The sequence below is a fragment of the Notechis scutatus genome, chromosome 5, assembly GCF_049901735.1.
Source record: "Notechis scutatus isolate UNSWTSFEM ecotype Mainland chromosome 5, rNotScu1.2, whole genome shotgun sequence".
NCBI lineage: Eukaryota > Metazoa > Chordata > Lepidosauria > Squamata > Elapidae > Notechis > Notechis scutatus.
The window spans coordinates 67,789,153-67,861,241 of record NC_142013.1 but is presented as its reverse complement, the minus strand read 5'-3'; the positions used below and the strand labels follow the sequence as shown (position 1 = coordinate 67,861,241).

The following is a 72,089-nucleotide window of genomic DNA, read 5'->3' as shown; positions in this document are numbered from 1 at the left end:
GACTTAGATAAATGGCAAAAATTGTGGTCTCAAAATTATAAAATGACAATGTCAACTGCATATAAAGAAAATTTGTAGAAGATGTTTTACAGGTGGCACTTACCCCTGATGAGAATTGCCAGGATGTTCAAAGATAAATCGGATAAATGTTGGAAATGTCATCAGATACCTGGTTCATATTACCACATGTAGTGGACATGCTCAGATGCAAAAAGATATTGGACTATAATCCACACATGGTTGGAAAAAAATGACAAAACAACACATAGACTTTAAACCTGAGATATTTTTATTGGGAATTATACCGGAAATATATTGTAAAGAATTGAAATATTTGATTGTAAATGTTTTAACAGCGGCTAGAATTGTATTTGCTAAGAACTGGAAAAATGAAAAAATACCTATGCAGGAGGAAATTATTAAGAAAATCATGGACTGTGCCGAAATGAGTAAATTGACATTTGAAATTAGAGAACAAGAGGATAAACAATTTTATATGATATGGGATTTATTTTATCAATGGTTAGATAAAAAGACATGGTAAAGAAATAGACTACTAAGCCTTACAATAAAAGTTAATAGATTGATATAGAATACAATATAAAATATATAACCATTGGATGAATGTATAAGATTAAATCATAATGAAAATTAGAATATCTCGTATAAAATGATGGAAAAATAGTCAAATGAATGTTTAATAATTGATATTATATAAGCACAAGCTAGATCGATAAGGTGAGAATTTATATAACTTGTGTGTAATGGTAAAAAAAGGATAGCACAAAAGATTGTAACCAACTGACACACTGTATGTATATAATTGAAAGATGGTTTTATGTTTTTATGTTTTGTTTGTATGTTTGTTGTAAAAAATAAAAACTTTGTTAAAAAAAAGTTTATAAACCCATTTACATCCTATGGCATGTTTACCCGGTGGTAACCTTTGTAAGGATTTCAGTTCCTTATCCATTGCTTCCTGCCAAGCAGCCTGATCCTTAGTAGGATACAGTTTAAGTTCATTATAGTTATTTGGAACTGTATTCATTTGGCATACAACACTAGCCTGATATCTATCAGGTGGTCATGTTACTCGTGTTGAATGTCTTGGTAATACAGGGCTTACTGGTGGACTCACCTGTTCCACCTGCTCCCGTTCTCCTACCTCCTCCTGTGCCTGTTCTCCTACTTCCTCCTGTGCCTGTTCTTCCTCTTTAATGGCTATTCATGGTTTACTTATTTCATTTTTAGGGACTACTTGGGTGTCAATTATAACATCATTGTTGGATTCCTGTTCCAGTTTATTCCACCCAATGCGCTCAAGAAATTTAGTACTAGTGCTACAATAAACATGAGCTGTGCCTTGATCCCAAAATCTAAACAATCTATGGTTGGCCTCGTAACCTATGAAAAATAATTTCCTAGCTCTATGTTTCCCTTTCAGTCTTACTTGTGAGGGAATATGCACCCATGCTGGAGCTCCAAATGTGTGTAGATAACTTAAATTTGGTTTTCTGCCATGCCAACGAGTAAATGGCAATTCATCAGTTGTTGTATTCACCACATTGTTTAACACATGATTGCTACACATTATGGCCTCACCCCACAGTGTTTCAGGTAAACCTGAATCAGATAACATAGTGCGAGCCATGGCTTGTAACATTTGCCCTCTTCATTCTACAAATGAGTTATGTTGTGGCCTGTAAGGTGCAGAAGGTTTATGCTCGACCCCAGCCAATTTCAGCATAGTTTGGAATCTCTTGTTATTAAACTCAGTCCTGCTATCAGTTACTAAAGTAATTACTTTAGTCCTCATTTTTCTTTCAGCAAATCTTAGCCAGTTAAAGAAATGTTGGAATGTTTCTGTTTTGTTTTTCATGAGATAGCAGAAACCGTATCGTGAGTAATGGTCAATAATACTCAAAACATAGCAGGCACCTCCCAAACTGGGTTTCTTAGGACCAATTATGTCAGCAAACACAACCTCTAAAGGTTCTTTGGTCTTAAACCCATTAAGTCTGTTTGCTGGAGTAACCTTGCTCTTCTCCTGGCTACAGGCATTACAATTTAAATACTTGTTACAGGGTTTTAATTTTACTCCCTCTGACAATTCAACAGTTTTACTCCCTCTGACAATTCAGCATTTTGAAATTAATGTGCCCCAGATGTCTATGCAGTAAATGTATACATTCATCATATGGCTTAACATTGTTATAAACTGAGTTAGCCATCTTCAACTGATCATCATGTATCAAATATAAATAATTCTCTAAAGTAGCAGTAACACTTTTACCCTCTTTCTCTATTATACCGTTATCTCCCCTAAAGGTTACTACATAACCAAGATTAACTAAAGCCCTTACTGATAGCAAATTAAATTTCAGTTTAGGTACATATAACATAGCTAAATGTTCGTTTATACAAGAACAATATGCAGTACCTTGACCAGACGCTTTCATCTTCCATCCATTTGCCAGTGATACATGTTGCTTACTCGTAGACATCTTTATAAACCTCTCTCTATCTTTAGTAATGCATTGCGATGCTCCGCTATCAACAACCCACAAATCATCGTTTACAGTTGAATTGCTAGACATAGCTAAACTAACATTCTTCTTGGCCTTCTGGTGATTACTAGTATTCTGTCTTTTTCCCTTCTTACAATATTTAGCTATATGTCCCTTAGCCCTACAAGAAAAACATTTCCTAACAGTATAGGCAGTTGAAAACAAATCCTCTTCTTGTGGTTGTTCCTTCCTCAGTTGGTCCCTATCCAGTCGTCTTCTTGCTTCTTCTAACAACCTTCCGATTATGTCAGTCAATGTCAGTTCATCTCTGGTCAGGACTTCCAGTGAAGATACGTCATCATCATAACTTTCATCCAATGAGGAAAGAATGATGTAAACTTGATGTAGCTCTGAAAATATCAGTTCCTTTTCATGTAGCTCTTGAAAAGTTCTTTTCATGAAGTTCAAATGAGTTAACATATCTCCTCCTTTCAGAAGACGTGCTCTAAACAGTTTACGTGTAAGATGTATGTGTGCACCTACACTGTCACGAACATAAATCTTCTTCAAATTATCCCAACACCTAGCAGCAAACTCTTCTCCACGAAAATGGACTAGCTGCTGGTCACTCAGCGTTAGTCCAATTATACAAAGAGCTCGTTCGTTGTTCTGTTTAAAGTCAGCTAACTTCTTGCCATCGTCCTCATCATCTGGATCCCAAGCATTTACATCCGGTGGATCCTGAACTGCATTCCATAACCCTTCTCTACGCAGAAGTAGACTGCACTTCATAGACCAGGAAACATAGTTTGTTCCATCCAACCGGGTTATCAGTGATAGACTTGTTGACGGGTCTTGTGCCATCTTTACCAAGACAGTAACCCACAATTAAACAGTAAACAGCTGTCTGTATACGGTACTGTGTATTCACACTAACTCTCAGTTATCTGAGCCTGTTATGGTCTGGGCCCATAACCAGTGTTGAGGTAATTCCCCGTTAAGAGAATGAGTGCACACAGGGAGACGTAGTGAGAGTGGTGAAGAATAACACACAACCAGCACACAGATACACTGTATAGTAAAATGTACGTTTTTACTTCCAGTAAATGGTTAAGCAAAGTTCAACAAACAGCCCAAGTCATTCACGGTTAAAGCAGTCAGTTTTCAGTCCAGGGATAATCCAAAAACAAAGTCCAGTATCATAAACAGTTCAGTAATCAGACGCACATCAAATCCAAGAAGAACTATGATCAGCAACAGTCAATAGGGAAAATGCAGGAACGGCAACACTCTCAACAACAGGACAGAACAACCCAGGTTTCTGGCTCCATCTTATGGCCATTTGAGGAACCACACCGTATTACAATTTAACATTCCCTTAAAGAGAAAGTATTAAATGTCTATCCTGGTTTATATATTTTCCAACCCAACTGTTAGGTGACTTACATTCCTAACAGTGGGCCACACATTTGACTATTGCCACTGCAGAGGGTAATTGAAGTGCTTCCAAAAGGTCCTTAACTTCATAGGGGAACCTTGAGCAGTCAAAAATTCCACACATTTGCCATAGCTGCCAAAATCATGAACTACGCCAAAGGCATAGCAGCTGTCAGTATAGATGGTGGCAGAGCATCCAGCAGCCAATTGCAGGGCCTGTGTGAGTGCAACAAGTTCAGTGACCTGTGCAGACTTAGAAGCCCTTATGTCCCTTAGCAGCAAGATGTTGAAAAGATCACCAACATACTGAATTAATACAGATTGCATAGGGAACTTTATATCAGTCAAATCTTGGTGCAAGATATGGGAAAAGATAGAAGGGGATTCACAATAGCCTTGTGGTAAGCAACACCAGGTGAGTTGTAAGCCATCATGTTGGAAAGCAAATAAAAACTGGAAATCAGGGTTATGGGAATGGAAAAGAAAGCAGAAGCAAGATCTACTACCATAAAATAATGAGCAGAAGCAGGGACAGAAGATAAAATAATAGCAGGGTTGGAAACAGTGGGATATGAAGGAATAACAATGATATTAAATGTAAGCAAATCCTGTACGAACCTCCATTTATCTGTGGTTTTCTTTTGAACAGATAAAATAGGTGTATTACAAGGGCTATGAGTGGGAACCCAAATACCTTGCTCCCAAAGCAACTCAATTGCAGGATGGATGTATTCCTGGGCTTCCTTAGAAATGGGGTACTGGGGAATATGAGGAAGAGATTTGGAAGGGTCAAGTTGGAGACGGGTGGGCTCAGCTGAGCATATGCACCCAACTTCTGCTGGCTCATATTTAAACATTTGTCCACTAGGACTCTGAGATCCCTCTCACAGTTACTACTATTGAGCAAGGTACTACATATACTGAACTTGTGCATTTGATTTTTCTTGCCTAAACGTAAAACCTTATTTTTTTTATCATTGAATTTCATTTTGTTAGATAGCGCCCAGCATTCAATTTGAAGGAACTTTTTGAATTTCTAATAGTTTTATTAATTTATATGACATACAAAAAAAATACAAAAGCAAATATTAGGTAAGGAAAGGAAAGGAAAAAGGGAAGTGGATAATGGGGAAAAGCAAGGGAAAAAGAAAAAAAGGCATTGACTTCCAACTCCTTTGGTGCAGTAAAATAAGGCATTAAGAGCTACACTCAACTTTTTACTTTTTCATAGTAATAGAAACAAGCCTTTTCTATAACAACAAATCAAGTCCAATGAAACTCTCAACCGCCCATTGGGTCAAATGCATGGATGAAGGAAAACCAAACCTTCTTGATGTTTGGAAAACAAAAGTTTTTAATTCCTTCTCGTGCAAGGACACCAAGAACACAGTCAAGCAATATATCATCTGTTATTACCCCTCATTATCCAATCATAGTCATTGTAGTCAATCCCCATAGCTTAATTAATCCACCATTAGCTACATTCACATCAACATGTCCACAACAAAATGGCTCCCCATCAGTACATTCTTTGTGTGTACTCTCCAGGATCTTTGCTGGTGTATTGGAATCGCCACCCTTCCGGATCACTACCATCATCGGAGCCCCGTTGGTTGCTTGTGTTGCGTGGTCGCGACAGGCTGTCCCCTCTACCAGGATCTAGTCTATAAAACAATACAAATTATATCAATACTTAAATTACTACTGTGGTCCAGGCTTATCTGGATACTTGGCATAAAACTGCCTTAAAAGTTGGTTTGCACACACGTCTGATACTTTCACCCATGTTGCCTCTGTTTCAGGATATCCCTTCCATCTTACTAGATATTGCAAGACCTTCCTGCGTATTCAGGAATCTAGGATTTTGTCAATCTCAGCATGGGTAGAGTCCCCAGATGTAACAGGTTCTTCAATCTGGGGTACACTATTGTGTTCTACAAGCTTCAGTAAACTAGCGTGAAACACAGGATGAATTTGGTGTAATCATGGTGGTAATTTAAATTGTACAGTGACAGGATTAATCACTTTAGTGACCTGGAAAGGTCTGATATATTTTGACCCTAGTTTCCTACTATTTAGGTTTAATTTTATATATTTGGTTGACAGGTAAACATAATCGCTGACTTGGAATGGTTTATGCTCTCTTCTCTTCTTGTTTGCCTGTTGTTTGTATTCTTGTGCTGTTCTGTTGAGGGTCTCTTTTACTTTTTTCCAACTATCCTGTACTTTTTTAGACCACATTTTAGTACTGATAGGATGCTTGTCATCACATTGCAAGTTTGGCATTGGAACAAATTCTATCCCATTTACTATTTGGAATGGGCTACACCCTGTGCTTTTATGAATAGCATTGTTATATGCTACTTCAGCGAACGGAAGTAGATCAGCCCATTCTCGCTGTTGATAAGACACATATGATCATAGATATCTCTCAACCATCACACTGGCTCTTTCAGTAGCACCGTTGGTGCTAGGGTGATATGCAGAACTAAGACCTTGAGAGGACCCTAAGAGACGTACAAACGCTCTCCAAAATCGTGCAGTAAATTGCACACCCCTATCCGACATTATTTTTCTGGGTGTCCCATGCAGCCGGTATATGTGTCATATGAATAGGCCTGCTAATTTCATTGCTGAGGGTAAACCTTTACAGGATATGAAATGGGCTTGTTTTGAAAACAAGTTTATGATAGTCCATATTGCAGTATATCCTTTACTGCTCGGCAATTGTACAATAAAGTCCATGGCTATGTCTTGCCATGGCTGGTTGGGATCTGAGACAGTTTGTAATAGCTCCAAAGGTTTCCTGACCCTTGTTTTCACAGTAGCACAGACATAACATTCATTAATGTATTGTTCAATTTCTGATCTCATATGGGGCCACCAGAACTGCTGCCTTGCCAAATGCAAGGTTTTCAGAAATCAAAGTGCCTGGCCTGCCTAACATCATGACATTGGGCTAACACCTTTTTCGACAAACTGACGGAACATATATTTTGTCTGGGTATAAAGCCAACCCATCTTTATACAAGCAGACAGCCTTATTGTTTTTAAACCAGACATCCTTTTCTGTTGCATCTTGTAAGTCTTTCTTGCTTATCTTGAGCATCAATGAAAAAAGCCGTGGATGGAAGCCCACATTCACATAAAATGGTGTCATTTGGGTGGAGATGTGCTGGGAGTTGTTGAAGGCAAACTCTGCCAGAGGGAGATAAGCAACCCAACTGTTCTGTCGGTGATTGACAAAACACCGTAAATATTGTTCGAGAATGCCAATCACCTTCTCCGTCCCACCATCAGTCTCTGGATGGTGCGCCAACGATAAGCACACCTGCACCTGCAACACGGTCATCAGGCTCTTCCAAAATTGGGCAGTAAATAGGACACCGCGATCCGAAACTACCCTGTCCGGCAGACCATGGAGACAAAACACATGCTGCAAGAACAACTGGGCAGTAGTACGGGCCGAAGGCAATTTACGACATGGAATAAAGTGGGCCATTTTGGGTAACATGTCGACCACCACAAGTACAGTCTTAAATCCTGACGAAGATGGCAAATGTGTTAAGAGGTCCATGGAAATCGCTCCCCATGGTCTTTCCGGAGTCAGCAGAAGGTCTACCGGGCAATTATAGGGCCGATGCGGGGGTAACCGGTCTGCCTCCTTCTCACTAAACACGTCCGAGAAGTTCGACAGTTCAGGAGGTATGGAGACGGTAGAGGTGGTGATGTCCTGGCCAGCACAGGTGTGGCGTAAATGGTCCACACACTGCAAACTCGGAAAAGAAATGGCGTTCCGCGACCATGCCACCTGAGGATCATGAATCCGAAGCCAGGCCTTGCCGAGGACTAATGGGAAATGGAGGTCCGCGGTGACATAAAAACGGATCGCCTCCTCATGGTCTCCAATGACCAGGCGCAAAGGCTGGGTAGCGAATTGAATGGGTCCAGCAAGAAGTTCCCGCCCATCAATAGTCTCGACCCTCATCGGAGGGTCTACCGGAACCAAGGGGACATCAAAATGGGCCGCAAAGGCCCAGTCCATAAAATTAGTCATGGCCCCTGAGTCCACCAACGCAATCGCGGGAATCCCTTTTGACTGGGTTGCCAAGAAAACCCGAGTGTCCAGAAGCAGATGCCGAGGGGCCCCAGAGTCCACCTCCGCTACTTCAGCCGGGTGTTTGATACGTGCCTGGCCTAGGGTTTCCCCTAGGTCAGGCCTGCCTTGGTTCCCCAACTGATCAGGCCGAGATTCCGGCACAGGCGTGAGAACCCCCCTGTGCTTTATAGGACAAGAAATAGCAAAATGTCCTGGCCCCCACAATACAAACACAAACCTCCTTGGAGTCTTCGTGTTTGCTCCTGGGCCGTCAGGCGAAGTCTGACTGCTCCCAACTCCATTGGCTCCTCGGCCATGGCCACGACACGTTGGGTGACCCGGGGTGCTGGTTGCACAGGGCGCTGTGGCAGAGATGTGGATGGCTGCTCCTGGACGGTGCGTCGAGTCTTGCGCCATTGAAGTCGGGCATCGATGCACAAGCATTGCACCACCAGAGCGTCGAGGGTAGGGGACAGTTCCACTCGAACCAACTCATCCTGCAGCTCATCCGACAGGCCATCCTGAAAAGCGTCCATCAAGGCTGCATCGTTCCAATTGGAATCCAGACATATCAGCCGAAATTCCGAAATGAATTCCTGCAGGGGGCGCTTCCCTTGGCAAAGTTCCTTCAGACGTCTGGCTGCCATCTGCACCCATATGGGGTCCTCATACATGGGGTGCATATATTCCCAAAACCCCTGATAATCCGTTAACAATGGGCTGTTCTGGAGTAACAAAGGAGTGGCTCATCTGGCAGCTGAGCCCGAAAGGAGGCTTATTACAAACCCCACCCGAGCCGGGTCATCTGGGAAATCCTCCGGCCTCAGAGCCATAAACAATTGGCACTGTCCCATAAAAGCCGGGAACATCTCAGGCTGCCCAGAAAACTTATCCGGCACAGCCACTGGGCATTTCCGATGGGGAGGGGTAGGAGGAGCAGCATGAGCCTGCAGCAGAGCAAGTTGATTAGTCAGCTGGGCCACCTGTTGTTGCAAAGCCTGGTTTTCATTCTGCAGCTGTTGTTGATCCATCTTGGTCAAAAGATGGTTTACATGTGTGGTACGGGACAAAAATGTTCTGTCTCACCTTTACAAAGAGGATGAGAAATCCAAACTCTGACCAAATACAAGCAGGCAAGAAGATGTAGTATTTACAGAGTTAATTCCTTTGAGCTGGCAATGTTCTTGGCAGTATCACACACGCTGCCTGCGAAGTCCGACAAGATAACAGAAACATTAATCACGAACGCTTTCAGGAAACAAGATACACCGAGCTCCACAGAAAAATTCACACTTTGTCCCGTACAGAGTTCCTAGAGAAAAACACACCCACTTTTATTCCCTGTGGGTGTGTCACTAACTCAGCTCAGTCTCTGGATTCGTCCACGTCTCCCTGCGTTGCAGCTCACACTTTTTCCTGCAACGCTGCCTAGCATCAAGCCAGCATTCATCTGCTTGATTCTCTGTCAAAGGCTGCTCCGATATGCCCTCCCTCTCCTGATTAGCCTCAGGCTGTCCCTCTCGGTTATCTGCCAAAACCTGAGGCATAATCAGGGAGGAAGGCATTGCCGAAGAGGAAGGTTCTGGGGAGGAAGGCATTCCCAATTCCACCTCCTCATCTTCCGAGTCCTCTTCCTCTAAGAATGCAGACTCAGGACTCGGAGCCACAACACCTTCCATCTTACTAGATATTGCAAGACCTCCCTGCGTATTCAGGAATCTAGGATTTTGTCAATCTCAGCATGGGTAGAGTCCCCAGATGTAACAGGTTCTTCAATCTGGGGTACACTATTGTGTTCTACAGGCTTCAGTAAACTAGCGTGAAACACAGGATGAATTTGGTGTAATCGTGGTGGTAATTTAAATTGTACAGTGAAGGATTAATCACTTTAGTGACCTGGAAAGGTCTGATATATTTTGACCCTAGTTTCCTACTATTTAGGTTTAATTTTATATATTTGGTTGACAGGTAAACATAATCGCTGACTTGGAATGGTTTATGCTCTCTTCTCTTTTTGTTTGCCTGTTGTTTGTATTCTTGTGCTGTTCTGTTGAGGGTCTCTTTTACTTTTTTCTAACTATCTTGTACTTTTTTAGACCACATTTTAGCACTGATAGGATGCTTGTCTTCAAATTGCAAGTCTGGCATTGGAATACATTCTATCCCATTTACTATTTGGAATGGGCGACACCCTGTGCTTTCATGAATAGCATTGTTATATGCTACTTCAGCAAACGGAAGTAGATCAGCCCATTCTCGTTGTTGATAAGACACATATGATCGTAGATATCTCTCAACCATCGGCTCTTGCAGTAGCACCATTGGTGCTAGGGTGATATGTGGAACTAAGACCTTGAGAGGACCCTAAGAGACATACAAACGCTCTCCAAAATCGTGCAGTAAATTGCACGCCCCTATCCGACATTATTTTTCTGGGTGTCCCATGCAACTGGTATATATGTCGTATGAATAGGCCTGCTAATTTTGTTGCTGAGGGTAAACCTTTACAGGGTATGAAATAGGCTTGTTTTGAAAACAAGTCTATGATAGTCCATATTACAGTGTATCCTTTACTGATCGGCAATTGTACAATAAAGTCCATGGCTATGTCTTGCCATGGCTGGTTGGGATCTGAGACAGTTTGTAATAGCTCCAAAGGTTTCCTGACCCTTGTTTTCACAGTAGCACAGACATAACATTCATTAATGTATTGTTCAATTTCTGATCTCATATGGGGCCACCAGAACTGCTGCCTTGCCAAATGCAAGGTTTTCAGAAATCCAAAGTGCCTGGCCTGCCTAACATCATGACATTGGGCTAACACCTTTTTTCGACAAACTGACGGAACATATATTTTGTCTGGGTATAAAGCCAACCCATCTTTATACAAGCAGACAGCCTTATTGTTTTTAAACCAGACATCCTTTTCTGTTGCATCTTGTAAGTCTTTCTTGCTTATCTTGTGTATGCGCAATACATGAATTTGTTCGGTTGCTGTTCCAATAGAGATCATAGGTTGAATAACCTCATCCCTACATGAATTGTATTGGGGCAGTCGGGAGAATGCATCCGCCATGAAATTTCTACCTCCAGGAACATATCGTAGCTGGAAATCAAAATGTTTAAAATACAAGGCCCACCTCACCTGTTTAGGGGACAGTTTTCTCGGCTTTTGTAAAGCCTACAAATTTTTATGATCTCTCCATACTTCAAATTTTTCTTTTAATCCTTCTAGTAGATGTCACCATGTACTAAGTGCCCATTTTACAGCGAATGCCTCTTAGTCCCAAATAGCCCACCTCCTTTCTTTTTTCTTTTTAATAAAAGTTTTATTTAAGTTTTCATAAAACATACAAATACAAATAAAATATCTTTTTTTGAGAACAGCGTGGCCCCGGGTTATAACTTCTCCATGCAGACATAAATTCAATACATATTTATTTTATACATTCTAATCCATATCTTATAACTATTTTCACAATTTTTTCAATAGCTTTTCCCTTTCTTTACTTCCTATAGCCTTATTTTGAATTATCTCATTCCTTTCTTAATTCAATTACATATCTTTTCTAATTTTTAAAATCTGTCTAATCAATGTTTTTATACTTTCGCCTGTCCTGTTTACAATTTCATATTATCTTTTCTCATAAAACAAATTTTCCCCTGTAATTACTAGACTGGAGTGTAACACCTTTGTATCTTTTTTCCAATCTTATTTAAAAATTTAAGTTACATCTTTACAGTTATAACATTCATTTTCTGACCTCTATTTTATAACACATGCCTATTTATTTATTTATTTATTTGATTTGCCAATTGTTTACAAGATAATAAGTATAAATGTATACATAGTTGTGAATACATGAAATGGGTACATATAAGAAAATAAAAAAATAAGAGAAACAATAGGACAGGGACGGTAGGCACGTTGGTGCGCTATGCACGCCCCTACAGGCCTCTTAGGAAAGGGGTGAGTCAATATAACAGTCTAAGTTAAGTTTTTGGGGTTTGGGTGAAACTGGGTAGAGTATTGCAGACATTGACCGGCTGAGAATAATCAAGTTTGGTTGGCCTCTTTATTTATCAGGGCGTTTTAGGTTGAAGCGAAGTCATTGACAGGTAGGCATGCAATGAGCCAGCTGGAGTGAAGCGGCGTGCCAGGTGGCGGTAGGTGGGTCAACTGGCGGCAAGGCAAGGAGTAGAGGAGGGAGAAGCCACACACCTGGACTTCTAATTGTAGCTATATCATACAGTCCGGCTGTGAACTGAGAGTTGGCTAGAAAGAGCAGGCAGGATTACCGAGAAGGAGGAGAGGTAGACAACCTTATTTTGGAGTATGCAGTGGGCTGCACTTAGGCAAGAGGCGACAGCTTGGGTTTAACAAGACTTGCAGGCTGTATTTATTTCTGATTTGCCCAACTATGTAAGACAGAGCATCTATTTGTTGAGATGTTACCTAGTCAGGTAATGTCAAATCGTCTGCAAGCAAACCACCAACCTGATTCTCCCGGTCCTTGAAAAAGTGTTTGTGCTTGAAACTGGTCCCTGGGTACAAAAAGGTTGGGGACCACTGTTCTAATCCATATCTTATAAGTATTTTCACAATTTTTCAATAGCTTTTCCCTTTCTTCTTCCTATAGCCGTATTTTAAATTATCTCATTCCTTTCTTAATTCAATTACATATCTTTTTCTAATTTTTAAAATCTTTCTAATCAATGTTTTTATACTTTTCGTCTGTCCTGTTTACAATTTCATATTATCTTTTCTCATAAAACAAATTTTCCTCTGTAATTACTAGACTGGAGTGTAACACCTTTGTATCTTTTTTCAAATCTCTCTCTCTCTCTCTCTCTCTCTCTCTCTCTGTGTGTGTGTGTATATAACAATAGTAAATGGAATAATTATTCTATTCAAATACAGCTCTGCCATTAATATTAATAACAATCTTTTACATTTCTATTTCTTTTAACAAACATTACCTAGTAATATCAGTTGTCTTTCACTTTAATCATCTATATTTCATATTTTACTTATTGCTGTCTTTAAATAAAAAACTAAACAATAGTTATTAACAATAGTCAATAAAGTTATTATTCTTATTCAAGTTCATCTTGTCAACTGATAAAAATCTTGCATGTTTCTTTTCAGTTTTTTTTAAACGTTCTTTTTAAATCATTGAGAACCTTATTCTCTTTACAAATAAATATTCCACTACACATCAATAAAAAAAATTTCTATCACTTTAATCATCTGACATATTTTCTAACCCTTTTCTATTTCTAATACAACAATGCTGTCCCATGCACCCTTGCAGAATCCTCTCCTTAAGTTAAATTTTAACCATTGTCTCTGTGTTTTTTAAATAGGTTTATACCTTTAATTCTTGTACATTTTTCCTGTACCTCTATATCTTGTTTCTGTCTTTTATAGCTTCTTTTCCTTTCCCTCTTCCCTCTCTTCTTCTCCATCTCCTTTTTATTCCCTTTTCTATCTGATTCTCCCTTCTGTGATCCTCCCTTTTGCTTCTTCCTAGTATTATGATTACTTTTCAAATTACTCTTTTTTTGGTTGTTGCTTCAGTGCTTAAGTTTTTAACTCCCTTTCCCCCCTTTCCCTTTTTACCTCACTTAAAATTGTTTGATCATTAAAGATGGCTTCTTCGTTGTCTCGCCCTTCTTGTTCTGCCAGCGTTTCTTGTTGTTTTTCATAGTTCAAGATCTCCATTTTTAAAAATTGAAATACAAAGCCAAAAGATCCTCTTCTGTCTTTGTTTCTTCTTTTTGTTCTTTAAGTCTCATTTTTAAATCTTCAAGGAGTTATGCCATTTTTAAAAAATTTAAACAACCCCCAATTGATTTTATTTTATTTCATTAGAATCCTCCATCCAAAGTTCTAGGAATCATCCAATAATCCAGAACTGTTTCTTGCTTCTTTTCTCACTTTCTCTTTCCAGGGGCTTTATCTTGTAACAAAGTTTCAGCTACAATGTATCTTTTGCAAGCCTTGTTAAAATTCCACTATCAATTTTTTTTTTAAGTTCCAGCTGGTCTCCTCCACTTTCCAGATTCCACCCTCATTTTTCCTTTTTCCCTCCGCTGCTTTCTTTCTTTTTTTTAAAGAAAGTTTTTAAATTATCCAAAATTCTTTATCTCTTTGAGACTTTATTTTCAGCTAGAAATAGCCTATTAATTCCAAAGTGGATTAGTATCAATTTCTTATTCGAATCTCTTCTTCTTAATGTTCCAAGTCAGTTAAAACTGTCAATGTTAGAGGGAAAAAAGCCAATTCCATTTCCTTTCCCTTGCTCTTTCGCAGCTTAAAATCTTTTTTAGGAATAGTATTAGTCTTTAAAATTCAGGTTCCAGGTACCTTAAATAGATGTTCTCCATTCAACCCGGTCAGTCAAACTTTCTCCTTTAAACTTCCTCTTGCACAATCTTGTCCGGTTGGGTTCTTCTTTGAGGTGGCCATTTCTGACCACTGCTGCAACCGCCTTTGGGAAAGGGAGTAATGGCCAGCCAAGGAGGAGAGATGCAGCTATCCTCAACCCTGCTAACGGCTCCCCCTTCTTCACCACCTCTACATGGTGGCTTCAGCCCCAAATCCGGGCGGCTCAGGGTGCTCCAGCGGCGAGCATGGATCAAAACCGCAGATGATCGTGATTTCGGTCCATCGCCAAAGAAACCCAAACTGGAAGTCCCACCCTCTTTCTGTAGGTGTAAATTTTCATGATGTATAAGCGCATGGTTGTAATTGTCCTTCCATGTTATATTGCAGTAGAACAGCTCCTACAGCAACATCGCTTGCATCAGCTTGTACTATAAAACTCTTTAGTATCGGGATGTTTTAAAATGGGCTCTTGAGAAAATAAGGCTTTTAAACTGTCGAACGCTTGCTGACATTCTATTGACCATACAATGGGTTGGCTGGGTTTTGGTTTTGGTGATTGGTGTTTTGCCTTTAATAATTCTGTCAGTGGTAATGGGATTTGTGCAAACTTGAGAATAAACTGCCTGTAAAAGTTCGCAAAGCCTAGAAAACTTTGTAACTGTTTTCTTGCTTTCGGGGCTTTCCACTCGACCACTGCTTTTACTTTATTGGGAGCCATCTCTAACCCTTTATTTGATATTCTGTACCCCAGATAATCCAACGATGTGCAATGAAACTCACACTTTGAAAGCTTCACATACAACTTAGCCTCAAGTAATTTTTTCAGAACAGTTTGCACCAAAGCCACATATTCTTCCATTGTTTCAGTATAAATCAGAATATCACCAAGTATACCAGAACACCACAATATAAATGTTCTTGCAATACTTCATTCATAAGTTGCATAAAAATTGCAGGTGCTCCCTGTAGCCCAAATGGCATAACATTAAAATGGAAGCTCCCGAGGGGACAATTGAAAGTAGTCTCCCACTCATCCCCCTCTCTGATCCAAATGCAGTAGTAGGCTTCACGTAAATCCAACTTAGTGAAATAACGGCCGGTTGCTAACGTTGCTAACAAATCGTTGATTAATAGGAGGAGATATACATTGTCTACACAAATAGCATTGAGCCCACAGAAGTGCACACATAAACGTAACCTGCCCTTTTTCTCACAAAACAAAACAGGGACAGCTATATGTGATCTCCCTGGTTGGATGAATCCACGAGCCAGATTCTTTGCAATGTATTTTCTCATTTCATTCATCTCCTTTGGAGTCATTGCATACATGCGCGGTTTCGGAAACTTTGTCCCAGGAATCAAATCAATTGCACAATCCATTGCTCTATGTGGTGGTAATGCTTCACACTCCTTTTTGCTAAACACATCTGACAAGTCTTCATACACATCCGGATAAGACGGTGGCTCTGAGTCAACCACAGCTGTTACGGCCTATTTTGCGTGCATGGAGGGGGCGTAGGGCCAGCTACAATGTGTAACTTCCGGAAACCATCCTCCCACCATATTGTGGGCTTCCATTTATCTAACCACACTAAACCCAAGATCAGCGCCTCCCGCATGTCGTAAACTCCCAATGACTCCCTATCTCTAGTTTGACGGGTTGTCATTACAGTGGTAGGACCCCCACCCAATAACAAACCATCAACCTGTTCAAATTGCATAGGTTTGGGCAGATCCTCCAATGGTAATTGCAATTCATCAACCACCCATTTACTAACTAAACATCTAGTACATCCAGTGGCAATCAATGCTCCATATCTACCCCTTACTTTGCTTATCTGATTCTCCAATACCACTGGTATAACAAATGGTCGTACGGGATTACTCACCAAATCATCATCCTCTGGACTGTCCTCTCCACTATCATATAGCCCTGAGACTACTCTGGGTGGGTGGCCATCATTTGTCTTCTTCTCATGACCACTGGATAGTATATCTGTATCCGCTTTTTGTAACACACATTGAGACCTTTCAGAGCTAGCCAACCCTTGTTTCGCCCCATGTGCCATACCACTACCTTGTACATTACTACTAGTGCTGCCAGGAACCTGAGCCACTTGTTTTCTATAATCTGTGTCTATAGATGGACACTCTACCACTCGATGTCCCAATCCTTGACATCAAAAACATCTCAGTGGCACCCTTCCTCTACCATTACCTTTGCCCTCTTCTCCTGTCTTTCCCCGTGCTGTTACAGGAGTTAATGCTCCCATCTTCTGTCTTCTGGGGCCCTCGAGTGTGGGTCGAAATTCCCGTAACCCAACATCCAACTCTACAACCGTTTTATACCATTCCCCCAGTTTCTGAGGGAACCCCCCCTATAAAGACAAGCTTGCCTCAATCCCTTGTCTAAGCCAGATCTAAACTCCCTAATCAATAATCTTTCAGGCCAGGTGCACAACCTAGTTGCCGACTTTCAAAACTCTCTCACATATTCTACAGCAGGTCTCCCCTCCTGCCTTAATTACATCGATGCTTCTTCATACTGATGGATCCTCGACCTATCTTCAAACTGAACCCTAAGTGCATCCAAAAACAATCCAACATCGATCAATTCCTTCGCATGCATACTGTGCAACTCCGCCACTCAATCGGTAGCATCACCTGTTAATACCGCCATTATAGCGACTATAATAGACCACTGTGAAGGGTAGCAATTGGAATATAATTCCAGATGGTTCACAACTTGGTTTAAAAATAATGCCAACCTGTCAGGGTTCCCATCGAATGATGTTTGTATAGGAGGTGAACCCCAGACCATGCATTGGGGCCAATACCCAGATACTCCTGACGGACCCCAGGATGACACTGACTGCCTACCCCCCATCGGCCCATCTCTACAGTCTACTCTTGAACCTACCAGTTTAGAACTTGTACTCCGAGCTCCAGACACTCCTACCACATCTGCTAATGATGAATCTACTCCCGCAGAAAACTCTTCCTCTCACCTCCTACTCATATCCCTGCTATCTCTCACACTTAAACTGAAAAAGGACATGTCCTCAGTTCTAATTCCCCCCCCCAGACTGTCCCAAACACTTCTGGGGGTGGAGTCTCGAATACTCCGTTCGCCATACTTGACACGGAGCAATTCCAAAGTACTAGCATTTAAACTGGTGGTAGAAGTACTCCACTCGTCCTCATCAGCAATCCGATGTTCCCACCACTTTTCAAATGTTCCAGAGGCCAGCAGCAAAAAAGTGGGAGGCTTCCCTTGTGAAACCTTCCCTCCAATATCGTCCCTCAACTCCAGTCCTAATTTTAGTTCTTTCCGGATTTTCGGCCTTACTACACGTTGAGAATCCTCCTCCCGCCTTGCGTTATCGAATTGTACACCTTCAACGGGAACCATAGCTTTGTCCAGTTGGGTTGATGGTTGCTCAGGCAATGCATCAGCTCCACCAGCCGCAGCAGCCGCCCCCTCCTCCGAAGCGTCTACCAAACCCACGTCAACATTGGCACCTTCAGCCATAATGCCATAAAGGAATAAGAAATGGAAAGAAGAGAGCTGACTTTCCTCTCAACTGCCCATTGGGTCAAATGCGTGGATGAAGGAAAACCAAAGCTCCTCGATGTTTGGAAAACAAAAGTTTTTAATTCTTTCTTGTGCAAGGACACCAAGAACACAGTCAAGCAATATAAATAAAATCAGCTCTAACCTGAGTTTAACAGAACCCTGTATTTATAGAGACTTCCCATTATTACCCAGTATTATGTTATTACCCCTCATTATCCAATCATAGTCATTGTAGTCAATCCCCATAGCTTAATTAATCCACCATTAGCTACATTCACATCAACATGTCCGCAACAAAACGGCTCCCCATCAGTACATTCTTTGTGTGTACTCTCCAGGATCTTTGCTGGTGTATCAGAATCGCCACCCTTCCGGATCACTACCATCATCGGAGCCCTGTTGGTTGCTTGTGTTGTGTGGTCGTGACAGAAACTCTGAATATGAGGCTACTGATAATCAGTTTTATTTTTGGCCAAAGCAAAACTGGGTGACCTTTAATCTTCCATCTTAAACAGCAGAGAGGCAGAGAGAAAAGGCAGAGAGAAAAGGCAGGCACTTTCAAAAACTTTTTTCTTGAACTTCTTATAGTTTACACAATTTACACAGATCATGATAGTGTTAGAAATATTATTTCATATCATGCAAACTTCATAATTTGCTCAGCATTCTGAAAACAAAGAACCTTAGAAGGCAAAAGGAATACATTTTCTAGCACAGAATACATTTTCAGAGCTTTGTTAGGGGGTGCTATCTCACATTAAGTTGCTGACAATACACAAACAGGCAGAATTCACATTTTGTATTTCACAAGTTACTTTAGCTAGGCTAAGCTTGGCAATTATGATAGAGTATATTCATTAATTGGCAGAGACATGGTTAACAAAGTCAACAAGTGAGTAAGCATGGCAACAGACCAGCCAATGGGAGCTGAAAGACTGGGTGTGGTTTGGCTCTGTGTGCTTTGCTCAAAATTGAAACTGAAAACTAACTTGTCTTGCTTGCTGAAATTCAATTCTGTTCTGAGCCCTCTGGGCTGCTGCCTGTGTATTTGCTTGTTACATTGAAAGAATCTATAAATGGTATTGTAAACTTTACTCATATTAATTAATGCTTATAAAGAAGTTAATGATCCTGCTGAATCAGTTTGTGTGTTTTCTGGACATGAATTTATGCTGCAAATTCTAACAAATTAACCTAGAGGCTTTATTTTTGCAGTTGGCACATTAGATTACAATGGAGTTCAACTCAGCAGGGAATCAAATGAGTTAGGCACACTCTGTGTACGCTCTAATCCTTTCAGAGCCATCTATAGTTGGCTTCCTCTTTCCATAAACTGGTTATCTCTTTAAGGGCCCACATCTGCTGTGGGCTATTAAGAAAGACTGGGGGCTGCTTTCTGCCTCTAAGAATATGTTTCTCCATTTCTCCTTTTGGGGAAATATAATATTCTGCTTCTTTTAATATTCCCCAAAGTATTTTATTCTTCTAGGAGGGGGAGGGGGCTTTCCATACTTGGTACTCGAATATTGTTATGCCTAAAAGTGGTACAATCTGTGAAAAGGTTGAAAAGCACTGGTCAGGACCACCTTAGCGTTAGATCTCCACAGAGAAAATCTACCTATGTGATTGCTAAAAATCGACACTGACTTGATGGCATATAATCAATAGCGCTGATATATTAGGTTTTAAATCTATTTAAAAACACGAGATTCGAACCGCGTAGTTTTAGAAGAAGAGCCTTTAAGCTCCTGAACAATGACTTTCAGAAAACGGAGAAGGTTTCTCTCCTGGGTCCCCACAAAACAGCCACAGCTAGCGAAGAGTGGAGTGGAAGCGCTGCCGTTGCTGGGTTTGCGCATCTCCCAGAGTGGGACGGCCATCGGACCCGCCCCAGAAAGCAGCTCGGCTGGTTGGTTCTTCCTCCTCCGGGTCTCCCCTGCCCTTCCTTCCCCTTTCGTGTTCTGCCAGCTGTGCGAGTGAGACGGGTGGCTCATGGAAGTCGGAAGGCTGGCGCGCGGGCCGCCGGGCGAAAGCCAGGAGGAAGCGAGGCTGAGCGGGAGGCGCCGGCGGTTGAAACCCGTGTCAGAACCGTTAGCAATCTGCTCCATGGTTTTCCTGATGTTGGCGGCCACGATGTCGGAGGAGGTGGGGGGCGCTGAGGCTGCCCAGAGCTTCGGCTACGGCGACGAGAAGTGCCACTACTACGCCGGGGGCGAGGTGTATCCTGGCGAAGCATCGCGAGTGCCCGTCAAAGATCATTCACTCCACCTCAGCAAGGCCAAGAGTAAGTGCACAAAAAGGCCGCCGCGCCATATGGCCGAGAGAAGGGGACGGGGCGAAGCGGAGCTCCCCGAGTCAGCCTCTGCTTTGTCTTTTCAATCCTTGAATGGCAGAAAAACCCGAAGGCCCCGTTTTCTTCCCTTCGCCTTAGCTGTACCATTCCTAATTGCAAGTTGGGCTTCCTGTCGTTGATGGAGTCAGTCCGCAAACTTGAAAGGCCATCCTTGTCGCACAGCACATTTGGTCTTCCTCAGTCAGGCTCCAATAATGGTTTGCGCTTAGGGTGGGAGGCCGTGGGAAGTTCACATCTGGAGTTCTATTAGGGAGAAAGCAGATGCCTTGCATGGTAACAACAAAAGCCCATGGTAGAGCTTGAAAGATATGTACTGTGATGCCAGTGTTCCTTCGGGACAAAAGTTGTCACAGCAAGTCTCTTCTTGCTCACTTGTCATATATGATGACAACAGTATGGAGCTAATAAAAAGACTTTCTTCAAAAACTCAGAAAAGGATTGAAATATGAACTTTGATAGCCAGAATGAGCAGAGAAGAAATGGGTTAAATTGAACAGCAATCACAAATATTGTATGTTGTTCCAAATAACTGCTAAGTAAAACTTCAGGGAAAGGACATATCAGGAAAAATCAACCATATAAAGGCGCAGGAGAATCAAAGTCTTTCTTTTAGAAACACTTGTTTGGGGCCTAGTTCTGAAATGGTAGAAAAATATTACTACACTTAATACATTTCTAAAAATTTCTAATGTTTCATGGGAAATTCCAAGGACTAATTATATTAGAGTTCATAATAAATTAACTAAATGGCACAACAGATAAAACCTATTCTTTTAATCTGACATATACCTACTTGACTTTCTTTGTAAGTTTTACTAGAATTATTTGCAAATCTCCTACACCGCCTTATTTCTTGGTTGCATCATTAGATTATAGGCAAATGTTTTAGACAGCTATTTTTATAGATTAAAAATTGTTATTAATCCAATACAGAGTTCTTGGGAAATAATTTTAAAATATTAGACATTTTAAAAATATCCATACTGCATACATATTCTGTTACAAGCATGTTCCAATAACATCCTCAGTTATCTTTCTAACTTACAGTATTATATACTGAGAGTATACAGGGCAGTATAAAAGAACGTAGATAGGTATAAAATTGCTCAGTTAAGAATTTAGTTTTTCTTTTCTAACCTAAATTATGATTCAGTCTCTATTTGTTATGATCTCAAGTCTGATCTTTGTTTCAGTAGCATTAGGTACCTGCTTCTATGTAATTTTACATATTCTGTGTGTATATATTAAACTTATGTAATTTGTGTACATGTGTGTATATATAATTGTGTGTGTATGTGTGTGTGTATATATACACACACTGAATCATGTGAAGAGTAATATTTTGCAGAAATTTGTCAGCATATTTAATCACTATGAACATTTTTGTAGCATACAATATACTGTCAACATAATCCATTTCGATTCATTGCCTTAACAAAAAGGCAATACCCATAGCCTTATTACCACAAATATCTTCTATTTTACTTTAGACTTTAAATATTGCCAACTGTTGAAGACACTCAGTGCTTTATAATAAATGTCTGTAATACTTTTACTAGGCAACTATTTTTACATAGCTTAACCTTTACTATATTTTTAAAAAATTAAACTGATTTTAAAATAATTTAACTTTATTTTATACATTCCAAATAATACCTCATAGAACGAAGCTTAGCCATTATTCCCAAACAATAAAAGCATTTTCAATCCTTAAACATTTAGGGTGGCATTTCTACATATATCAGTTTTAAAAACTGATAATTCATGAATTTATTTTAGTTTAACAATTCTATATGTTGCTGCAATAAATAATAAAAGCAAAAGTTAAAAGAAATGTATAAAAATTTGCCTACTACTCAGTTTTTGAAACAAAATTGCACTTTTGATTTACTAGAATGAAAATATTACCCATTCACTTTGAGTGACACCACTATTTATTATTTATTTGAAATAAAATCAAAATGTTGATTTTAAATGTTTTCATATTTTGTTTGTTGTTGTTTTAGTTTCTAAACCAGCACCTGACTGGGAGGGAACAGCTGTCATCAATGGAGAGTTTAAAGAACTGAAATTAGCAGATTTGGAAGGAAAATACGTTATTTTCTTCTTTTATCCTCTTGATTTGTAAGCAAATGTGTTAGTACATCATGTTTATTAAGCAAAAATATTTAATAGGTATTTCCATACATAGACAAAAAAAATATATGAAAGGAATTAAGGGATTTTTCCCCCATGTTGAATAGCAATAGTATATAATAGACTTATATACTGCCTCAGTGCTTTACATCTCTCTCTAAGCAGTTTACAGAGTCAGCATCAACAATCTGGTCCCTCAACAAGCTGGGTCCTCATTTACCGACCTCAGAAGGATGGAAGACTGAGTCAACTTTGAGCTGCTCAGAATCAAACTCCTGGAGTGGGCAGTGAGCAAGCCCTACAGTACTGCCTTCTAACCACTGCGCCACCACGTTTTAATGTCTGAAAACATTAAAATGGGAGAAGGAATATATAGTACTGAAAATGGCCAGCTTTGAAGACTTTATCATTGTTGACTATTTTAAGCATGATTGATAATAAATGGAAGATATAAATCTGTGATACAGATTTTAGAATATACACAAAATATTTTACTTATTCTTGCAACTGTAAAATTGCAGAAGTTTACTAAGTTATATTGAAAAAAGTTGAATATGTGCAATTGATTTATTTATGTTACCAAATGAGTGCTTATTAATGTCATAAAATACACAGTTATATTGGCACTGTAAGGATATGCCCATGCATAGCACTTGTCTGAAATGTTCAGAATAGAATATTAGTACCCAATATAATAAGGGTACAGTTCAAAAAAAAATTCTTAAACACTATGGAAAAGATATTCTTGCATTAGTAATATAGCATTTAAAATAATACAGCATTTAAACTATTATTTCAGTTTTAAAATATCTAATTTCAATCTCTCTTCAGTACATTTGTGTGTCCAACAGAAATAATAGCATTTAGTGACAGAATTGAAGAATTCAGAGCAATTGATGCTGAAGTGGTAGCTTGCTCAGTAGATTCACAGTTCACTCATTTAGCATGGTACGTTCTTTTTCCTATCTTTTTATTTATACAAATTATTGGTAGTTAACCATTCAGCTTTGTAAAATTCAAAATGTGATACCTGAAAATTTTATTATAAAATCAATAGGATTTCAATTTATAATCCTTATGCCATAAATTTTAAATTTATCTGAAGTAATTGTATGTATGAGTCACGAAAATAACATTATTGAGGTATCTCAACAAGGGTGAGAACCACAGGGTGCCTCACTCTTTCATTAAGAATTTTTTTTGCTTAATTTTATACAATGGAACTGAATTCTCATTTTTGTGATTAAATATGCTTTGGGAATATGTTTATTTATGATACCAATAATTATCTATACAAGATCAATGTAAAGTATAAAATAATGCTTTAATTGAATATTTGGCTACTTTTTATTGTAATAGGATAAATACACCTAGAAAACAAGGAGGACTTGGACCAGTGAAGATACCTCTTCTTTCTGATTTAACACACCAGATTTCAAAAGACTATGGAGTTTATCTAGAGGACCAAGGACACGCTCTTAGGTATAATATTAACTATTCTGGTTTTTTTTTTTTTTTTTTTTTTAAAACAAGTTTTATTAAAAGTTTCAACAACAAACAAATCATTACATATTGAATCTTTCCCTGTCTTTCTACAATAATTTCCCCAATATTCTCATAAAACACAAACAAACACAAACAAACATAAAAAAAATCTTTTAGTAAAGTACCTTGGCCCCAGTTACCTCTCTTTGCATGGGCTAAAATAATAGCACATATCACTCTTCACATTTCTATCTTATTTAATCCATCTTAATTAAATCATTAAATTTGTATCTTTTGCCCATTCAATTATCCCTCTATCTCTTCTTATAATAAAAAAAATTTCTCCTGAAATCACTAATCAGAGTATGATGCCTTTCTATCCTCCCCTAAGTTAGTAAAATTAACATTCAGCATAACAAATACCCAATTTGGTTCTGCTTGGTACATTCTATCCACCAAAAATGTTTAAATACATTGTATCCTCCTTTCCTTCGATATTTTGTTACATTTTAAAATCAATCATTATTAAAAACTTCAACATTTTAATTTCTTATTAAATCTTAAACCATTCTAATTTACTATTTCAAATATAAATGTTACAATACCATCTTCTGTACCTTAGCAGAATCTTTCTTACAGAAAATTATATTTCATCCTTTGTCTCTAAAAAAATCCTCTTCTCCCATCCAATTTTAAAGCTTTGAGGCTTTTCTCCGCCTTTCCCCTTTCTTTCTTCCCCACCAAATCTTCCTACCCCCCTTCTTCTTCTAACCTCTACCTTGCTGGGATCCCTTCTCTGTTGTGTTCCCTTTTTCTCTTGTTTGTTATCATTATATTTACTTTGCATCATATTTTCTCTTTCTCAAATGTTTTTTTAGATCTTAAGTCCTTCATTTTCCTTGCTCTCTTCCTTCCTTCTTCCTTAGATAAGTTTTGGGATTCAATGAAGATGGCGTCTTCGTCTCTTCCTTGTTGTTCTTCTTCCGTTTCCATCTGTTCCATTGTCTGTTGGTAATTGACCAGCGCCATTTCTAGAAATAGAAAAGCTTTTTCCATGCCATCTTTGCAGGCTGCTTTTGTTTGCTCATATTCATCCCTCAGGTCTTCAAAAAGGAAAGCCATTATAAATAAATCTTTTCTTTTCTTTATTCCTCTTTCTTCTTACACCAACCAAATATTCGAGAGAAAGGCAAAACAATCCCAAAATCCACAATCCTCAATAAATCCAAGCAAGCCAAAATTCCCCTTCCTCTTCCAGGGTGGTATCAAACAAATAAAAAAAAAAGAATCCAAGTCTATATTTTAAAGCCTTATTAAGATTGTATTTCTGTCCTCAAGTCTTCAAGGCATCTCCTCCAACAAGATCCAAATTAATATATTTTCTTTATCCTCTCCCTTCCGGCTTAATTCCGTCGGGAGGGAGAGTAAACTTTCCTTCAGCACCTCAAAATAGCCGCTTTTTTTCTCTTGTGGAAGAAATCATCAGAAAACCATCTTTTCCAGGAATTAAATTAGATAAATCTCAAAGCCCTGGGTCGACCAAGAAGAACTTTTACTTTCAATAACTTTCTCTTCTTCCTCCTGCGCATACTTGCCCGGCTGTCAACTTCTTTGTGGCGGCCATTACGGACCGCCGCTGCACCGTCCTGGTAACAGGGGGTTCTGCCGGCCAGGGAGGGGTCTGCAACACCCCCAAACCCTTCCTCCGGATCCCCTTACCTTCAGCTACCCTGCAGGGCAGCCTTGCTCCGCACCCGTCCGGGTCGGAGCCCCAAACGGCTAGCGGCGGCAGGATCGCGCAGCTTCGCGAATCCCTACCGCCCGAAGCCGACAAACCGGAAACTCCTATTCTGGTTTTTTTATACATATAGTGCAGCAGTGACAAATGAAATACAGAATGGCTCAACTTTTTAAATCAAATATTTGTTATTATATCTTGTGTGGTGCAACACTTAATTATTTAGTTAATAATTACCAAAATTGTTTTAGTAACCCCAGATCTATGTATTCAAATAATGGTGGAATTAAACATAGTACAAAGTATTTAGATGATTTTTAATAATTTTGATCTAGTATAAAAGATCTGGTATAAAAAAGGGTGCAGCAGATACATCATTTGCTGTTTTCAAAAGTGATTTTTTTTCTTGTTCATTTTTTTCACCTTTTCACAGAGGTCTGTTTATTATTGATGACAAGAAAATTCTTCGACAAATAACAATGAATGATCTTCCTGTTGGCAGATCAGTAGATGAAACCCTTCGTCTAATACAAGCATTCCAATATACTGACAAACATGGAGAAGGTACTTCTCTATTCAGTTTTGTGCAGTAGTTAAGGCGCTGGCCTAGAAACTAGGAGACTCTGAATTCTATCCTGTCTTAGGCATGAAAGCTGGCTGGATGATTTTGGGCTGATCACTCTCTTTCAGTCCAACTTACTTCACAGCTTTGTTGTTGTGAGAAAAATAGGAGGAAGAAAGAGCATTATGTGTGTTCGCTGCTTTGAGTTACTTATAAAGTAATAAAGATGGGATAAAAGTCTAATAAATGTTTTGATAGTAACAGTAATTAAATACAAAGTTATAACACTTGGAATATGGTTCATTATTCCCTCAAAATTCCAAACTGGAATAATCCTGAAATTGTAGTATCTTTCTCCTCACTATACAAAAAAGGAAGCAGTAGGCATTCCCTTTCTTTATATTGTTATTCAGATTTTTAAAAATCCTACTTATATTCATAGATCCATAATAACCAGAACTATACCATTAAACTGGTATCATTACTAATAGACACTGCCACAGATGGTATCAGATCTATGTCAAATGTGTAATCTATCCTTTTTACATCTTCATCAAGATTATTCACATTTGATCAGCAGAATAACTAAGTACCTACTATTTAATTTGATATTTCTGATCTATGTCACTGGAGAAGCTGGGGTATTTTGCTTGTATTGAGAAAATATATTGGAAAGTGCTATAGATAACCTACTTTCATTGTCTAAACTGCATTTTCTGCTTGTAAAACATTACTAATATTCAAATACATAACATGTTTCTTTGTGTGTTGAAATTAAACACATGTACCCAGAAACAAGTCATTGGTTTAAGAATTACAGCATAATAAAATATGCAGAAGTTAACTTTGAATTTGGTTAAACATTCATCTAATTAGAAAACAAGATCTTTACACATATGCACAGCAAAAATGAGATGTTCATGTTTATATCACTCTTGATCTGCAATAAGTTTATGAAGAAATAAACTAAAATGTTATTTAGTGCTGAAGCAATGCCTATATCCTAGAATATATGTTCTAGATACAAAGGGCTATCTGAAAAACTCTCAGCCTAGTAGGCCTGGGTACTTAGAATTAGGACTTCACAGTCAAATTTTTATTTGCAGAAAATATTTTTTTAATCTTTATAGTAGATACTTGGCCTCAATAATTCTACAGAACAAGATTAAAAAGTCAAGTTTATTTGTTAATTTTTAACCAACATATTAACATCTTCATTATTTTCTCAGTTTGTCCTGCTGGCTGGAAACCAGGCAGTGAAACAGTAAGTTGTATTTTTTAAGCATTACCATTTGAAAAATGCCTATTAACACACACAGTCCTAACAGAAAATGTCACATGGGGAAATGTCACCCATATGCCAAAAATAGAATGAACGTTTGCTGCAATACTACTGTGACATTTTACGCGCTTTAGGTACATCTCATTACCCTGTCATCTTGCTTGGCATAGTGGCATTTAGGGCCTATGCCAGACCTGAACTACTAATTATTTACATCTATTCAAATGCTGAACTTTCTCTCAGGTATGCTTGAAGCATGTGGCAATAATTCCTTCACCACATGCAAATGTTATAATATCAAGAAATTATTGCAGTTTTCAATTCAGTCAGTCAAGATAGAAATTCAGAGTGAGCAAACTATTTCTAATGCTTTATTTTTCATTTTTTGAATTCTTTGGAAAAATATATTTCAAAAAGAAGTATACCACTTATATAAATATTTTCTTAAGAGTTGATATTGTAGATTGAATTAATATCCAAATTTTTCTATAGAATTCTATAGCACTTCAACAGAAAATTATTATTTGAGTTAGATGTAGATTGCGAAAACACCTGAGCCAGTATGTTTTAGGCATTTTTTTTCTGCCACTATCAGCATGCCTTCCTCAAATCTTAAAAAAAAACAACCTATGTTATCATTTCTTATTTTTACAAAACTCCTTAACTGGCATTGGCCATCGCCATTTTTAAAGAGAATATTGTAAGTATATTTATAGTTAGGATGGGACTAAATAAAGCAAAGAGGCAAAATAGCTATTAAAGAATTTCTAATTTCCATTTTTTAAATAAAGTAGAATTTATATAAGATCAACATAATGTAGAGTGTTGGTATGTTGATAACTGTATCTGTTTTAAATCAATCTGAAGATTCTTTGAAAATGTGGTGATAAGGAAAAGAGTTGCAAATGAAGTTTTTTAAATATATAATGTAAGAAATAATTTTAGGCTATAGATTAATAATATAGTTTTTCAAAACCAACCTATCAAAAGACTGTCTTTTGATAGTACTACTTTTTTTTCTTTTGCAGATAATTCCAGATCCTGCTGGAAAATTGAAGTATTTTGGTAAAGTGAACTGACTGCTTTCTTCTAAACAGACAACTTTCAACTAAACATTATAAATAAAATTTCCATTAATTTTGGTAATTTCCTTGGGATTTTTTGTTCTTTTTTATAGTAATTTTATTAAAATTACAATTAAAAAGATAAACTAAAACAAAGTAAAAGAAAAGAATAAAAAGAAAATGCAGTAAGGAAAGCAAATAGAAAAAAGGAAAGAAACGAAATATAGTAAATTTATAAAGTCATATATAAATTACTTTTGTCTTCGTCACATGAACAATTTCAGTAATACCTTCTTTTAAAATACAACAAATAATCTCTTTTTCCCATATCCCATCTTTTCACTATAAACAAATCCTTAAAGCTTGTTCAATCTTGATCAGCAAAGGTTCATTAAATGTTACCGCAAATAATGTACCTATTTTAAACATCAGATAACTATATATTCTTTCCTTTTACTTCTAACCATCTTAATTTTAGTCCCTTCAAATGATGTCCTAGAACTTAATTTCATTTTTTCTTTGTCCTGTTTAACAAAATTCTTCAAACCTTAAACAAATATCTTTTGTAAATCCAATATTGGAAAATTTTCCAGATCATTCTTTTGGTTTGTATTTGTATGTCCTCTTTAATTATTAAGACATCAACCAATTTTATTTCTATGTCCAGTGTGGCAACTTTTTCCATATGATCCTTGTGTCCTGTTATTTTAAAATCCTGACCATATCAGTCTGAGTTTTGTCTGATAAAAGCTGTTCCTCTTCCATAATATCTTTAAAATACAATCTATCTATAGAGACAGACATTCTTAAAATCAAATTCTGGGTCCATTGTTAAAAATTTCTTTTAATATGTCTAGTATTAAAATATTTTGTTCCATTCTATGTTAATGTAAGTGTTCTCCTTTAATTGTAAACTTTAGTATCTTCTGTTTCCTTCTAGTAGCTAACCTTCAAAGTCTCATCCTATAATTTTTTTAAAGAGAATTCAAAACAAAAGCACTCTCCCATGGGGAAAGTAAAATAATTAATTCCAATTATTTCAGATTCTTAGTTTGCAATTTTCCAAAATTAAAGTTCTCATTACCCTTTTTCTGTTTATTCCTAAAAAAATTTAAGGTCCTTAAATTTGTATTTAAAACTTCCTTCACTAGAACTGAAGAAAACTCACCCTGTGCTGTAAAACATGTTGATCCAAAGGATCTTAAAACAAAATTCTGAAAATGATCAAAAAAGGAAGTATGTGAATCCACGTACTTTAAAAGTACTTGATCACAGTTTGAGCAAAAAGATGGTCCAGGAGGGATACGGTGAATTGAAGTTAACTTGACTAAAAGGAAGGCTGTGATAGAATAAAGAGCTGGCAAGTAGACTGGTTTTTCATAATATCTCTCCTGACAAGATGTCACGCAATCACCTGCAAATGCTCTGTACAGTTGCTCCTTGCAAGGAAACTGGGGGATTTAGAGCTGTGTATGATGAGGGAATAGCCATATTTTTTATTCGTTGTTCTGCTACAGTATAAAATGCATGTGTGGAGGGAAATTGAAATAGTGAAGCACTATGAAGTGGTGTATTAAGTTAAATCTCATAGCTGCTGACCTCGCATCTCTTGATTGGCACCTTCTGTTGACAGGTTGTATAACTGCAGAAGACTATTATACCACTTTTTTGCTTGAAGTCAATAGTGTCATTAATCTATATGTACCTAAAATAACCCCTAAAGCCAAAAAACAAAAAACAAATTACTCATAACAATAAGGAAGTTACAATCCAAGAAAAAATTTATTTGGCAAGAAAAAAAAACTGGCTATGTAGCTAACTTTAAAAACTGCTACAAAATCTTATGCCGCCATATAAAGGCTGAGTGTGCCAATCACCATTGCAAACAGGAGGAAGAGCTGTTAAACCCGAACACCTCCCGAGCTTTCTATAATTTCGTAAATGCCAAACTGAAAGACTCAGAAACTATCCCACCCCCTAAAAGAGCCTATCTAGTAAGATGAAGCTGTTAAGGCCAACCTCTTTAATACATTCTTCAGTTCAGTCTTCGTTGACAGCAGTGGCTGCTGCCCCACATTTCCTAGTTGTACCACAACAAATTGTAATAATTTACTACATATTGATTTTACAGTAGATAACGTTGAAATGGCACTAAGTAACCTAAAGCCAGTTCTATCTATTGGCCCTGATGGAATATGTGCCTACTTTTTGAAAAAGTTTGCCACTGCCTTAGCTGAACCTCTATGCACAATCTATGAGGTATCTTTTAGAAGCAGCTCCTTGCCCAACTTATGGTCATTAGCCACGGTCATACCTATTTTTAAAAAGGGAGAGCCTAATCTAGTAGAAAATTACAGACCAATCTCACTGTGTTGCATCACCTGTAAAGTCATGGAATCAATTATAAACCAATCCATCACCCTCCACTTAGAAACAAATAACCTGCTTTCTAACAAGCAGTTTGGTTTCAGAAAAAATTTGTCCTGAAATCTGCAACTCCTACACGGCAGAAACATTTGGACTGCACATCTTGACTAGGGTAAAGCAATAGATGCAATTTACATAGACTTCTGCAAAGCCTTTGATTCAGTGGTGCATGAAAAACTACTGTTGAAACTAAATTCTTACTGCATCTCCAGATCCCTGTACAAGTGGATAGCTGCGTTCCTGTCAAACAGGCAACAAATAGTCAAAATAGGGAGGGTACCAGTTGACAGCAGTGTCCCCCAAGGCAGTGTTTTAGGACCTGCACTCTTTCTGCTTCACATCAACACCAATGCAAACATATTAAAAGCAGCTGTGTCCTCTTCGCCAATGACATAAAATTATTTAACACCACTGACAATGCTGCTGCCTTACAACGAGACCTTGACTGTGTGTCAGAATGGTCACATAATTGGCAACTCCAAATTTCAACTAATAAATGCTCTGTCCTACACATTGGCAATAAAAATCAGAACATCAAATACAAGTTGGACAGAAATGATCTCGTAGGCGACCCTTACTTTGTCAAGGACCTAGGAGTACTCATCTGAAACGATCTAAGCCCCAGAGCTCACTGTAACAGCATTGCCAAAAAGGCATTAAGAGTTGTTAACCTTATTTTGTGAAACTTCTTCTCCGGTAACATTGAATTGCTAACTAGGGCATACAAAACCTTTGCCAGACCAACTCTTGAATACAACTCGTCCATCTGGAATCCACGCTGTACATCGGATATTAACACAATTGAGCAGGTTCAGAGGTATTTCTCAAGAAGAGTACTCCACTCCTTTACTCATAATAGAATTCCCTGTGCCTACAGGCTTGAAATTTTGGGCTTAGACAATCTGAAACTGCGCTGCCTGCGGTCCAATCTAAGCATAGTTGTCTGCTACAACATCTTGCCTGCCAACAACTTCTTCAGCTTCAACCATAATAATACACAGGCAAACAATCGATACAAACTCAAGGTAAACTGCTCCAAACTCGATTGCAGAAAATATGACTTCAGCAACGGAGTGGGTAACGCCTGGAATGTTCTACCCGACTCCATTGTTACAGCTTCAATCTCAAACTCTCTACCGTGGACCTCACCCCATTCTTAAGAGGTCCTTAAAGGGGGCTTGCATAAGTGCACCAGCGTGCCTACCATCCCTGTCTTACTGTCCCCATTTATCTGTATTTACTTCCTTTGTTCATGTTTATGTTCATACACTATACTTGTTATCTTGTACATGTTTGACAAATAAATAAGTTAATCCTGCTTAATTAAAAGCCATGTGCAAGGACCAACAATTACCTAAAGTTGAATCCAAGAGATTATCCAAGTGAAGTAAATTCCAAAGTAAACCCCTGCAGCCCTAATCAGGATATATATATAATCTGTAGGTCTAGGTGTGTTCGGGTCTTTTCCCATGTAAGATTAAGAGTATCTTGGCGACGTTTCGGTGAGGTCCCACTCGCCATCCTCAGGCTGGTGCTTTCGGCTTCGTACCAGTGCAAGCAGTGTGTGATCGGAGCTGCCGTCTCTATAAATACTGGTGGTGGGGGCTGGTGTGCTGGGCTGGTTGGCTGCGCTGCTGCCTCTTGATTGGTTGATGGAGTTGATGTTGGTATAATGGGCTGTGTGATGGCCTTGTGAGTTTTGTTGTGGAGATATCCTGGATCTTGTGCTGTAATCTCCTGGGTCGTTTGTTTTGTAGTGATCTTTTTTCCATTAGCCTCTCATGTTTTAACGGCTTGGGTAATGGGTTGTGTGATGGGCTTGAGAGTTCTTATATTGTGGTTTCCTGGGTCCTGCGTTGTAATCTGGGTCGTTTGTGTTTTGATCTCTTTTCCATTAGCCTCCTGTGTAGTAACAGCTTGAGTAATGGGTTGTGTGATGACCTTGTGAGACTTGTTGCTGTGGTATCCTTGGTCTTGTGCTGTAATATCCTGGGTCATTTGCTGTGTTTCAACTTCTTGAGTTCTTGTGCTGTAATTTCCTGAGTTTTCTAATGTGATATCCTGAGCGGGTGGCTGTGATGTAGCATTCTGGGTTTTAGTCTGGCTTTGAGTTTGGGGTCTGGGTCTGTGTTCTTGGCGTGTGTCAGCTTGTATATATAATTATTCAAATTATTACTATTCTATAACTAGTGCTTCTCACTGTTCTGAAAAATGTTATACTATTTCCCATATAGTGGATCCTTATACTTGATATGCTTACCAAAATCTTCACAGTGGTTTTTAGAAGAGAATTGACACTTGAAAATTTCCATAGTTGTAGCCAATATTATTTTGAACTTAGCATGCATTTTTAATGACCTTAAAATCCAACCAAAAGAAAAATAAACAGAATATGGTTTCTAAATTATATTAATTCCTAGCAATCTAATTTTTTAAATACCAAATCTATCATCTTGGACCTTTTCATAACATATAATTCTGAGTCTGCCATTGATCTATGTATTATTATTATCTCATTTAGTGAAGAAATGGATCACTGTATTCTCCATTAATTGGAGCTTTCAACTCATAACGAAGACAGAGCATTGTACTTGAACATGATTGATCAGTATACTTGATTCAGACAAAAGATATTTCAGTCATGTCATAAGATCCACTAATTAACATGTTTTGTTTTTAGATATAAATCAATATTTTGTAAAAATTATTCAAGGAAACATGTAAAAAAATCTAAGAAGCACAATTAACAAACTGTGTTGACCCGGGGCAAGGCACAGAGGCAGCACAGCTTGCTGATAGTTCAAACTCCCCTTTATTGCTCCAACTTTCCCCCAAACGTTCCCAAGTTTATGTTAAGTCCCAGAGCAAAGCGCTCAGGCATACCTCTGGCAGCCTCTGACTGTAAGTAGTCCAGGAAAACACTGTTAGCACAATGGCTTCAAGGCAAGAAGTCCAGTGAGGCAAGGAAACAAAGCAGCAATAAAGCAAGAAGTCCAGTGAGGCAAAGAAACAAAGCAGCAATAAGTCCAGCGAAATCTAGACGTCAGCAATGGCGCACAAAACTCCACGAATTCAGCACTTGTTCCCAACAAGTGCCCCTCCTCAAAGCACCTCAAGTCTCAGTCCCCAGGTTGCCTTGTGAAGAGGGGCAGGGCGCTCTCCTCCCAAGTCATCAGGTCAGCCACCGCTGCTCCTGCCTTCTCCCCACTCTCCGTGCTTGAGGATCAGGAGGGGGCGGTCCTTGTCATCTGACCTCTATCACTCCTCATCTCCACTGTCTGCCCTCTTTTCTCCTTCTCTCAGACATCCTGCCCCCGTTCTTCCCTGCTGGCAAGCTGTCCCAGGCCCAAAGGACCTGGGGCTGCCTCATCCTACTCCTCCCCACATTCCACCGGAGCCAACGAGGCTGCCCCCTCCACCTCGGTTGGCCCCAGCTCTGGCTCATCTTCTTTCACGAACTTGGGCTCTGACGGGGCCATGACACAAATGTTGTCTCATTTGGATTTAGCTTTAAGCAGTTCATTCATACTAAGTATTCTATTAATGACAGCAGAACTATCCTGAAGTAAAAGAAAATAGAAATTGCGAACATAGAGAGCTATTTGTACAGGAACATGGAAACAAAATGTTACAAAATAAATACCTGCACACCCCTACCTACTGAAAATTCAGTGATGCTTGCTGTAGTCTTAGAACAAAGTAGCACACCAGCCTGTTGCCAATATTGTTCAGGTGAAAAGCTGGAATAAGTGCCCCGATTTAATCCTATTTAAGTAATTCGCAATTCAAATATCTGCTTCAAGTTTTAATAGTCATTTTACTCAATGTTGGTAAACTTAAGTATAAAAGAGTTATTTAATAGCCTAGAAAGTATTAATAACTCAGATTTAAAAATTCAGAGTCCATATTTCCTTATAAACTACAAACATTACTATGATGTACATAAAAGGTCGTGATATTTCTCAGTCTATTTTAATTGCATGGTTTTCAAACTTTGAAACTTTGAGATAGTTTTTTGTAATTATTTTTCTGTCAAGAAAGCTCCTGAATATTTTAGATCTTCTCAGAAGTTTCAGGTGATTTTTCCCCCTATTCTTACAATGCCAAGAAATAATCAGAACCATTGTTTTCTAATTGTGTGGGATCAAATCATCTGCAACATCATACCACAGATAAATTTTAATAATGATGGCAAGTCAATCTGATTTTCAGAGACGCTTATATGCTTCTGTTAGTTTTTTCTGTGAAAACTCTGAAGTTTCAAAAATATCTTCAAGATTCCTTGAGCATTAGAAAATCATTTTAATCCAACTGTGGCTCCCATGTGCTCACCACCTATGTGAAAAAGAAAGCGAAAGACAAACCAGGCAGAATGTCCATCCAGGAAAAAGAAAACGGAAAGGCAGAAAGAGCCAGGCAAAAAGTCACATCCTTCTACCCCTGGGTCACTTCACCCTTCCAGAGAGAAGCCAGTTTCAATCCAGTTTCTGGGGTGGAGCACAGAGTGGGGCACACAGGCAGCCTCCCCTGAGCAGTGCCAGCTGGAAATCAGGTGGCAAGGTAAACCCCTCCCCAAAAGCTCCAGGCACTAAAATAGGCCCATCTCTCTTCAGCAGCTGCCCAGGGCCACCAGAGGGCAAGGCCAGCATCTACCAGTACTGAAACGCAGTGGTGCAGGACCAAAGCAGCAAGGGGAGGAGGAGGCAGCAGCCACAGCCAGGCAGGTGTTCTGCTAGGTGGCAGCAGGAACCAAAAAAAGCCCCTCCAGCAGCGGACATGGCTGATGCATAGCGGTGATGGAGACCTTTCACTATCACTTCCCCCTGTCTCCAAAACAGCAGAAAGGGACCAGGTAAAGAGACTGAGCCTCCCACACCCATCCTCCATAGCATGGCATCCGACTTGGGAGGGGAGTGAAAGGGAAGAGGTGGGCTGTTAGCCAGGTCATTGAATGGGTGGGGGAGGTTGTAGTGGTCTGGCTGCGGGGGTCCTTAGGTACGCAGCTCCAGGGCGCATATGACTGTTCCCCCACCACCTGCTTCGTCTGACCTCGTGGCAGTACCACACGCCCTCCTGCCATTGCAGCCGCGAGCAACCAGATGATGGGACAGAGTAGGTGGGGTCTTAACTAGGGCTTATTTTTGGAGTGGGACTTATACTTATTTTTGTTAGTAGGTGCATGCATAAAAATCAAGCTAGGCCTTATTTTGGGGGTGGGTCTTATTTTTTTGGAAAACACGGTAATTTTAAAAAACTTTTAAAAAACAACTACCAATCAACACAATGAGATTTTTTATGGATCCAAAAGGAAAGGGGGAAAATATCTTAATTGGCCCAATATAGTGTCCCCACTTTATGTTGCATGCGTTGAAATAATGTACAAGTTTTGAAATAGGTATAGGAATTTTGGTAGAATACTCATTTTAATCGAAGCAATCCTGCCCAATAAAGAAAGCTGCAACTTACTCCAAGATTCTAAATCATTCTTTACTTGTTGGAGTAATTTATCGTAATTATTCTCTTTAAGTGATTTACATTGTGGTGTTAGCCATATTCCTAGGTATTTGACTTTCTTTGTTACATGTATTCCCATCCTTGCCTCTAATTCTTTTTTCTGATCTTCTGTTAGGTTTTTGGTCATTAATTTTGTTTTTTTTAATTGATTTTAAGTCCTGCAACTTCGCCGAATCGTTCTAATTCTTTTATTAAATTGTGTCCTTTTTCTGTTGGTTCTTCCAAAAAGAAGACCATGTCACCAGCAAACACTTGTAATTTGTATTCTTCTGATTTGATCTTCAATCCTTTAATTTCAGAATCATGCCTAATACGTGTTAAAAGTGATTCTAGAGCGAATATGAAGAGAAGAGGTGAGAGAGGGCAGCCCTGTCTAACACCTTTTTCTATTTTTATTGGACCTGTTTGTTCCCCATTTATTAATATATTGGCCTGTTGTGTGTCGTAAATTGTTGTTATGATATTTTCAAATTTAGTGCCAAGATTCATGTTGTAAATTTTTTGAATTAGAAAGTACCAATTTAAATTATCAAATGCTTTTTCTGCGTCTAAAAACATAAGTGCGAATTGTTTCTCCGGATGGGCTTCATAAAATTCTAAGACATCTATAACTGTTCTTAAATTGTTCTTTATTTGTCGAGACGGGAGGAATCCATTTTGGTCTTTGTGAATGTGTGGGTTTAAAACTTGTTTTAATCTATTAGCTATAATGGAAGAGAATAATTTATAATCAGCGTTTAGGAGTGAGATTGGTCTGTAATTATTAATGTATCTGTGGTCAGCATCCTCCTTTGGGATCAGCGAAATCAATGCTCCCCTCCACGAGTCTGGCATCTTAGCTGCTAGAAGTACCTCATTGAACACTTCCAACATCAGTGGTCCAATTAATTCGAGGGTTGCTTTATATAATTCTGCCGGAATCCCATCTGGTCCTAGAGATTTGTTATTACTTTGATTCTCTATTGCTGACTTCAATTCGGACCATGTAATGTCTTTATTTAGTAATTCTGTCCATTCCTCTCCAATTACTTTGTCATTCATTTCCTCTAGATAGTTTCTTATTTTATCCTCGTTAAGTTCTTCCTTTTTATATAATTTTTCAAAGTATTTATGAGTATTTATGACTTTTTTCTTCTCTATCTCGTGTTGTAAATCGCCCTTCTCATCCATTAATTGGTGTATCAATCTCTTTTCTTTCCCTTTTTTAAGTTTATGGGATAACCATCTTCCTGGTTTATTTGCATACTCAAAATAAATTTGCTTAGTCATTTTCAGATTTATTTCCATTTTTTTCTTGTTCAAATTGGTTCAATTTATGTTTAGTAGTTATTAACTGATTTTGTATTTTTGGTTTTTGGGGGTTTTTTTGTAATTGAATTTCTAATTCCTTAATTTGTTGTAATTTGTTTTGTTGGGCATATTTTCTTTTATTTCTCATGGCATTATAAGAGATTGTTATTCCTCTTATGATTGCCTTCATTGTATCCCAGATAATTTGTTTCGAAGTTGCTTCATTGTCATTTTCCTTTAGGAAATAATTCCTCTTTCAGCTTACTAATATACTCTTCTTCACTTATTAAATGAGTGTTTAGAGTCAATCTTTTTTTTTTATTTTCTCCTGCCTCTCCAAATTATATGAATTGGGTTATGGTCGGCTCATTCGTTTGGTAAAATTTCGATTTCTTTTATTTCATTTGCCAATTCCCCATTCATCCAGGCCATGTCTATTCTTGTCCATATTTTATGCGGGTTAGAGTAATATGTAAATTGTTTATCTTCTGGGTTTAATTTTCTCCATAAATCTACTAAATTTAATTCTTTCATCATATCCTTACAAGACTTAGAGAGTTCTATTTTCCCTTTTTTGTTCTTACTCGCGTTACTATGGTCTTTTTGATAGTCAGCAATAGAGTTAAAGTCGCCTATCATACAGATGTTCCTTTTTTCAAAACCTATTATTTTTTGGTGTAGTTCTTTAAAAAAATGTCCTTGTTCTTCATTTGGAGCATAAATTGCTACCAATAAAAATGTAACAAAATTAATCGAGATTTGTACAACCAGAGTTCTTCCTTCCGGGTCTGACCAAATTAAATCCGCTTTTAAGTCGTCTTTCACGTATATTGCAATTCCTTTCTTTTTATGTTTATCTGCTGGTGCCGTGAATAGCTTCCCTAGTTTCGGGCAAATTAAATATCTTTCATCATTTTTCCTAATATGTGTTTCTTGTAAACATATTATATCGGCGTTTTGTTTAGTTAGTTTGGTTAATATCCTTTTCCTTTTAGATGTTGAGTTTAAACCATTTATATTGATAGAAAGGAGTTTCTTTCCTTCCTCCATTTAACTAGGTCTGTTTCGCTTTTTGTCTTGTGATAATTCAGCTCTCTTCTTGTGGTTGTTGTGGGATTGGTTCTTCTCTCTCTTGATGTGGGTTGTCGTTCCCTTGGTTTGGGGGGGGGTCCTTCTTTTTTTATTTCTATAGCGATTTCGGTCTTCCTGCAGATTCCTTTTGGTTTCCTCCTTTGTGTTTTGCTCATCCGTGCCTACTAACTGTTCGTGGAAGTCTTGTGCGTGTTCCATAGAGTCTATTTTAATTTTTCTTTCTTTCCATGTTATTAGCATCCCTTCCAGGATTAACCATTTGAATGGGATTCCTTTTTTGTTTAAAGAATCGGCTAGAAATTTGTAATCTTGTCTTATGACCCTCACTTTCCTTGGGATTTGCTTAAGGATCATAATCTCTTTGCCCTTGTATGTTATTGTTTCATCTCTCGACAGTCTGAGTATTAAATCTCTCACACACCTTCTTGTGAAGCGGATGTGAATCTCTCTCGGACAATTGTGGCGTCTTGCGTAACTAGTGCTGACTCTATAAACCTCGTCGAATTCCTTGAGTAGATCATCTTTATCTTTCTCTAACAGTTCGGCCAATAATCCTGCCATTAGCTGCTCTAATTCTTCATTCTTCGATTCCTCCACGTTCTGAAATCTCAGATATGCCGCTGCTTTATCCATTTCTAGATGGTCCAGGGAATCTTCCGTTTCTCTAGTTACGTTTTTTTAATTCTTCGTCTACCCTTTCTAGATTCTTCTCCATTCGTTCTGTCCTTATCTCTATTTCTTTTATCATTGTTTCATTTTTTTCCATTGCCTGTTGCAGTGTCCCAATCTTATCCTCTACTTTAAGTATATCTGCTTTCATTTCCGCTTTTAGCTTTCCCATCTCTTTCTTTAATTAGCTGATGTCCGCTCTAGTTTCGTTATGGTTCTTGATCATTATTTCTTGCATTTTGGACATTGATTCTTGCAAAGATAGTAGGGTGGCTTGTATATTAGCATTGGAAACGTTGGGTTGTTTTTCTCCTGTTAAAGATTCTTCAATAGTTTTTTGAATTGTTGGTGAAGCTGATGTCAAGGTGGTCGTTAAGGTCGGGGTAGTCTTCCTTCCCGTTTTCAGGGCCGTGGTTGTTGTGGAGGTCATCTCTTTTAGAATTTGTTTTTGCTGTTGAACTATGTTAATTATATTATCCCAAATCACCATTCAGGGTTACTGCCCCTAAAGTAAGGTTTCAGGTCTAATTACTTGGATTACCAAAACGTGTTATTTTTGATTCTATGTCTTCAATCAGGCATGTAGTTTGCACAATCTATATTCCCGTATTATAGAGCGCTATCCGATACTATATAATATTCTCTATGATAAGTTTGTATGACAAATATAAATATGTATAACAAATAATATATCAAACCAAACCCAATTACAACTTTAAATTTTTTTTTCTAAGTCTATATAAACCTTTGTCTTATGCTATAAGTTAATATTGAATATTCTAAATCAGCAATATTTTACAATCCTTATTGTTGCTAATTATTCAAAGCAATCAAATCAATTAGCACTTAAATCTGTAGAAATCAGTATACCTTTTCTAAGTAAATAAATTTATCAATGTTATTGGGGGGGAAAAGAGAGAGAGAAAGAGTGAGAAGAAAAGGATTTACCTTAGCATCAGGAAATCAATAAGTAGAAGACAAGATATTAAGTTTGTGAAAATAATGCCAAGGTAGGATTCAAGAAGATAGAGTAGAGTGGTAAAGGAATAGAATTATAAGGTCAAAATTAAAGCTAAGGTTTTTTGGGATTTTGTATTTCTTTTCCGGCACACCGGAAGGAGGATGGTGGGAAGTGCTGACTAATCGCTGTCAACAGTCAGCCTTTCCCAGACTTCAATTAGTCTCTTTCTTCTTCTTTTTTCTTTTCCCAACACTTTTAAGTCCAATGTCCTAATCTCCTTCGCTTATTGCTTTCACCTCAATCCAATAGTGCTCTCCTCCCAATCGCTTAGAAGTCTGTCATACAAACAGTGTTAAATAGAGTCTGTAATCTTGTTACACTAAATTCAAAGAGTCAAAGTATTGCTTTCAGCGCCACATTTCTTTCTCCTCCGTCGCCTCCCTCCTCTTCGGGTTTTACTTAGAGACTAATCCCACTCACAAGCTCGAGTCCACAAAACTCTTAATTTTCCGGTATTCTTCTTCTCTCCACAAACTTCTCCTTTCAGACGCTGTAATCGACACTTTCACTCTGACAATCAAGCCTTTCCACCCACGCTTGTCGCGCTTTCGCTTTTCTAGCCGCTTTTCTCCCTGGCTTCCGACAAATAGGGCTCACAATAAGGGAAAAGAAATCTCACGCCAGTCTCACTCTTCACTGCTGTAGTCTTTCTGCACCTCTTTCTACACCGATCTTACAGGCTGTCACTTTCTCGCTTAATCACGTCAGTGGCAGACCGGACTTTGGAGCCGCCATATGCTGGCAGCTGGATCTTTCGCGCTGGGCTCAGGGGCTCTTCCCTTCGTTGCCAGGAGGTTGCCTTCCCCCACACTGCAACCCGAGGGTCCCCTACGCCGACACGAATCCCTCCGGGGTTCGTGTATCCTCTGGGGATCGCTCCAAACGCAAGAAAAGGTATTAGAAAACCGCAGCTGGGCTTCTCCACCTCTGCACGTCCCTGTCCTGCCACTGAAAGTTCCTGCAATCCCAATTAAATTACATAATTTTTTTTTTGAAGAACTAAATAAGATAACACTCAATTTCATTTGGCAGGGAAAGAAAGCTAGAATCAATGTAAAGGCATTACAAGATCTGAAGAGTAGAGGGGGATTTGCACTTCCAAATTGGGAATTATATTATACAGCAGCCACCTTATTATGGCTAAAAGATTGGGTGAACTTACTCAATAAAAGAACACTACTATTAGAGGGTCACGATTTGCAGAGAGGTTGGCACGCCTTCTTATGGGAGGTGGGGAAACCCAAGCAGTCATATTTTCATAGACACCTTATTAGGGATTCTCTATTAACTAACTGGAAAAAAGTAAGGAAAAAACACTATCTAAAAGTACCGATTTGGCTATCAACAATGGAGGCAATGGTTCACCCCAACAATTTGGATATCTCAAAAATGATCAAATATAAAGATCTATTAGACTCACAAGGAAATCTGAAAACACGACAAGAATTACAAGAATGAGGATTTAAAATTAAACCATTGGGCTTATCTTCAAATACACAGTAGATATAAACAAGACAATAAAGACTTTGGAATTTATAACCAACCTCAGCACTTAGATAAAATTTTATTAGGATCAAACAAAAAGAATATAACCAAATTTTACAAATACTTACTGGAAGCAGAATTAGAACAAGAGATAGTCAAAGGAAATATGATAGCCTGGAGCAAGAATATTGGACGGAGTATTACACTAACAGAATGGGAAAGGATTTGGAACAGAAATAACAAGATCACAAAATCGGCAGCCTACAAAGAAAATGCATACAAAATGTTTTATAGATGGCACCTTCCCCCTTCGAGGTTGGCGAAGATGCACCCCAACACGAGTCCAAAATGCTGGAAATGCAAAAGCATAGATGGAACTTTTTTCCACATGTGGTGGTCATGTAAGGAAACCCAGAAATATTGGCAAAGAATCAGGAAATGGCTGGAGGAGATAACCAAAGAACAAATCAAATATAAACCAGAGTCCTTCCTTTTAGGGATTTTTGACAAACAATTATCAAAAAAGACGAAATACATAATTATACATATCTTAACAGCGGCCAGGCTAGCGTTTGCTCAGTGCTGGAAACTACCCCATACACCCACTGAACAGATGATTATTCAGAAAATCTTAGACTGCGCAGAAATGGACAAATTAACTCTAGCCTTAAAAAACAGAGTCCTCAATATATTACAATAACTGGAATTCCTGGTATAATTGGTTAAATCAAAGATAGATTGTGCATAAGATAAACTTAGTCAAGGGTAATTCAAATATAGATACCGATAAAATGTGCGTATACGATATAACTTAAGAAGAAAAGATCTTACAAACTCAAAAATGAAGAAGTTTTTAATTGTTCACCTTCTTCTCTTTTCTTTTTCTTTCTTTTTCCTTCTTTTTTGTGTTTCCTTCTTTCTTTTCTGCTGGCCTTTCTTGGCTGTGTTATTTGTGTATATGTTGTAGATGTTTTTTTTAATTGTAAAATTAATAAAATTTGTTTAAAAAAAAAAAGAAATAATGTACAAGTTTTTAAAAATATGAAAGATATTCAGAAGCATTGTTCTATACTATTTTCTATATGTCCTATTCAATAGTAGCTTTTTTCTTTTTGCTACTGGCTATTTTATTACACAATATTTTGCCCATCCCAATAATAATTGGACCCTCAGCAAGATATTCTATATTTGTTTTATGCTTAAACATATGAATCATATGCAATGAGAACATTAAAATATTTGTATAAATAGTAACAAAAATACTTTGATAGAAATCCAAAACCTTTATAATATTTCTGTACTGTTTCAAGTTTTGGGGGTAAAAATACTTTTCTGTTCTTTCTGATAACCACTATGTTTGAAGTTTCCAAGGTCATCCAAAGCTATAATTCTATGCAGATCCTATGTTGTGTTTTCTTTCATAACTGAATCAAAGTGCCGTTTTCCATCCAAATACAACATAGATTCTGAAAGAAAAGCAAGAATGTCAAGTTTCATAAGATCACATAATCAATTGAAAGCTCAGGGCTTTTTTATTTTTCATAATTTTCTTTACATATTAATTTTTTAAGCCTGCTATTTCCAGATAGATAAAACAAGTGTTCTCGTCTTCATCATAAGAATGCTTAATTAGTTCTTTAATATAAAATAATTTGTATAATACAAACTGAAGAAACTGAAGATCATTATAGAGGTGGTATAACAGATGAAATACTGAAAGTAAACTGAAAGCTGATTAGTATGCTATAGTACCAGATAAATGAAGCTATGAGAGAAAAAACAAGCAGGATCATATTTCTAAAGGTCACAACTTTTAAATTCATTGATTATAAATTAATTTTTTATTCACATAGACAGTGAGATATTGAAATGACTACTCACCACCGTATGTCTTGGGAACAACATCTGGTATTTCCTTCTCTATCATAAATGTGAAATGGAAGACATTGGTTGTATGGTGTACTCTGGTGTCTGGATCATACACTTCACTATGCACCCGAACCTGGATATTATTTTTTTCAGTATAACATACCTTTAAAAATTAAAAATTAGGATCACCTGGTTATTGGGTATAAACTTTCAAAAATGAATAAAGGATGCATGACATTTTATTACAGGTAGTCCTCCTCTATAACAATTTGTTCAGCAATAGTTCAAAGTTACGAGGATTGGTTACAATTGGTCATTGAAGTTCCAGCCATCCCAGCGCCTCACTGGTCATGTGATCACAATCTGGGCACTTGGCAACTAGTTCACACTTCCAACTGGTTGCCAAGCTCCTCGCTATTACATAACCACCATCTGCAACAAAGGTGCTTTTTCAAGAGACAACTGGACTTTCTGGTTTTTCTTTGAAGACATTTCACTTCTCATTCAAGGAGCTTCTTCAGTTTTGATTGAAGAACAATCAACTGGTGGAATAGCTTTCCTTCAGAAGTTGTGGGAGCTTCATCACTGGAAACTTTCAAGAAAAGACTGGACTGCCATTTGTCAGAAATGGTGTAGGATCTCCTGCTTGGGCAGGAGGTTGGACTAGAAGACCTACAAGATCCCCTCAAACTCTGAATGGAAGGATTTGTACTCCTTGTAGACAGCTGGTCATTTGCATTTTTTTAGAGAGTCATTAAGGCCTGGAGATTTATCTGTGTTATCAGGATCACCTGAATGGTGCAAATGGGTGTGGAGCCTTCTTGGAACTGTTGAAAGGACTGTGTTGTAAACTGGAGATAGATGATGTCATATCCCCCTCTGTTGAGAGAGGACTGTTCAATTTTGACATAGATGCCCTATTTGACCCCTCTTTCCTCTCTGTCCAAAATGTGGACTTTGCTGTCTCAAAAGAGTGGCCTTTGTTTTTTAAATGCAGATGCACTGCTGAATCTAGTCCTGATGGGTTTGTTCTCCTATGTTGTGCCATATGTTTATGAAGTGGTTGTTTCCCCAATGTACAGATCTGCACAAGGCTCACTGTATTATACTGCATATAGCACATTGCTAAGTTTGTGTCGGGGTGTTTTATCCTTGGGGCGGACAAGCTTCTGCCTTAGTGTATTTTGGGGGTTGAAGTGTGCACATACGTTGTGTTGGCTGAAGATTCTCCTGAACTTTTCAATATTCCTGCAATGTATGGAATGACATTGCTGTTTATTATTCTCTTCATTGTCTGTTATACAGGAGCTCCTGTAGAGTTTTTTTTGAGATTTGTTGAAGGCCCACTTGGGATAGACATACATTCTGTGAGCTTCCTTCAGTGGTGGGATTCAAATAATTTAATAACCGGTTCTCTTCCCTAATGACTGGCTGGGTAGGTGTGGCTGGGTGGTCATGTGACTGGGTGGGCATAGCCAATTTGACATCACTCACATGAGTGGTGCCTGCTTGGGCCAGGCGGGGTTGGGGAGGGACTCCAGGGGTCTCTGGTGGCTGGGGCAGGAGGAAAGAAAGAGGGAAAGCGCCCCGCTGGCCAGGCACTGAAGCGCCATCAAAGACGAGGTTTTTGTAGGCAGAAGAGCCTGCCCCACCCACCACCACCCAAATGCCCTTGCTTCCCCCAAATATTTCTTTGCCTACCTGATTTCCAGCTCCGTTGCATTTCTTGCAGTCGTACACAGGGAAACAAAAGTTTGTGGGACTAAAAAAACTTCTATCAATCAAATCCAACTTCTCACAACAACAACAACAAAAAGATCTTGCGAGGAGTGAACTTATTTTTTAGTCCCACAAACTTGTTTCCCTGCACATGACAGTGAGAAACACAACAGAGCTGGAAATCAGGTAGGCAAAGAAATGGGGGAAGCAAGGGCATCTGGGCGATGGTGGGTAGAGCAAGAACCGTGGTGCTGCGCTGCAATGGAAAAATAGGCAACGGAGTGGCCGATGCAAGGGAAGGAAGAGGCCACTTTCCCTCTTTTCCTGCTCTTCCTCCTTCTCTTGTGCCGACCGATCGCTACATTTCCCATTTCTCGATTGGAGCACAGTGCCCAGGATCCACTTTGATAGCCGGGGGGGAATAATTTTCCTGGCCAAACTAACCCCACAGTCTCTCCTATATTGGGCCCAATTTTGATCGTGCTGACAACTTAATTCCTCACCCCTCTTACTTTTGCCTGCAGACTGACCAACATCCCCTGTACACAGCTCCATGGGGAGGGGGGAATCCCTCCAATTCTTCACCTTCCCACCCAAGCTCTTGTGAGCATCAACTCCTTGTCTCTATGGTAACAACCCCCCCCCCGTTCCTCGGAAACCTTGCCTCTTAAAGGAGCCACGTCCAGAAGGCTGAAACAGCTGTGAGACAAGCACCCTCAGAAACAGCCTTTTGGCAAAAGGTGGAAAAGCTAGCCATGCGAGGAGTGGCTGGGAGAGAGGGGTGGGGTAGGGCCAGCCAATGGTGGAATCAGCCAGCAGAAACCATTAGCAACTGGCTGAATCCCATCACTGGCTTCCTTGATTCCTTGATTAGTTCTTTTAGCAAAACGTCTTCAAAGAAAAACCAGAAAGTCCAGTTCCCTCTTGAAAAAGCACCTTTGGGACAACCATGACCTGGATTACTGAGAATCCCCATAGACAGCATCTGCAACCTTTCTTATTGGCTTCCGCAGAAAGTCAATGGAGAAGACATCAAGGAAGGTTGCAAGTCACTGGGGAAGTCTTCCCCACCCTTATACTCTCTGCCAGCATCTCTGTGCTTGCATTGTGCCGGCCATTTGCACACACCTTGTACCCTCACACACACCCTTCCTCCCTCCCCAACCCCCCCCCAATCATTTACCTTACAAGCCAGCATGAGATTTGCAACTTCCTGCTGGCTTCCCCAATGACATTGGTTATAGGAAGTCAGCAGGAAGTTGCCTTACCTAACAATCATGTGCGGCTTAGTTAATGACAGCAACCATGATTGCAGAGATTGCTAGTGAAGCAGTCACGCAAATTCCAATTTCCATTTTAAGTGAAGGACTTCTCATATTTAAAGAAGATCAGTATTTATCCAACTTCTTAATGTTCAAAGATGGGAGTATTCCAAACATTTTAAAGTAGTTTGATCTATTAATATGTTTAGTCTATTACCTGGGAAGAGAGTAATAGTAAGGATCCAATTTCAACTGGTTTTTGAAACATAATATCATCTACAGCTACCACATAAGGTCTGGAGTTTCTGGTGTATGAAAAAAACAATGGAATCATGCATATTTACACATACACATATTTTTAAAAGATGTACATGTATTGCTTTATATTTTAAATTATATTCCATGTTAGAAACTTATTATGATCCTGAAATGTATTAATAAATAATATAAAACATTAGTACGGTATATAAAATAGACATTAATTATACATATTTTCCAAACTCTTTGGACTACAGATTCCCAGGTGTACATGTCAATCCAGTAAAAGAAAATCTGAGGGAATCCTCGATTACTGCTCAAATTCGTAACTGCTTACTGTAGTATACTATACACACAGTAGTAAGTATAAAGACTTCATTATTTCACTAAGCTATAATCAGCTTAAGCATCCAAGGAGCTGATTTTACAGTTCATAAGCTATTATTCAATAAGCTATTTTACAATGAGTAAAAATAACAACAGATATATGTTATTTAAAAACAAGGTGAACTATTAGGTGGAATTCCACAACCATTCAAATATAATATGATTTTCTAATAAAAAAATATTTGATTTATACTGCACTTGTTTTCCTTTCCACCAGTGCCAAGAGCATACATCCCTACATTTGAATGCAAAAATACATAATTGGTAACATCAGATATGATATTAATAATTTCCTTTGTAAGTGAAACTTGATCAAATGCTAAAGGGTACACCTAAAAAAGAATGTCTCCAGGGAGCACAAGATCTTTGCAACTTTGTAAGATAACATAGACTCAAATTTTCCATCAACATAATCTACTAATTATCTGCAAATTATCCTTTCTCCTGTCTTTTCTCTACTGCAGCTCCCTATAGCTAGCAATAACTCTTAGCCTTCTTATCCCTCTGTTTCTCTGCACTGGTGATATTTGTTCCTTACACACTGTCTAGTAACATCATCAATAGCTATTGAATTTATTGCAATGATACTTGCTTATTTATTAAATAAATATTGTTTCTTACAGCTGCCACAATCTTGAATTGGTAATATTGACTGCTCTGTGAACCCAATACAGATAGTCTTTGACTTACAGCCATTCATTTAGTGACCATTCAAAGTTACAACAGCATTGAAACAGCATATTTATGTCTGTTTTTCACATGATCATTGCAGCATCCCCCTGGTCATATGATCAAAATTTGGATACTTGGCAACTGGCATATATTTATGTCCCAGGGTCATGTGATCATCCTTTACAACCTTCTGACAAGCAAAGTCAGTGGGGAATCCAGATTCACTTAACAACTGTGTTACTAAATTAACAGCTGCAGTGGTTCACTTAATTGTGACAAGAAAATGGGGTAAAACAACAGTCTTGCTTAGCAATAGAAATTTTGGACTCAGTTGTGGTCATAAATCAAGGATTATCTGTATCCTACTCAGAATGAGATGGGAAGAATTGATGGTGTCATCTCAGCAAACTGATTTCTGCCACACAGGGTCAACATATAAATAAAATCTCATTTCCTGCCTTCTTATGTTATACCCATATTCACTGTCATCTGACACAGGATTCAATTAGTATTGATAAATTAGTCTTAACTGTACTGGACCAACCTAAAATACTGTATATACTCGAGTATAAGCCTAGTTTTTCAGCCCATTTTTTGTGCTGAAAAATCCCCTCGGCTTATACTCGAGTCAGATTCCCTCTGAAAAAAAATGGTGGAGTCGCGGCCTCGGCGGCAGCGACTCCCAACAGTTTAGCCGGGAAGGGAAAGGCAAAAGCGCTTTGCCTTTCCCTTCCCGAGGCGGCGGGACTGGGGCCGCGCCGGCGGTAGTGACTCCTGACTCAGGGGGCCTCCGAGGGAGGGGAAGAGAGTGACTCCTGCCTCCCGCTGTCATCATCATCTTCTTCTTTTGGGTTAGTGAATCAATTAAACCTTTCATGATAGTGAGATCGTTTCCCAAATTAATTATTTTTATTTTTGAAATTTACCAGTAGCTGCTGCATTTCCCACCCTCAGCTTATACTCGAGTCAATAAGTTTTCCCAGTTTTTTTGTGTAAAATTAGGTGCCTCGGCTTATATTCGGGTCGACTTATACTCGAGTATATACGGTATGTGAAAATATATCAGTCAATACAGTTACAACTGTAAAATCACATAGTGACTTAAAATTAAGTGGTTTTTGCAAAAATGAAAAGAAAAAGGCATGGTAGTTAATTTAATATAGTGTTATTGATTTATTTTCCTGTCTCTGCTCAAATACAGTAGCCGTGAGAGGGATTTGAAGTCCCAGTAGATGATCACTTAAACATGAACTACCAGTGTGCAGCAGCAGCCAGAAAAGCTAATACAATCCTTGGTTGTATAAACAGCGGTATAGAATCAAAATCATGTGAAGTATTAGTACTGCTTTTTAAAGCCTTTGTAAGGCCACACCTGGAATATTGCAATACAGTTTGGATCACCACATTACAAAAAAGACATTGAGACTTTGGAAAAAGTGCAAAGAAGAGCAACTAAGGTGATTAAAGGCCTGGACATTAAAACGTATGAAGAATGGTTGCAGGATTTCGGTTTGGCTAGTCTAGAGAAAAGCAGGACTGGGCGCAGGCATAATAGCAGTTTTCCAGTATTTGAGGGGTTGCCACAAGGAGGAGGGGGTCAACTTATTTTCCAAAGCACCAGAGGGCAGGACAAGAAACAATGGAAACTAATCAAGGAGAAAAGCAATCTGGAATTAAGTAGAAACTTCCTAACAGTGAGGACCAGTAGAACAGCTTGCCATCAGAAGTTGTGGGTGCTACATTACTGGAGATTTTTAAGAAGAAACTTGACAGTCACTTGTCTGAAATGGTATATGGTCTCCTGCTTGGCTTAAAAGGCCTCCAAGGTCTTTTCCAGTTCTATTCTGATTATTGATTGATTGATTTATCTTAAATTTTCACTCATTACCAAGGCTTATGCTTTGTATATTAGTACCTATAAAATTAGGCCAAATATATCTGCATCCAGCGCAGGAATGCTATAGAACAAATCATTCACAGCAGGGCTGTTATTGAATTAGGCAGCAAAAGGTTTTAAGTTCACACGCACACCGGCCTCACATCTTCCAAAAATCTTTCCATGGCTGCTATTTTTGCTAGCCATCCCTCTTTTCAGCATCTTCCTACCAACTTGCCTATCCCAATGGCTTCAGCATTTTCCCATATCTGCCACTGATATGCCCAGTGGCCCTCTCCCCAATCTTTCCAGCATCTTCCCGCCAGCCTGCTCTCTCATTTTCTATTGTATGCTTTACAGATAGTCCTTCACTTACAACAGTTTGTTTAGTGATCGTTCAGAGTTACAACAGGACTGAAAAAAATGATTTATGACCATTTTTCACACTTACAACCATTGCAGCATCCCCATGGTCACGTGATCAAAATTCAGACACTTGGCAACTGACTCAATGGCGGTTGTAGTGTCCTGGGTCATGTGATCACCTTTTACGACCTAACAAGCAAAGTCAATGGGGAAGCCAGATTCACTTAACAATTGTGTTACTAACTTAACTGCAATAATTCGCTTAACAACTGTGGCAAGAAAGGTCATAAAATGGGGCAAAACTCACTTAACAAATGTCTCATTTAGCGACAGAAATTTGGGGCTCAGTTGTGGTCGTAAGTCAAGGACTACTTGTAACATTTTAAACCATGTACATTCTAGTCAATTCAGTTCAGTTTGAGAATGAGAACAGATGAGACGTGGCTTAAAGGGGGAAAGAGAACCTCTTATCCCAAAAGCCCGGGAAGAGATGCTAATGAGAAAGGAGATTGACATCGCTCTTCCCTAATACTCTGGCAATGTTATATTTCAAGTGAGAGGAAGAGAGACAGAGCCTAACACTTACCCATAGCTGTAGGCAGTAGCCCATCCAAGTTCATATGCTTTTCTCATGAGAAAGCCTCCAAAGATTCTGTTGAAAATGTTACGTTCCTATATTCACAAATATCCATAGGACAAATGAATTTTGAGCATTTACACAGAAATTACTAAAGACAGTGGTTATCAGACCCTCTACTGTAGTACAGTTACTTCCTAAAATGATAAATAGATTTCTTAATGATTTCGTTGGGGTTAGAGTTGGGCAAGAAATAAATTTACCAATTATTTAAATAATTAAAATTTAAGTATCAAAGGAATTTATAAACTTTATAAAACTGCAATTGCCCACAGGATGCAGACAAAGCCCAGGGGAGACTGACAGAATTCCCGTTCTCTTTGTGAAAATAGGTTAAGTTTTTTTTAAAAAAGTGACACCCTCCTCCACAGCTATTACGACTAACATATGCACACACAGAATGCCAAGACAGAGTATGAAAAATCCAGACAGTGTACACCTACATACAGCTCTTTGAAATTAAGAGCAATTTGTATTATTAGAATATTCCAATAAAAAATTCAAAGTGCAGAATCATGGACCTTCTGAAAATACAGAACCACAATAACCTAGCCAATTATAAAACAAGATGAGATAAACAAGGATTTATTCCATCTATCAACTGAAATGCTACTTTTGTTCTAGAAGAATTACATACCTGTCATTACTCTATGCAGAATGCCAAAATCAGCAGACACAGAGCATATAGTAACAAGCTAGAAGCTATTTAGTCAAATTTCCAGAAAGTTCTGCTAAAACCAATGTAGAAGCATATGAAGTACATAATTATGTTCTGGAAGGGAGAAGAATCACTGATAAGATCCATAGAGCTATGTTTGCATAATTTCCAGTAACTAGTTAATTCAAGTGCCTTTTTTTTAACCAATAAACAAGTTATTGCTTAAGAATCAGTTTGGTATAGTGGTTAAAACATCCAGTTAAAAACTGGATGACTGTGAAGTCTAGTCCTGTCTTAGGTGTGAAGCCAGCTGGGTGACCTTGGGACAGTCACTCTCAGCCCTGGGAATGGCAAATTACTTCCAAGAAGCCTTGCCAAGAAAACCCACAGAGTCTTGTCCACACAGTCCACACAGTCACCAGGAATCAACTCTAACTTAAAGGCACACACAGAAAAGCTATTGCTTAACTGTGCTGCTTGCTCCAAATAAGTTGTAGTATACAAGAAGTGATGCATATAATGTATGTCTTTATGTTTATAAAAAGTGCTAGTCTACTTTCTTGCAAACTTTTGTTATCTTCTAAAACAGAATACCTCAGGGCCATAGATTAATAAAACTACAAACTGGCTTTGTTGCAGTTAATTGGAATTAAGGAAAATACGCTTCAAATTGCTACCAGTCAGAGTTACAAGCACAAACTGGCAATACTCACATTATATATTTGGTGTTCATTTCTTGAGTAATATAGCTACAAAGTTTCTTTAAATATCAAGGGCAGAGAGAAATTAAATTTCTGAAGATGTTTCATGACTTTATGGTTATGAATATTTTTCAAGAAATCAAATTGCCAAATAGCTATTATAGAAAGTACCATATCATGTACCAATTTGAAGCAACAGTCAAACACAAGGATTAGTCTATATCAGCTATAGCTCAGTAAATACCTGTGGATGGCAGATCTCCAAACCCTTTAATTTTGTGTCTTCCATCCATACAGAATTGGGTAGCAATACCCGACTACGAAAACTTACTGTCCTAAAAGATGGAGGATACATAAATTTGTCAAGAACACCATTCAATCCCAATATTGTGAATTTCAATCTATCTAAGACTAAATGGATACCACTGCATCCACATGCTGATAATGGGAATAGGACCTTAGGTTTACCTACATATTTTACCTTGTCTTCTCTGATGCCTAAGCAAGATGGTCAACAATAAGGATTGATGGCACTGCAGTACAATATCTGGAGACCCCATATTTGATATAGATGTTGGCAAATCCAAGAACATCTTGTTATTCTTTCCCATCACTATGCTATAAACATATTCGGCTTTCAAACTGTCCCTTCTACAATTCTTCTCTATAACAACCATCTTGTGAAGTAGACTGGATCAAAGTTACATACTGTGCACTTAAAAGGTAAAGGTTCTCCTCGAACATACATGCCAGTTGTTTCCAGCTCTTACAAAGCCAAAGAGCCAACGCTGTCTGACAACATCTCCATGGTTATGTGGCCGGCATGACAAAACACCGAAGGCACATGGAACACTTACCTTCCCACCAAAGTGGTCCCAATTTTTCTACTTGCATTTTTACATGCTTTCAAACTGCTAGGCTCAGTGGCTAAGACACTGAGCTTGTCTATCAGAAAGGTTGGCAGTTCGGCGGTTCGAATCCCTAGCACCACATAACAGTGAGCTCCCGTTACTTGTCCCAGCTTCCACCAACTGTGCACTTATAACCAAATAAATTTAACTCTGACTACCTAATCACATTCTAACAGATAACTGCTGCACCATGCTGTCTGGGAGTCCTCCAAATTGTAATTCTAATATACATGAAATGCATCGAGTTTGGAAAATGTTTATAAAATGTTTATAAATGTTTATAAATGAACTCCCTACCTTGAATCCAGAGTATTCAGGAACATATTATGGATAATATTTCTTTCATCTGCAGTAGGAGCAACCTTCAGTAAAGAAGCCCTACTAGATTCAAGTCGCCTGATCTTGTTCTCTGATTAATGGAATGAAACATGTAAAATGAATGACAATTGGCTTCCAACAGCTTTATTTCATGCCTTTTTCAAAAATGATGAATAATACTTTTCTGAAATCTGTGTGTTTTAGACTGCTGTAGGTACCAAACTATTTCACTCCCAAAGAACCTATGTTTCCCCCAATTATTTAGGAATGGCCACAAAACAAAATTTCTCCATTGTCCCCTTCCAAAAAAACAACCAGGCTAAGAGTGTACTTACTTTCTCCTTCATTGAAGATTTTTTCCTCCTCTGGGGTTTCAACAATTAATGGATTGACAAATGCTGGTCTGAGGATATATTTGAAAAAAATCAAAACAATATGCATTACCGGGGGGAAATGAAATGTTTTGGCTGCAATCGAGCATAGTTAATTTATGCAGAAGTTCATTTGCAGAAATCTGCATGTTTACTTTAGTGTTTTAAAACAACTTTTTTTTCTTATTTCAACAACACAAATGATTTAACTTGAAAAGACAATGATCTAAAGAGGACAGCCAATGCAGTCCACTGGGACAGTGTAGCATTTCAGATCTGAAGGCAAAGCATGCTTCAGAGCATGCAGGGAAATGAAAACATAACATCTGTCTGGGGTTAAGTATGTCTACGGAGCCTACAATAGCTAAAAAATCCACAATAAGGCCCAGCTGCTATAAGGAATTGTAAATACTGTGGAAGCTACATTCATTTCCTGTGCACTCTCCTTTTTCCCTTCAATCTAAAATACTGTACAGCTATATACTCTGACATAATTTGGAATTTTGCACCATTCATTTTGTTGCTGCCTTATAGTTTTTATTGCCATTAATATTGATACTCCTGGTTTTTATCTTATATCTAGCTCTGTTCTGCTATTCTACTTTTTTTCTTTTTGAATTGACTTGAATTGAAATATTTTTGTTTTATACACTTTAACTGGCCACATGCTACTCAGAGAACTCTAGTTAGGGCAAAATAAACAGTATAAGTAAACAAATAAGTCACCAAAACTAACATAATAGGTCAGCACCCTTAACATATTCTGGAGTCCTTTATAGTCTAGGACTGAAATAAATAAAATAATAAAATAAGCAATGAATTATTTTCAAACACATGTATGTTTAACACCAAAAATACAATCTTACACCTTTAAACATAGTTTTTTGCTACAGCTTTAAGCCAATTTCAAAACTAGCAAATTGAATCAATACCATTATGACTTATTGAATGAAAGGCAAAAATAGGATCTGAGAAGGAGAAAGGGTGAATGCAGAAATCAGAACTGCACTTTCCAGCTAGCCACAATACGAGTACTCGCTTAAAAACAACATACTTAGCAACTGTTCAAATTACAATGGGGCTAAAAAAAAAATTATGATCAGTTCTCACAATCACAACAGTTGCAGCATCTCCATGGTCATATGATCACAATTCCGGCTCTTGGCAATAGTTGCATTTACAATTGTTGCAGCATTCCACAGTTAGGTGATCCCCATTTGGAACCTTCCTAGTTGGCTTCCAACAAGCAAGGTCAATGGGGAAGCCAGCAGGAAATTGCAACTCATGGTCACATGGTGTCTTGCTTAGCAACCATTTTAGTTAGCAATAGTGCAATGGGAATCATTAAATGAGGACTACCTGTAATTGGAAAGTTACAGATAAAAATGGAAACATCTATACCTGACTGAACATAGTGGAGAACCTATGATATTGCTGAACCAGAATCCTCTGCTTCCCACTAGTAATGCAACCAGGAGCTGGTGGGGTTTGAAGTTCCACAGTAATTGAAGGTCAACAGGTTCATCACATTTGACCATCATTTGCATTCCTCTCTAAACTGCTAGGAACATTACCTTTTATTTTCTGGATCACGGGCCACCATGACAAAAGTTGCATCTAACACAGGGCAATAGATTCCTTCATCAAGTAACTAAAATAAAAGAATATGAGAGATGAAAAAAAAATGATTAGAATCAGCATCCAGTGATCATTCAATTAAAACTTGATATACTGTTTCAGCTCCTTCATGGCGAAGGGGCTTCCATAGCTCAATGAAGCTATGAGCTATGCCGCACAGGGTCACCCAAGACAGACAGGTCATAGTAGAGAGTTCTCACAAAACGTGATCCACTGGAGAAGGAAATGGAAACCCACTCCAGTATATTTGCCATGAAAACCCCATGGACAGTACCAAAAGGCAAAAAGATATGACGCTGGAAGATGAGCTCCTCAGGTCGGAAGGTATCCAATATGCTACTAGAAAAGAGAAGAGGGCTAATACTAGTAGCGCCAGAAAGAATGAAACAACTGGGCCAAAGCCGAAAGGACACTCAGCTGTGAATGGATCTGGTGGTAAAAGGAAAGTTTGATGCTGTAAAGATCTATATTCCGTAGGAACCTGGAATGTAAGATCCATGAATCAAGGCAAGCTGGACGTGCTCAAACGAGATGACAAGACTGAACGTTGACATCTTAGGAATCAGCGAACTAAAAAAGGACAGGAATGAATAAATGTAATTCAGATGACCACTAGGTATACTACTGTGGGCAAGAATCCCTCAGAAGAAATGGAGTAGCCTTCACAGTCAATAAAAGAGTAGGAAAAGCAATGCTGGGATACAATCCCTGAAATAACAGAATGATCTCAGTTCGAATCCAAGGCAAACCATTCAACATCACAGTAATCCAAGTCTATGCCCCAACCACTGATGCTGAAGAGGATGAAATTGACTGGTTCTATGAAGCCCTAACAACACCTTCTAGAATTAACACCCCAAAAAATGATGTCCTTATCATCATGGGGGATTGGAATGCCAAAGTAGGAAGCCAAAAGATAACTGGAATAACGGGCAGATTTGGCCTTGAGAGTACAAAATGAAACAGGGATGCAGTAAAAGATGCCAGCAAATTTGGAAAACTCAACAGTGGCCACAGGATTGGAAAAGTTTAGTTTACACTCCAATTCCAAAGAAAGGCAATGCCTAAGAATGTTCAAACTACTGCACCATTGCACTCATTTCACATGCTAGCAAAGTTATGCTCAAAATCCTACAAGCTAGGCTCCAGCAGTATGTGGTTCAAGAGCTACCAAAGAAGTACAGGCAGGATTTTGAAGGGGCAGAGGAACTAGAGATCAAATTGCCAATATATGCTGGATCATGGAGAAAGCTCGGGAGTTCCAGAAAAATATATACTTCTGCTTCATTGACTATGCTAAAGCCTTTGATTATGTGGATCACAACAAATTGTGGCAAGTTCTTAACTAGATGGGAGTTAATTGTCTCTTAAGAAACCTATATGCTGGTCAAGAAGCAACAGTGAGAACTGGATTGGTTCAAATTGGGAAAGGAGTTCGGCAAGGCTGTATACTGTTGCCCTGCCTATTTAACTTATATGCAGAGCATGCCATGAGAAAGGCAAAGCTAGATAAATCAAAAGTTGGAATTAAGATTGCCGGGAGAAATATCAACAACCTCAGATATGCGGATGATACCATTCTAATGGCAGAAAATGAAGAGAAACTGAAGAGCCTCTTGATGCAGGTGAAGAAGGAGAGTGCAAAAGTTGGCTTGAAACTCAACATTAAGAAAACTAAGATCATGGCATCCGACCCTCTCAATTCCTGGCAAATAGATGGGGAAGAAATGGAGGTAGTGACAGATTTTATTTTCCTGGGCTCCAAGATCACTGCAGATGGGGACTACAGCCAATAAATTAAAAGACACTTGCTCCTTGGGAGGAAAGCTATGGCAAGTCTAGACAGTATACTAAAAAGCAAAGACATCACCCTGCCAACAAAAGTGCACATAGTCAAGGCTATGGTTTTCCCAGTTGCAATGTATGGCTGTGAACATTGGACCATAAGAGAGGCTAAGTGTCAAAGAATTGAGGCCTTTGAACTATGGTGCTGTAGAAGACTCCTGTGAGTCCCTTGGACTGCAAGGTGATCAAACCAGTCAGACCTAGGGGAAATCAACCCTGACTGCTCTTTAGAAGGCCTGTACTGAAGATGAAAGTCAGATGCTTTGGCCACCTAATGAGAAGGAAGGACTCACTGGAGAAGAACCTAATGCTGGGAAAGACTGAGGGCAAAAGAAGGGGACAACAGAAAATGAGATGGCTGGATGGAGTCACTGAAGCAGTAGGCGTGAGCTTAAATGGACTCTGGAGGATGGTAAAGGACAGGAAGGCCTGGAGGAACGTTGTCCATGGGGTCGCAATGGGTCAGACATGACTTTGCAACTAACAACAACACTTTCAGAACTGAACTGTTTTTTTCTATGGATACCAAAAAGAAAAAAGGCAAGGAAATTTAAGTAGAATACATATTGCAATATTTATTAAAAAGGGTTTATAAGTAAGATTCTCCTTGTCAATTTAATTGTGCCAGTCAAAAATCACATTCTCTTCAAACAGATCAAAATACACTTTAATAAACAAGGATATTACATTCCAGTTTGTACTTATTCCTTTTGAATACTGTTTAACTATTTGGCTAACCTGCCACAGGATTTTATTAAAGGATGCAGAATAGCTTGCCAAATGTAAGAATCTAAATTCAGACTCTTAGAGCAAATGAAGCTCACTATCATTAACCTGAAGCATGTGTATCTTCACTTCCATTGAAGTTTTTCCAACCCAGGAAACATTCCCGGTGAACTTGATATCACAATCCGGATGAATATGCTGCTTCCATAAACCTAAAAGGATAGAAGGGGGTCAGAGCACAGATTCTAAGGACTGATAATCAGCATTTATCTAAGGGAGGACAGTACTAATTTAAGAGATCAATTTCGGGTCAGCAACTTTTTCAAGCAGCAGGCAGCTTCATGCAACGTTGTAGTATCAATTATTTTCCACTGCACTCCTGCAACTCAAGCAAGAACATTGACCCTCTTGGTAATCTTGCAAGAATGTGGCCTTTTTAAAATGTTAAACACCATTATTTAATTTTCCAGAAAAAAGTAACATATCTTTTCTGTTTGTATAATACAATATCTAGCATATGTGATATAATGTCTAGCCTATGGAGTGATATATTTATTCAGTTGGACGTTTGAGTAAAATGGATGGGATACGTTCAAAAATGACATGTTGGCAACAAATATATATTCATCAGAACATGAAATCATTCCTGACTTCCGGTGGCGTACTTATTGATGACAGACCAGAGACCACGATTGTGCGCGGCTTTGATCCGTGCTTGCCTGTTGGATAGGTCCTTAAAGGACCGGATTCATCACACCCACCTCGTAGGGATGGGGGAAGAGGGGGAGACTGCCAGTTGGGTCGAGGGGAGACGCATCTCCCCTCCCTGGCTTGGTAAACTCCCCTAGAAGACAGGGAGAAGCGGCAGTCTTTAATGGCTGCCCTGAAGATGAGAAGCTTCCAGGACACAAGTTTGTGCTGGAGAGTGAAAGTGGTGAGCGGTGTGTAACTGGATAAAAGACTTTGAACATTCTTTTTGATAACCCCGAAAAGCGGAAAGAAAGAGCCCTCATTTGGAAGAGTGGTAGTGGCAAACGAGAAATAAGAGGAAAATATAAGGTAAGGAAAAAACTGGAAATAAAAGAATTATATGTAATTAGAGACTAAATTTGGAATAACATACAGAATTGGACATTAATCAGGCATTAGATAAAATGCTGGACTTATTTGGAATTGATAACATTTAATATTAATACTATGGAAGAGTGAATTAAAAATAAAAGAATTCTAAGAAAAAAGTGATATAGAGCACCACCTAAGGGTTAAAGATTTTCCTCTCTTATGTTTTTATGGAAAATTACTGGTTGTATAAATATTTTGAAAGAGAGAAGAAATGGAATAAAAGATTATTAATATAACAAGATCCCCGGAAGCTTTATAAAAAAAGAGGAGGATTACAGTAAAATATAAAAGAATGCAATACTTTGGGACTGTTGGAGGTTGACTGTGACAAGAAAACAGAAGAAAGAGAAAGTGAGATAAACGGAGACATTTGACAAGGACTATAATAGAAAAACTTGACCTTTAACAAAAGAATTAACTTTATAATTATAATATAATAGATAATTATAAATAATTAACTTAATAGACCAAAGAAATGGAAGAAATAAGCAAAGAATTTAAGTCAGAGCTCCAAACTGTGAGAGAGATGTTTAAAGAAAGAATGAGCTGGTGGAGATAATGCTGAGTAAAGTAATAGCATCACAGCTCGCAGAAGAACAAAGGAAGCTCAGAGAGGACGAATTAAAAGAGGAAAATAACAGCCTTGATGAGTATGAAGAACAAGGACCATTGTCAAAGGACATAAAAGGACTTAAAACAGAGATATCAACAACAGAGACAACAAATAAAAGAGATAAGACACCCAAGACTAAGAAGAAGAAGAAGGGAATATGTAAGAAGAAACCCCCAAAAAAGAGAACTGAAAGGGGGGGGAAACATGGCTGACAGGCAGGGGGAAATAAAAATAAAACTAGAAGGAAAAACAAAGAAAGACTGGGGAAATTTAGAAAAGGGAAACCTAGCCAAAATTAAAAGGAATGATAAAGTTACGAGATTTAGAGATAAGGGTTAGGGATTGTATATGGGGGATACCACATGGGAATGTATATTGGTATCTAGTTTAAAACTTGTTGGAAATTATTCTAGGATTATATAACTATATATATATAACTGTATATGAATTATGCTGTTATGAACCCTTACATTGGAGGATTAAAACAGGGGAATGGAAATGTATTAAAATATATAGATAAATTTTGGATAAGTGTTAAGGAAGAAAAAATACCATTATTAATGATTATAAGAAAAGTGAAAGGTGTTAAAACATATAAATTTTGGCCAAGTAGAAAGTTGGAAAATATTATTATTATTGATTAAAAGAAAAGTGAAGATGAAATGAGATATATTAAGAAATCATTTTAGCGATTTCAGGGGGGAATACCTTAAAATATATGTTTTAAATATACAGTTGATTATTTAATGTTAATATGTTTAAAGTGGGGGAATGAATTATTAAATTAGATAGACTGAGGGAATATATCATGTGGATCTTAAATATATTGGTTTTGTCTTATTTTTATTCTTTTTAGGTTGTTTATATTGGCCTAGGAAAAATTAAGGATAATAATGATGTGTAATGTTAAATAAAATAGGTGGTAAGCTGAAAACAGAAATAATAGGGGATAAAGAACTGAGAATCTATATGTGGATGAAATGATACTGAATTAATGAATTGAAATATGAAATGGAAACTTATTTAAAGATGAGTGAAATGGATAATGATATGAGATGATATTATATAAGATCGGTGGAAATGAAAGTATGATTATGTACAAGTGTTATAATCTGGAACCACATTGCCCATGTAAAAAGATATGTAAAAATTAAAAAAGTAAAAACTTTTTTGGGGAAAAAAAGAACATGAAATCATTCCTAAAAAATGTCATCTAAAAGTGTCAGGATAGCTTTGTTTTCTCTTTCGCAACATTAGAGTTTAAATCTCAGCTGTTTTTCACTGAATAACAGTGTGAACTTCCCAGACAGATATAAATCCATTAATAATTAAACACCTACCAATTTTATCCACAAGTGCTGTAACAATTGATAAAGGAGATCTCAGAGTAGCTTCATTTTTTGTGTGAGTATAACAAATAAGAACTGTAAACAAATAAATAAACAGAAATGGTCTATTAATTCCTCTTAGAACTTATATATTTCTCCTAAGGATTGGTGGAAAGTTTTCACTATGATCTTTGCATCATCCAAAGACATTTTTAAATGTACTAAGTTTATAGACTACCTGCCTTATAATATGATTAAACGAGCTCAGTCTGAAAAATTAAGACTAGTAAGGATAATTTATTTTATTTATTACAGTATGTAATATTGTGCAGTGGCTTGCCCTGTCAGTGTTGTTGGGGCTGTTGTTTTCTCCTTTGTACTTCCTTGGTTAGGCTGTTCTTTACTTCTTCCTTGTCTGAAATGGTAGTTCCTCAATTAGGGTATTAGGGTACACTAGGTCAAGCTACTATATACAAACAACGAGCAAACCCCACTCCATTCTAGCACTGAAGATGTTACCTAGTTGGGTAATGAAACTTCTACAAATGAACAATCAAGTTCAGAAAGTACCAAGGTCTTGACATATTCTCTAATATATTCTCTTCTATTAGTAAACAACTACTTAGAAATAACTACTTATAAAATAACATAGCAGGAAAATAACAAAAGCTGCTGCCAAACTTTTAACGGACAATTGATTACACTGTTTTTTAATTTGGATTACACAGAACTTAATATTCTGCTTTCAGTTTATATGTTTGTTATAGAGTTTATACAAATAAAAAAGTGGTATGTAAGTAATGAATTAATAAAGCAAAAAATTACATGCTCACTTATTCCAGAAGCATTTTTCACTGCTACAAAAAAATACATTAAGCAGGAAGTCACAATAATATTATCTGCACTTTTAAAGTTCTAAATAATTAACTCAATGTAATTCATTAAGCATAACTGCTTTCAGAATAGATGGGGAGAAAAAAATTCAAAGGTTCAAATTCAAAAATTCAAACCAATTTTTTGACCTTCATTCGCTGATCCCACAGAGACACTTCATTACCAATTTTCATCTTACCCAAGGAACGGGTAATATCAGTTCAAGTGGTTCCAAAAGAGAATAGCCAATTTCAAAGATATTCCTCTGCAGTATGTTTAATTAACAATGACATAGATATTATATTAATCCAAATGTGTTCATATTTTTCCAACCTATCAGATCACTAGAAAGAAATGAAATGATGTAAGTACCACATACCTCCTAAGCTGTCAAGGTCTTCAAGTAGTCGACCAAATCTAAAATATTACACAGTAATTAATCTGTATGCATTTTAGAGCACCAACAACCAAATGTTTTATTTTATTGAAAAATGAATAGTCTATTTTTACCTGACAGTGTTTTGCATATTGAGATATTTTTCTCTTATTTCGGGCTCACTTCCTAAAGGCAAGATAACTTCTATATAGCTGTCTTTCATTTTCCTAGGAGGAAGGTCACCCTGGGTTTTAGCAAGAAGTGTGTGTAAGGCTTTTCTTTCATTCATTGCTTGCACATGGTCTCTGGAGGAAGGGTAAAACAAAATCAGATTATGCCATGTGGGTAAAAACAATCAAACTTCAGTTTATCAGATTTCAGATACAATGGACAAAATCAATTTGTTGGTTTAGGCATGTATAAAATCTCATTTGCACTTAATTGGCATTTGAGTCTTATACACTCTTTCCCCCATTAGTCAGTTAAATCATAGGTTTACTCTATTAAGCAGCTACAGGATATTATTAATCTGCAATAATATATTGTAATGCATTCTTTCACCTCTAAGAAATGCAATTATACCATGAGATAGATAGATAGACAGACAGACAGACAGACAGACAGACAGACATACACATACAATATCATACCTCCAATTGGTGGATGCTCCCACTAGCTCTCTCAATTTACTTCGCACTGAAACAAAATAAAACCCAGTTAGAAATATTTAATGGGATAAATCTGACCAAGGTCCATTACAGTACTGCACTTTTGAAAAGCAGACATGTAAGCAGAAGTCATGCAAAGAATGGCTAAAAATCAAAAGCTGGCCAGGTTCACTGAGATTCCAATGAATGGTATATTTAATAATGAATGGATGCTTTATCATTTCTGTAACATTTAATTTTCAAAAAAATCCAGTTATCAAGAAAACTTATTTGTTTCTTTTGAATTTAAATTTCAGGCTACCTACTCCTTCATAAACCTGAATGGTATATAGGGGTTAAAAAAGAACAAAACATTATCGTTAAAACCATGAAGGATCATGCAAGAATATTTGGATATTGTGGCCTATTCTTGATTGTTGCCCAGCAAGAAAGGTTTGACATTCCAAAATAAATATTCAAATCACGTCACTGTATATACACATCTATACTCATTTATCCTGAAAGTGCAAGGAAACTTTAAACAAGGAGCAGGTTTACCTTTACATAGCTAATAGGATACCAATACACATCTAAAAATGCATACCTAGATTCTGTAAACGAATCAAATGCATTTTCTGATACATCTCAATCATAACCATCAGCATTTATGTTTTATCAAAATGTTACACTCTAACAGGAAAGGAACATTAAAATTGAAGACTTAGATTCTAAGGAAATATGGAAGAATCAGAAGGGAATAGCATCTATTGAAATGTGGAGTTAGATGAGAGTTGATATCTTTTTTAAAAAATTTATATTACAGTCCTTGACTTAATTCAGTTCAGTTAATGACAGTATGAAGTTACAACAGCATTGAAAAAAGTTACTTATGACTATTTTTCACATTTATGGCTGTTGCAGCATCCCCATAATCATGACATCAAAATTTGGATGCTGGGCAGCTGACTCATATTTATGACAGTTGCAGTGTCCTGGCATCCTGGGATTTCTTTTGCAACCTTCTGACAAGCAAAGTCAATGGAGAAGCCAGATTCACTTAACGATCATTAACTTAACTGCAGTGATTCACTTAACAAGTATAGCAAGAAAGGTAATAAAATACGGCAAAACAATAACAAATGTCCTGCTTAGCAACAGAAATTTTGGCCTCAAATTGTGGCCATAAACAAGGACTACCTGTAGATTGATCCAAGTTGTTTCTTTGTACCTTGAGTCCTATTTCATTCTACCTTCACTGTGTGTCTGTGTGTCCACATGCACATACATGCACACACAAACATCACACCTAGAAGATAACTGGTTAAACCCAAAGATTCTGACAGATTTTCTTTTTCTTTACCCTACTGTTTTCAAGCCTCAGTTCACTCCTTAACATTAACTGCATAATTCTTTATTTGAGTCAGAAGCACCTTCAAAGTATAAACATATAGCATTCAGCGCTGAATAAATATAATAGGTCATAAAAATATAGCAAATATAATAAGTTATAAAAATATAGCAAATGTAAAAAGTATGTAAAATAAGTTAAAACTAAACAACTTGTATGTTATTCTGAAATCTACAGTCTGTTTCTGAAAAGAACTGTATCCTACATCCCAGCCAATCTGTTCACTACAGAATGCTAAAAATAGGTTTCACCAATCTTATCCAAGTAAATACACACACACATTTTCTCTATTAATTTTCTCTATTAGTGGGGACAGCAACCAGATCCCCTCCCGCCAAGACTGTGGGAGTGAGCAGTAGTACGGATTGTAAATATGTGGCAGATGCTTAAAGCAGCTGCATCTTTCCAAGGACTATGCAAGAAGAAAAGCATTGTGTTTAAGGTATTTCTGATAAATGCTACATGTATATGTACCAGAAGCACCTATTTTCCTTTCAATGTGAAGCATTGCACAGCCTTAATATTTTTTCTTACAACTTTACTGTGAAGAAATACAAGAAAATTTCAAATGGAAAATGAAATTATCTGATCTCCCCATTAACATTGATGAAGAAGGGCAAGTAAGAGCCTTTTTGGGAAGCACTCTTGGATGCTTTGCTTTAGCCAAAAACATACCGTATATACTCGAGTATAAGTCGACCCGAATATAAGCCGAGGCACCTAATTTTACACAAAAAACTGGGAAAACTTATTGACTCGAGTATAAGCCGAGGGTGGGAAATGCAGCAGCTACTGGTAAATTTCAAAAATAAAAATAATTAATTTGGGAAGCGATCTCACTATCATGAAAGGTTTAATTGATTCACTAACCCAAAAGAAGAAGATGATGATGACAGCGGGAGGCAGGAGTCACTCTCTTCCCCTCCCTCGGAGGCCCCGAGTCAGGAGTTGCTACCGGCGGGCCCCAGTCCGCGTCGCCTCGGGAAGGGAAAGGCAAAAAGGAAGAGCCGCGGCAGCGCTTGCAACAGCAGCAGCGGCACCGGAGGCTCAGGCTCAGCGGCTCCTGGTTTTGCCCCACCCTTCCCAAGGCAACGCTGGGACCGAGCCGCACTGGCGGCAGCAACTCCCGACAGCCCCAGCCGGACACCTGAGCGGAGATGTAGGGAGAAGGCAAAAGCGACGGAAGATCCTTCAGGGAAACTGAGGGGAGACTCACCCTTGGTCCAGATGAGCCCCCTTCCCGCCCCTAAGGAAGCAGAGGCAGCCAGCAAGGGCAGGCAAGCCCGCTTCACGGACTCCGTCCGTCCTCACTCCCACCCACCCACCCACCCAAAGCCACGAAGTCCCCAATCGCGCAGCCCAGAATCGCCCTCCCTCAGGGGGCAGCAACGACGCCTGGTTTTCCCGAGACAAGAAGCTCCGCGTGCAATGAAAGCGCCTGGCTCTAGGCTCGCGGGCTCAGAAAACAACGCGAGCCGAGGTCGCCCGGCCGCTCGGCTTCTCCAACATCCGGCACCGCCCTGTTCTATGTGCCGGGCCCGGCAAGTCCGAGCAGCCAGCGCGTGGAGCAGAGCGGCGCCGGAGATCGTTGGCTGCCTCTTTCGCAGCACGGGAGGCCTCCCGGCTGGCCAGCTGCTCTCCTCCTTCTCTGCCTGGGCAGGCTTCTTGTGCTGCAAAAGAGGCGGCTAATGATCCCGGCTCTGCTCGGCTTCTCCAACATCCGGCATCGCCCTGTTCTATGTGCCGGGCCTGGCAAGTCCGAGCAGCCAGCGCGTGGAGCAGGGCAGCGCCGGAGATCGTTGGCTGCCTCTTTCGCAGCACGGGAGGCCTCCCGGCTGGCCAGCTGCTCTCCTCCTTCTCGGCCTGTTTGTTCTGTGTGGCCGAGGAGGAGGAGACCGCCGGCTGGTTGGGGAGGCTTTCTGCGCCGAGGAGGCGGCTGCTGGTGTCCGGCTTTGCTCCGCTTCTCCAATGGTCCCTGTTCTTTACTTGGGCAGCCGGGCGCCCGCAGCGGCGCCCACGGCGGCAACAGGCAGTTCCGCCCGGGCTCCGCTCAGGTGTCCGGCTGGGGCTGTCGGGAGTTGCTGCCGCCGGTGCAGCCCCAGTCCCGTCGCCTCAGGAAGGGAAAGGCAAAAAGCGCTTCGTGGCTTTGGGTGGGAGCAAGGACGGACAGAGTCCGTGAAGTGGGGCTTGCCTGCCCTTGCTGGCTGCCTCTGCTTCCTTAGGGGCGGGAAGGGGGCTCATCTGGACCAAGGGTGGAGTCTCCCCTGTTTCCCCTGAAGGATCTTCCGTCGCTTTTGCCTTCTCCTACATCTTCCCTCTGTTAAAATTCCCCCCCACACACACACACACTTATTTTCGGGCGGATAGATTTCGTGTCTGAGCATTCTCACATGACGGTGGGTCTTTCCCCCCTAAAAACAGTTAAAAAAGAAAAAACAATATATCCTCATGCAAGAACTTTTCTGCTTCCAATTACCCCCATGCTTAAAAGTTGCAAAGGAAACACGGAAGCAGGGAAGCGCCTGCCCAGCTCCGGAGCTCCACACCATTTTTTTTCAGAGGGAATCTGACTCGAGTATAAGCCGAGGGGGTTTTCAGCACAAAAAATGGGCTGAAAAACTCGGCTTATACTCGAGTATATACGGTAAGTGAAATACAAGGTGTCCCGAGGAAAAGAAAAAAAGAAAATAAGACCAAGAATAAATCCTCTAAAGAAGATACAAATAAGATGGATGGATGAAATAATATACTATACTATTGGACCTCACATTTATTTCCAAACATTTCATATCTGCCAGAGAGGATCTGCCAATTGCTTTGATTGGTCAGCAAAGAAGGGAATGTATTCCACTGGCAGAAAGCAGATAAATGCATAAGAACTTCTGATGGATGACAAACCAAGTTACTAAGATTTAGAGTTCAAGTTCCGATCTAAATATGATATTTTGGGACAGCCACATTTTTATCCCCCATAGGGAAAAAAGTAGGGAGGACATAGCTTTTGGAATGCTCAGAGGTAGAGATATAAATGCAATAAATAAATAAATTGCAAGCATAGATCAAGAAGCCAATAGGATATAAAATTGCAGGTGATTAACTAGTTATAGGCTAATTAGTATAAACTCATTTAGTACCATAAAGAGGAATGATTCAAAATTGCCAGAAAATATGAACTTAAGTTTTCATTAAACCTCCAATAAAGAAAGAAGCAGCGTAACAAAGCAGACAAACAATCCTAATTAAAAAACATACAGGATACCACAACATACCATTATTCACATGAATGGGGAAATGTCCTATGAAAGAAAAAAACAATTAGACTATCAGATAATTTTTTAAAAGGGAAAAGGAAAAACAACTATTACTTTTCAAGTCAGTCACACAAGATGTATGCTCAAGTACTTATTAATATATTCTGCAATACTGATAACTTACTTCTGTCTCAAAGTTAAAATTATTTAATTTTCCAGGCAAATACAGTATGGCAGAAGATCAAACTATAAGAGTTTATTTTTTTCTTCAGTTTCATATTCCCATGTTTATTTGTTTGTTTCATCTAAATCTCTGTTAGAAAGAAGTTTTTAATTACCTAGTAAGATCTGGCCAAAACATATTTGATATAAAAAGCTTTGTCACTAAAAACTAAAAAAGTACCCTTATTATTGTACTTTTCTAGTTAATTCTATAGCTTCTAAGAAATAGATAATCACTAAACCCAAATTACTGCATGGCTTGATACCTGAGGAAAAGAAACAGCAACACAAACAATTATAGCTTTCTGAATTTACTATTAGTTACATTACCTTCTTCCACGTCCTGAATAACCTGGGAGCCATTGCTAGATGACATCAGCATCCTAGACAGAATAGGATGGGCCTTGCTTAATGAAAACCATCTGTATCAAAAGGAAAATACAGAATTGTTAATAATGCCAGCATAGCATTAGATTCCTTAATCCTAGATTTAAGGTCAATACAATGAATGGAACTATCTTTCTCTATTTTAATGTCCTCCAGAAATGTTGAGATTACAGCCCCAATATTCTTATCCAGAGTCACCTTTAGAATACCTTAAACTGGCAATGTGCAAAATAAGTTGCCATAAAACAGATGTGAATTGTGTCTGCTTGCTACTTTGAGTTATTTATAAAAATAATAAAGGTGATATATCAATAGAAAACAAACATCGTATACAATGGCATAACAGTTTCAAAAGAGTGATCATCATCACATTTATACAAATCCCATAACCTATTTAATCTACATCTGCATATAATCATATGTGCAAAGAATTTGCTTTCCAATGATTGAGGGGGAAAATATGTCAAAAGCTATCCAGACAAAAATAATTATCAAACATATCAAAATCCACTGTTTTCATTTGCACATGGAGAAAGAAATGAGACAAGACAACATACTGCACAGGACTATAAATCCCTAGCTTCATATGACACATGCTTGGAATTCATAAGAATCTTTGCATTAAGAGAAAGTTTCCAGAGTACTCCTAGGAATTGGTCCACTACTCTTTCCAGAATTATAAATAAGCCTGTTCTGAGATTTCATCTGACATTAAATTTCATTCCAGTATTTGAGATTGTTAGCCCAGAGCAATTGAGATAGCTGAATAGGGTATAAGCTTTGACTATTTATTTCCACTTAGCCATTTTGTAGCTATTTCCCACTATTGGATTAAATCTTAGCCTATCTTCCTTGAGTTGGCCAAAAATATTGCCATTCCAAATTTGTCCAACTTATTTCCTCCATTTTGGGCCTGGCTTTATGCCAAACGCTGTTATCCTCATTAGTCAGAGTGCTTCTATAATCCTCCATTGGCCTCTCTTTCACTCTGATGTTGTTGTCATCCATCTTTTTTATCAGCCCTGTAGCTTGAGAAAAATAAGTAAAAATCAGGATTCTATAACAAGGAAAACTAGAGCTGGTTTATTTACTCTGATCCCATGTCAGTCTTTAAATAAACCCATTTCTGCCTTCTATTCCTCTCTCTTTTTCCTAAGGTTACTTTTTAAAAATTACAGTATGAGATATTTTTTACACAGTCTTTAGTTGAAAGTTGAAACTTGCTAAATTGCAACAAAGAAAACTATTAAAATTTACAAAGATGCTTGGGCATTTTTAAACATTTCTCAAAGCCTGTCCCTACATTAATCACTTTGTAAAATCATCATTTTTAGAATGTATTATATTGGGCAGTTATGCTTTTATGATCCCTGATGAGTCAATAAGATATTATATTATGTTGATATATATTCTAAATATCTTAATAGTTAGATAAAAATTAAACAGAATGAAAGTATAATCCTAACTGAGAAGCCAATAATCAGAAGAAAAATAACAGCAGTGGGGGTTGAACAATGACCAAAAGCATTGTGGCATGATTAATCTTCTAAATACATCTGACATTTATATCAACACCAGAGGCTGGTCACTCCGATACCGTTAAAAAAGGATGCAAGCTAGCAAATATTAATACACTCTGTTGTCTACAATAGGACTCTTCTGAAGTGTCAGGACGGTAGGGTAGGGTAGGGTAGGGTAGGGTAGGGTAGGGTAGGGTAGAAGAGAAGAGAAGAGAAGAATGATGAAAGCAAACTGGTTCCTGGTTCCATATTGAGTTGAGATCTGATTAGAGCTATTTCTGTGTGGTCAAAGTGGGGCACTGGAATTTAGGATGTGATATTAAATTACAAAGGACCTGTATCTTGTCTGAAATACATCGTTCCTACTTTCTGCTACCCAGGGGCTTGTACCTCTTTGACCATGTCCCAATGTACAACGAAAGGAAAATTTGCAACTCATCTCCAAATATGGAAAAATGTTTCTAAATATCTCAGAACGCACTAACCTTAAGAAACAAACCGTGCTATTCCAAAATAAACCAACTGCACTGCAGTTTAGCATAAACTCTGATTCACACAATACACTAAGACTTTATGTGACTATTTGGTATTGTCTTAACCACGGTGGATTGTAAATGGGTTTACGGAATTATATCGGATTTCACAAAAACTGTAAAACCTCCTACAACTGAAGGAAGCAAGATTGGGGGAGACGACATTGCAGAGTACGATCTTCATGTGCGGAAGGAGCTGCAATAAATCTAATTTTCTAGAATACAGCGAATCCGATAAGGTAGGCGAAAAGTAAGCGCAGATCCAAAACAACAACGTTCAATATTCTTCCGGTGGCCTTTCTCCAACCAGAGTTTTTCTCACACTGCGCAAATCGAAAGGCTCTAGGCCCACTGAGCGGCTTTGCCGTTAGGAAACGATTGGTTTTGCGATCCGAGTGTACAAAGAAAATCGCCGCCTTAAATCGCCTATAGCACTCGACTAACCTAACGGAAGCGTGTTCTGCTCCCGACTCGTTACTCTCTTTTTTTTCGTTCTGGCCTCACCTAGCTTGTTGTAAAGGCAGAATCGGGGAATAGTGCTGAAGTTGCTATAAATCACTTACCTGCGGGATAGCATTTTGCTCAGGAGATCGCTAAAAGGCCTGGTTTTGGCGAAACCCCTGCTTTGGCCTCTCTACTGGAGCCGCAGTGTAAGTTACGAGTGGCGTCTGTCAACGACCACGCCTGGAAACAGGAACTTGGCTGTGCCGGCTAGATTGGCTCAGACTTTCCCATTCTTCAGCAAGGCTTCCTGCTCTTCCCTCCTAAGATAAGAGCAGGTAACCGCGCTCGGTTCTTACTTCAATTTAGAACTCCAGCTCTTGATTTCATTGGCCAATTGCCTAATAATCGTTGATCAAGTGAGGAACCTTTGGGGGGCGGAGGAGCTGTCGTTTCTGATTACTGGGTTCGGTTTACTTTTTGCCCACCACTAGTCTTAAAATCTCCCCTCTCTCTCTCTAACCACCAAGTAGGTAAAGTGAAGCTAGAAGTAAGTTAGGGGGAGGAAGAAAAAAAAAAGTTCCATGAGACTTAAGAACAATGTAAGCAATCTAATACAAAAGATAGAAAAGAAAGAGATTGGAAGAGCAGGAGAGGTTTTTTGTTTCATTCCCAAACTTGTGGGAGCTACTGGAAGATCAGAGAAATCTCAGAAAGATTCAAGGAGACACATCAAGGGGTACCTACAACACTGACAAAAAGGACACCAAAAGGAGAGTCCTACAGTCACCCTATGTCCAGCAGTGAGCAAACCAAGAAGAATTTCAAGTGCTGGCACATGGCCAAGCAGTGGCCAAAGAGAAGAACTTCTACCAAAGCCTTGGGGAGAACTAGAGAGGCTAGGGGTTAAAATTGGTTCTCCATCAATAGGGACCATGAGTGAAAGTTGTCATAGCAGGAGTAATGAGAAAGTCCAAAAAGAAACTGAGAGGAGCTAACAGCAACAATGGCTTTAATTGATCCTC

At 38.5% G+C, this 72,089-nt stretch overlaps 2 protein-coding genes across 3 annotated transcripts; one reads left to right on the top strand and one right to left on the bottom strand.

Moving 5' to 3' along the window:
* Positions 1-19,959: 19,959 nt before the first annotated feature.
* Positions 19,960-28,713, top strand: PRDX4 (peroxiredoxin 4). Of its 2 annotated transcripts, XM_026674898.2 has the most exons (7): positions 19,960-20,295; positions 22,371-22,488; positions 23,332-23,448; positions 23,860-23,982; positions 26,157-26,287; positions 27,515-27,549; positions 28,596-28,713. In XM_026674898.2, the coding sequence occupies exons 1-7, from the start codon at positions 20,004-20,006 to the stop codon at positions 28,644-28,646; spliced, it is 867 nt and encodes a 288-aa protein (XP_026530683.1). In that variant the 5' UTR covers positions 19,960-20,003; the 3' UTR covers positions 28,647-28,713. The 2 variants fall into 2 exon arrangements, with proteins under 2 accessions (XP_026530683.1, XP_087823033.1); XM_087966907.1 differs by lacking the exon at positions 23,332-23,448.
* Positions 28,714-42,169: 13,456 nt separating this feature from the next.
* On the bottom strand, positions 42,170-71,442 carry ACOT9 (acyl-CoA thioesterase 9). The gene is made up of 16 exons (XM_087966905.1): positions 71,187-71,442; positions 68,514-68,605; positions 67,980-68,006; positions 63,306-63,351; positions 62,790-62,960; positions 62,659-62,696; positions 61,419-61,502; positions 58,452-58,555; positions 55,709-55,785; positions 54,099-54,166; positions 53,743-53,854; positions 52,779-52,869; positions 51,125-51,210; positions 47,197-47,284; positions 44,011-44,161; positions 42,170-43,595 (listed from the first exon to the last, which is right to left on the bottom strand). Exons 1-16 carry the CDS (start codon positions 71,198-71,200, stop codon positions 43,531-43,533), a joined length of 1,314 nt encoding a protein of 437 aa, XP_087823031.1. The 5' UTR covers positions 71,201-71,442; the 3' UTR covers positions 42,170-43,530.
* Positions 71,443-72,089: the final 647 nt, after the last annotated feature.

Excerpts from the sequence above, each read along its gene's own strand:
- PRDX4 (XM_026674898.2), top strand. The coding sequence starts at position 20,004 with ATGGAAGTCGGAAGGCTGGCGCGCGGGCCGCCGGGCGAAAGCCAGGAG. Across the intron at positions 22,489-23,331 it reads TTCTTTTATCCTCTTGATTT|TACATTTGTGTGTCCAACAG; the intron begins GTAAGCAAATGT and ends ATCTCTCTTCAG. Across the intron at positions 23,983-26,156 it reads GACCAAGGACACGCTCTTAG|AGGTCTGTTTATTATTGATG; the intron begins GTATAATATTAA and ends ACCTTTTCACAG.
- ACOT9 (XM_087966905.1), bottom strand. Across the intron at positions 54,167-55,708 it reads CGTGATCCAGAAAATAAAAG|ACCAGCATTTGTCAATCCAT; the intron begins GTAATGTTCCTA and ends ATATATCCTCAG. Across the intron at positions 44,162-47,196 it reads TACTATTACTCTCTTCCCAG|GTATGTTATACTGAAAAAAA; the intron begins GTAATAGACTAA and ends TAATTTTTAAAG.